The sequence below is a fragment of the Pinus tabuliformis genome, chromosome 2_2, assembly GCF_031772625.1.
Source record: "Pinus tabuliformis cultivar Carrire ecotype Pingquan chromosome 2_2, CPIR1, whole genome shotgun sequence".
In the NCBI taxonomy this organism is placed as follows: Eukaryota; Viridiplantae; Streptophyta; class Pinopsida; order Pinales; family Pinaceae; genus Pinus; species Pinus tabuliformis.
Genome location: NC_142300.1, coordinates 139663245 through 139735333, shown reverse-complemented (window position 1 = coordinate 139735333; position 72089 = coordinate 139663245). Strand labels below are relative to the sequence as shown.

Sequence of the window (72089 nt, the reverse complement as noted above, 5' to 3'; positions counted from 1 at the left end):
TGACTAAAAAACAGGGTACTATTTGAGTCTGTGTTGATTATCATGATATTAACTAGGTCTGTCCCAAAGATAACTTCCCCAAACCCTTCATTGACCAGCTCATTGATGAGTGTGCGGGGAGCGAAATGTATTCATTCATGGATGGTTTTTCTGGGTATAACCAGATCAATATTACGCTCGCCGATCAGCACAAGACTGCCTTTATCTGTCCATGGGGCACTTTCACCTACAAAAATATCCCTTTCAGTTTGAAGGACACTGGTGCTACCTTCCAACATGTAATGTATTATGCATTCCATTACATTCGACACATTGTACAACCATACCTAGATGATCTACCAGCTCATTCAGTAAAATGTTAGGACCATCCCGCTCATCTTCGTGTAATCTTTCTCCATTGTCGACAGTACCGCATCAAGCTTAATCCTCATAAGTGTGTCTTCTGCGTTGAGTCAGGAAGACTACTTGGGCTTATCATCTCCCGAGAGGGCATCCGTTTGGATCCCCTTAAAGTTGAGGCTATTTTGAATCTTCCTCCCCCTGCTTCTTTGCAGCAATTGTAGAGCTTGCAGGGCAAAGTGAATTTTTTAAGATGATTCATTCTGAACTATGCCGAAGTGGCTAAAGGTTTTACATGGTTAAAGCAAGATACCCCTTTTCATTGGGATGTTGCTACTTAAGAGTCCTTCGAGAGTCTCAAGGGTCTCCTTGTTTTTGCTCCATTGTTGCATCCTTCGAATTATCATCGCGACTAAACTCTATACTTGGCCGCTGCCGATACCACTATTGGCATGGTTCTTGTTCAAGATGACGATGATGAGACTGAGCATGTCATATATTATATCAGCCGCAATCTTCTAGATATGGAAACTCGGTACACTTACATCGAGAAGTTGGCATTGGCTGCCGTTTGTGCCGTCCAACATTTCCGCCATTATATCTTGTTGCGTACTACGATAGTGGTTTCTGATTGCAACCCGATGACGTACATTCTGTCACGTCAGCTGCTAGGGGGCAAGTACTCAAAGTGGATCATTATCCTCGAAGAGTTTGACTTGGAATTCACCACCGCCAAGTCTAAGAAATCCCTTGTCTTTACTGAGTTACTTTGCTCTTTTCCATCTCCTACTGCACCCTCTCGATTAGAGGACCATATCCAGGACGAAACTCTGTTCCTAATTAGCACCCTTGATCCCTGGTATGGGGATATCATTGTATATCTGCAGACATCCTATTTTCATCTCGATGTGTCTAAGGATGATCAGCAACGGATTTGCCACCAGTCTCAGCCCTATCGTATCATTGGGGATACCCTGTACCATCTCGGCGCCGACTCTATTCTCTACCGATGCTTAACATTTAAGGAAGCTGAGCGAGTTTTGAATGATTGCCATTCTGGTGCCTGTGGTGGCCACATGTCTGGATATGCTACTGCTCAAAAGATCCTCTGCGCCGGTTATTTCTGGCCCTCTATCTTTAAGGATTGCATTCTTGACGTTCACTCTTCTCACGAGTGCCAGATCTACCAGTGGAAGATGTGTCCGCCTCCCGCTCAATTGCACCCCATTTTTATCGTCGACCCTTTTGAAAAATGGGGCATTGATTATATGACCTGTAACCCTCACTCGGGTGGGGGGCATGGGTATATCATCATTGCCATCGATTACTTCATAAAATGAGCCGAGATGATGCCCACATTATCTGAAGATGGTCACACAGTGGTGCAATTTTTGTTTAATCATGTTATTTCACAGTTCAGAGTCCCTCAAGCTATCATCACTTATCATGGGAAACATTTTCGTAATCACATGATGACTGAGCTAACAACCCAGCTAGGCTTGTGGCATGATAGTTCGACCCCATACTATCCTCAGGCCAATGGCCAAGTAGAAGCTGTCAACAAGGTTCTAGTTATGATGATTCAATGTACCGTTGGCATGCACAAGTCTAACTAGCACTTGATGTTGTTCTCCACCTTGTTGGCCTACTGAACTTTATGAAGGATGCCACCAGTTTCACTCCATTTCAATTAGTTTACGGACTAGAGGCTACCCTTCCAATCGAGTGCGAGATCCCTTCTTTGAAATTATCTGTCGAATTACTCCCTAACACTACTCTGATAGAAGAACACCTTCTTTACCTAGAACGGCTGGACGAGACCCATCGGCTAGCCTCTCTAGCTATCAAAGCATAGAAGAAGAGAGTGAAAACTCACTTTGACCATACTGTCCATCCCCATTCTTTTGTTGAGGGAGATTTAGTCCCGCTCTACGATCAAGAGAATGATAAGCTGGGGGCAGGCAAATTCGAGCCCATGTTGCACGGGCCTTATATTGTAAAGAGGGTTTTGTAGAAAGGGGTCTACGAGCTAATTGATTATGAAGGGAATCCTCTTGATAAGCCCTGAAATGGGCTTTACCTGAAAAAGTACTATGCCTGAATTCCATGCACTTTGGTTTGTACATACGTGTGTTTTTAGCAGGTTTGTTGTGTGTGTTTTTTCATGTTTTTGGCTTGGTGTGAAGGTGTGATTGCCAATTATTGTGTCTTTTGCTTCTTGTGCAGATGTCTGGTTCACCTTACGTTGGTTTCACCAATGGTTCCTGCCGCAGTACCCACAACTTATCTTTTGCGGTGTGGGTGATCTACGATCCTCATGGTGAGTTGATAGACATTCAAGGTGTTTGTTTAGGTTGTACCACGAACAATGTCGCTGAATATAGTGTTGTGATCGAGTTACTGGCCGAGGCGATTAATCTCGGTATTCGTACATTGGTTGTGAAGCTGGACCCTCAGCTTGTCGTTCACTAGCTCAATGGGCAATATTCCATCAGAGACCATCGGATTTTAAGGTTGTATTTACGTGTTAAATTGTTAGAGAGGAATTTTGATTTCATTACATATCAGCATATTCCACGATGATTAAACACGTTAACTGATGCATTGGCTAATCATGTATTAGACAGACATTTGCGTAACATGTAATCAAAACAGCATACAAGAAGCATGTAAAACACAATAATAAACCATAGGAATATGTATATATATATATATATATATATATATATATATATATATATATATATATATATATATATATATATATATATATATATATATATATATATATATATATATATATATATATATATATATATATATATATATATCTCATGTGGCGCACCGAGGCACTCAAAAATAAGTGTACATGTCCAAATAGAGTCTGTGTTCTCCATACATCTGAGACACATGTCTCTCAAAAAATCACCAGCAGGAAATAAAAACCTAGGTGTCTACTGCAGTGGGTTATTCTCCCTATAGCATACCACCTCTCGTGTCACCCGCCTCAACAGGCGATGCACACTGGGTTCCACTTCTACTGTGTGGATCTGGAATTCTATGGGGACCTTCTCGATCCCCATATAATCTTGAATCCCTACTGTGAGGCCCTCAAGGTTTCGGGCCACTGTCTCCACCGTATCATCAGTTGGAGGAGCCAAGGATAGTGCTGCAATGCCCTGCGCATCCCTTCGCGCCTCTCAGGCCAGCCCGACGGATCTCACTGGTCCTACATATGCATACCATAGCGTTCTTCATTAGGACATATACATAAAAAGAAATCAAAAACATCATAAAAATAAAAATAAAAAATGTGATCAAGTGTCTTACCACCGTCAACGCACTACCCTCCAGCGGGCAGCTACATGTCAGGATCTCTATGGAAATCCATGCTGGCATATGGCTAATCCTCCATGAATATTGTCTGGCACTCCAACCACTCTCGGAACAATGTCCCCCACGCCACCGATCATCCGCCACTTCCTCATGGCATGACGTGAGCCCATCGTGTGGCCTTGTCTCACGTGGTCTGGGTAAATCCAAATCCGTGTCCTGTAACTGCAGTGCCGGCACCCGCTCCAGCATGAGTAGGACTAAGATGGATCTGTAACCAAACTGCTTCATCTCTCCTCAATGGTATTTGGTGAGCTACCTCTTCATGTTCGCCGTCACTGCCTCCGCCCAGTTAAACATGGTAGGATTGAGACACTCGAGAGCCAGCCAGAGATGGGTCTTCGAAGCCTCATGTTGGGCTTGGGAGCCCGCTGCCCGTGTCACCATGAAAAGCATAGCACAAAGGACTACATCATCCACTGTTGGGATTGCCACCTTCCCACTCCTTGTCTTGCGTGCCCGTGGGCACACTTGAGCCATCAGCATCTCTAAGGAATCACCCCCGGGTCATTGCCCCTCCAGAATGGGCCTCTCACCTCGACGGGACAGCCTGGTCAAAAAGTATATGTCTGTAGCATCAAACTCGATATCCCGGCCTCAGATGATGAATTTCCCATCTATGGGATTCCAAGCCCAAATCAGTAGCTCCAACAAATCATGTTGTGATGGGAGATGCAGAGTTAAGAAGAATTTTAGCAATCTGCATGCTCATAATGCATTTTGGCACCCCACATTGGCGAAAGCTTCTATATCATTGTCATCATGCATGCACTCTTGCCAAAAAACACCATTGTCACCTACATGACGAAGAAAATTGGATTAGCACTTTGTTCATCGAAATTTCAATGCGACATTTGTAAAAAAACATAAGTTCGCGTCATCATCACGTCTGTTTTTAAAACAGACGTAATGACGCGAGGTCTCTAGTTCATTCTTTTTCGCGATCATCACGGAAGTACACCACTTTTCCGCAATGACCAGAGCGCATTATGTGTAAATTTATTTGGTCATTGCGGACCCAAAGGCTATAGCCGCGATGACCGAAGCGCATTATGTGTAAATTTCTTTGGTCATTGTGGACCCGAAGGCTATAGCCGCGATGACCGAGCGGCGGAGCTCAATCCAAAAACCCACCCAAATTAACACATGCAACATTCAAAATGCGTGAAAAAGGTATGAAATTGAAGCGCAGGGCAAGGACTACTTACCTGGAACAAGTTTCGGGGTGAATGATGGACAATCAATGCCGAATTTAGCTCGGCAACTTCGGTGCTCCAAAGTGCAATGAATAGTAACTATGGTAAAAATGGTTGGATTAACCCCTTTTTATAGTACTTTTTGGAAATTTAAAAATTATATTTTATAAATGTGGGTTTTTTCTCATTGTTTTAACATATGGTTAGTCAAATTTTGGATTTTTAACTATATCTTTATGTATATTTTTCATTTTATCTCGAATCGATTTACGTGTGACGTGTTTTTTTGCAGAGCTTCAGGTAGAAGAATTATGACAGTTTCATATACACTTGATCCATAAAGTCGTCTTTAAGATCTTTTCCGACTTGAAAAATGAAAAGATAACCGAGTTTTCCTCTTAACTCATTAAAAGAAACAAGAGGTGGTCACCTTTAAGCTCTTTTCCGAACGTTTAAACACAAAAAGATTGCTGGGCCGTTGTCGTTTCAAGCTCGTTATCGGTGAAGAAACGACGTGCTTCCAACCGCTTTTTCTACTTTTTCAGGTTGAAGTCACTAGTCACGAAAAGTACTCCTTGATCGTAATGGTCGGGTAGTTCTTTCGAGTATCATTTTATACTTTTTCGGGCTCGAGAGAGACAAATTTACGAAAAAGGACCCCCTTGGAGTTTTCTTTTCCATGTCTTTTTCAAACTCTCTAAATATGAAAAAGGCTTCGAGTTTCACCTATGTCAGACTCGTTAAACCCTGAAGACATTGGACTCATCACCATGATGAGACTCAAGCTTCTCCTTCCTAGGTGCTTGTTAAACTATTACTAGGTTGAACTCAACAACAAGTTTATCATTGATTGTCTATGGCAGCTAATCACTCTTGAACATCGACACTTTTGCTTCTTGTCAGGTTGGGACATCCATACATCGCCATTGGGCCTTCCACGGGTTTGGGTTATCATTCTAGCCTCATTCCATCTGATTCATGCCATCTCCTTTGAGCCTCTGATCCCTTGGTGCCTGAATGATGCCACCCCCCTCCAGAGTCGTGTCGCCGACATGTTCAAGAGTATAATCCTTCTGCAGTTTACACCCTCGTCTCTCCTCTGATACTCTATTTCGCCATCTACCACTTATTCCTTATCTCGTGTCATTGATGGGGGAAACATTATGGCCCTCTTGCGATGGGTCGTCTCCTGTCGACATCAGCTCACTATCCAGGAGGTTGATCTAGAGACCCCCTTTGGTAACTTAGAGCTTGCATGCCTCAATGGCAAGTTCTTCACACCTGATGGTCGACTTTCATCATTGGTCGTCGATTGGGTGATTCCACAAGTGTTTGACTTCAGCTCCTTCTTCACACTTCATGGATTGTGCTAGACAGTACCTTGAGAGCCATTGGAATTATTGGTGGTTTCTCTCGCGCTTGTTAACGGTTTTCATTATTGACCTGTAATCAAGCGATTTTCTATCATGCTCGACCTCGGCACATCTATTCGCATGTTAGGATTTGTACTATGATCAGATGGGTTCAAGACCTCGAATTCAGATTACACATGTTCAGGCTATGTGGATTGGTTTACGATTACATGACTCATTGATGGATGGCTGTGACCATGCCTGAGTCTTCATGGATGGCTACGACCATACCTTTACCATCATCATGGTCGAATTAATTGGATGGCTGTGTCCATACCACAGGCCTAGTTCCTATGTCTTTTGGATGGCTGCGCCCATACCTAGACTACATGTATTTCATTATCAGAGATATCAGTTGTACTTGCATGCAGGTTCTTCCAAATGGTGTTATAGGTCAGCCAGTTTTGTAAATAATTTCACCCCTCCCTCTCTCTCAGGCTTCATACTTTAGGGTGCATCTGTTACATAGTAATTTTTCATTGTCTTCACTCTAGTCTTGCTACTATGTCATGTTTCCAAGTCATACATACTCATGTTAGACAAATGCTCTCTGATGTTGCCAAATGACCCACTTTTCCAAAGGTTTCTGCCTCATTGCGTTTGTGATGTAGGAAAGTGTTCCCTCTATGGACAGAGGCAACCCCTCTAGCCCTAGAGTGGGTCTAGCTACAAACAAGGATAGATCAACAATAACTTTCCTTAAATAGTCATAGCTGGAGGCCTACCTCAATGGTGGTCGATGGAGTTCCGTTGCACTGCTCCAGTTTCCGATTCCTTCTCCTAATGAGTAATCAACCTAAAACAATGCAAAGTAAATACAACAAAGCATGTAACTGGAACAACAATGATCTATTTACTCACGAAGTAAAGACGTCATGAGATATCAAGTACATTACATACAAGACATAGGAAAACATCATTGATTGCATTAATTATGAAATAAGAGTAAGATTACAACCAAAGTCTTGACGTCACAAGCCTTCTCAGAGGGATCCAGCCATCATGTTCCTCAAGCATTCCCTCTATGAAGATGGATCTCCCAACATACAAGTCTCTCTCACTCACAAGTTTTACACAAGATTAAGGGCACTTCACAACCTTCCTCAAGCTATCAACAATCCCGCACTTGTCACACTCACACCAGCTATCTAGCAAACTCACAAACACTAACAGCACTATCAGCAACCATTGCAAAGACTAAGAACTCCAAAACTCGTAGCACATAACAATAGTGAGAGTTTAAATAGGAGAAGGAGTCTCCATGAAAGGTGGGAGAGTGAGCTTATCTCCAAGGAAGGTAGCACAAATGATGGAACAACCATGCCAGAGAAACGAGGGCAACATACACTAGGCCAACAACCAGGTATGGAGTCATTTGGAAGGCCAATTGTTGAACAAATTCACCCATTCTAGATCATCGCGAGCACATAACTAGCCTTCCGCGCTGACATCGCTATTGAATAACGTAGCTAGTTAGATCATCGTTCATGATTACAAGAGACAGTCGCGCTGGCACATAAAATTTGACCATCGTGGGAATTAGGTGTACTTCTTCGATGGCAACACCTTTGGGCTATTTGGGAGCACCCTTCAGTGCTTTTATTAAGCCAACAGATGTGATGAGGCAGAAACCTTTGGAAAAGTGGGTCATTTGGCAACATCAGAGAGCATTTGTCTAACATGAGCATGTATGACTTGGACACATGACACGGTTGGAAGACTGGAGTGAATACATTGACAAATTACTGTGTAAAAGATGCCCCCTAAAGTATGAGGCCCGAGAGAGAGGGAGGGGTGAAATGCTTTACGAAACTGACTGAGCTAGAAAACCATCTAGAAGAACCTGTATGCAAGTACAATTGATATCTCTGATAATGAATTACATGTAGTCTAGGCATGGGCGTAGCCATCCAAAAGACATACGAAATAGGTCTGTGGTATGGAAATAGCCATCCAGCTAATGAGACCATGATGATGATAAAGGTATGGTTGCAGCCATCCATGAAGACTCAGGCATGGTCGTAGCCATCCATCAATGAGTCATGTAATCATAAACCATTCCACGCAGCCCAAACATGTGTAATCTGAGTTCTAGGTCTTGAACCCATCCGATCATAGTACAAATCCTAACATGCGAATAGATGTGCTGAAGTCGAACATGATAAAACATCGCTTGATTACCAGTCAATGATGAAAACCATTAACAAGCGCGAGAGAAACCACCAATAATGCCAATGGCTCTCAAGGTACCATCTAGCACAATCCATGAAGTGTGAAAAAGGAGCTGAAGTTGAACACTCTTGGAATCACCCAATTCATGACCAATGATGAAAGTTGACTGTCAGATGTGAAGAACTTCCCACTGAGGCATGCAAGCTCTAAGGTACCAAAGGGGATCTCTAGATCAATCTCTTGGATAATGAGCTAATGTCAACAAGAGATGACCCATCGGAGGAGGGCCATAATGTTTCCCCCATCAATGACAAAGGTGTAAACTGCAGAAGGATTATACTCTTGAACATGTTGGCGAAACGACTCCGGAGGGTGGCATCATTCAAATAGCAAGGGATCAGAGGCTCGATGGAAACGACATGAATCAAATGGAATGAGGGTAGAATAATAACCCAAACCTACGGAAGGCCAAATGACAATGTATGGATTTCCCAACCTGACAAGAAGCAAAAAGTGTCGATGTTCAAGAGTGACTAGCTACCATAGACAATCAATGATAAACCTGTTGTTGAGTCCAACCTAGTAATAGTTTAATAAGCCCTAGGAAGGAGAAGCTCGAGTCTCGTCATGGTGATGGGTCCAATGTCATCAGGGTTTAACGAGTCCAACATAGGTGAAACTTAGAGTCTTTTTCATGTTTATAGAGTTTGAAAAAGACACGGAAAAGAAAACTCCAGGGGGGATCCTTTTTCGTATATTTGTGTCTCTTGAGCCCAAAAAAAGTATAAAACGATACTCAAAAGAACCACCCGACCATTGTGATTGAGGAGTACTTTTTGTAATTAGTGACTTCGACTCGAAAAAGTAGAAAAGTGGTCGGAAGCACGTCGTTTCGTAACCGATAACGAGCTTGAAACGACAAAGGTCCGACAATCTTTTTGTGTTTAAACGGTCGGAAAAGAGCTTAAAGACGACCACCTCTTGTATTTGTTTTAGCGATTCAAGAGGAAAACTCAGCTATATTTTCATTTTTCAAGTCGGAAAAGAGATTAAAGATGAATTTTTAGGATCAAGTGCTCAAGAAACTGTCATATTTCCACTATCTGAAGTTCTGCACAAAAATACGTAACACGTAAATCCATTCGAGATAGAATGAAAAATATACATAAAGATATAGTTAACAAGCCATATTTTGACTATACATATGATAAAAATGAGAAAAAACCCACATTTACAAAATAAAATTCTTTAATTTCCAAAAATTACTATAAAAAGGGGTTAATCCAGTCATTTTTACCATAGTTACTATTCATTTGCACTGTGGAGCACTTTGGAGCACAGAAGTTGGCGAGCTAAATTCGGCTTTGATCGTCCATCATTCACCCCGAAACTCATTCCAGGTAAGTAGTCCTTGTCTTGTGCTTCAATTCCATACCTTTTTTACGCATTTTTAATGTTGCATGTGCTAATTTGGGTGGTTTTTTGAACCGAGCTCCACCGCTCGGTCATCGCGGCTATAGCCTTTGGGTCTGCGATCGCCAAAAAAATTGAGACATAGCGCACTCTGATCATCGCGGAAAAGTGGTGTACTTTCGTGATGACCTCGGAAAAAATGAACTAGAGACCTCAAGTCATCGCATCTATTTTTAAAGCAGACTCGATGACGACGCGAACTTATGTTTTTTGAAAATTACGCATCAAAATTTGATAACCAAAGTGCTAATCCATTTTTTCTCATCATGCAAGTGAAAATGGCGTTTGTTTGGCAAGAGCAGACGCATGATGGCAACGACATAGAAGATTTCGCTGATGTGGGGTGCCAAAATGCATTACGAGCATGTGGATTGCTCAAATTCTTCCTAACTCCACATCTCTGATCACAACCTGATTTGCTGGAGCTACTGATTCGGGCCTGGAATCCCACAGATGGGAAATTCATCATCCAAGGCCGAGATATCGAGTTTGATGCTATAGACATATATTTTTTGACCGAGCTGTCCCGTCGAGGTGAGAGGCCCATTCTGGAGGGGCAGTGACCCGGGGGTGATTCCTTAGAGATGCTGATGGCTCAAGTGTGCCCACGGGCACGCAAGACAAGGAGTGGGAAGGTGGAAATCCCAACAGTGGATGACGTAGTCCTTCATGCTATGCTTTTCATGGTGACACGGGCAGCGGGCTCCTAAGCCCAACATGAGGCTTCGAAGACCCATCTCTGGGTCGTTCCTAAGTGTCTCAATCCCACCATGTTTAACTGGGCAGAGACGGTTACGGCGAACATGAAGAGGAAACTCACCAACTGTCGTCGAGGAGAGATGAAGCAGTTTGGTTATGGATCCATCTTAGTCCCACTCATGCTAGAGCGGGTGCCGGCACTGCAGTTACAGGACATGGATTTGGATTTACCCAGGCCACGTGAGACAAGGGCCACACGATGGGCTCACGTCATGCCACGAGGAGGTGGCGGACAACCAGTGGCATGGGGAACATTGTTCCGAGAGTGACTAGAGTGCCAGATGATCTTCATGGAGGATTGGCGATATGCCGGCATGGACTTCCACAAAGATCCTGACATGCAACTGCCCGCTGGAGAGCAGTGGGGTGATGGTGGTAAGACACTTGATCACACATTTTTTTGCATTATTATTTTTATGATGTTTTTGATTTTTTCATGTATATGTCCTAATGGCGAATGCTATGGTATGTATATGTAGGACCAGTGAAACCCGTCAGGTTGGCTCCAGAGGTGCAGATGGATGTGTAGGGCATTGCAGCACTAACCCTGACTCCTCCAGTTGATGATACGGTGGAGACAGTGACTCGAAACGTTGAGGGTCTCACAGCAGGGATTCCAGACTACATGGGGATCCAGGAGGTCCCCAGAGCATTCCAGATCCACATAGTAGGAGTCGAACCCAGGATGCACCACCTGTTGAGGCGGGTGACACGTGCGGTGGTATGCTATAGAGAGCATAACCCACTGCAGTAGACACCTAGGTTTTTATTTCCTACTAGTGATTTTTTGAGAGACATGTGTCTCAGATGTGTGGAGAACACAAACTCTATTTGGACATGTACACTTATTTTTGAGTGCTTTGGTGCGCCACATGAGATATATATATATATATATATATATATATATATATATATATATATATATATATATATATATATATATATATATACATATTCCTATGGTTTATTATTGTGTTTTACATGCTTCTTGTATGCTATTTTGATTACATGTTTCGCAAATGTCTGTCTAATAAATGATTAGCCAATGCATCAATTCGTATGTTTAGTCATCTTGGAATATGCTGATATGTAATGAAATCAAAATTCCTTTCTAATAATTTAACACGTAAATACAACCTTAAAATCCGATGGTCTCTGACGGAATATCGCCCATTGAGCTAGTGGACAACAAGCTGAGTGTCTAGGTTCACAACCAATGTATGAATACTGAGATTAATCGCCTCAGCCAGTAACTCAATCAAAACACTATATTCAGCGACATTGTTTGTGGTACAACCTAAACAAACACCTTGATGGTCTATCAACTCACCATGAGAATCGTAGATCACCCATTCCATAGAGGACAAGTTCGGGTACTGCGGCAGGCACCATCGGCAAAACCAACGTAAGGTGCACCAGACATCTGCGCAAGAAGCAAGAGACACAATAAGCGGCAATCATGCCTTCACACCAAGTCAAAAACATGAAAACACAAACACAACACACCTACTAAAAACACATATGTACAGACCAAAGTGCATGAAATTCACACGTAATTCTTTTTCAAGTAAAGCACATTTCGGGGCTTATCGAGAGGATTCCATTCATAATAAATTAGCTCGTAGGCCCCTTTCTGCAAAACTCCCTTTACAATATAAGGCCCATGCCACATAGGCTTGAGTTTTCCTGCCCCCAACTTATCATTCGCTCGATCGTAGAGTAGGGCTAAATCTCCCTCAACAAAAGAACGAGGATGGACAGTATGATCGAAGTGATTTTTCACTCTCTTCTTCTATGCTTCGATAGCTAGAGAGGCTAGCTGACGGGTCTCATCCAGCCGTTCTAGGTAAAGAAGGAGTTCTTCTACCAGAGTAGTGTTGGGGAGTAATTCGACAGCCAATTTCATAGAAGGGATCTCGCACTCGATTGGAAGGGTAGCCTCCATTCTGTAAACTAATTGAAATGGAGTGAAACCAGTGGCATCCTTTACAGAAGTTTGGTAGGCCGACAAGGTGGAGAGGAACATCAAGTGCCAGTTAGACTTGTGCATGCCAACAGTACGTTGAAGCATCGTAACTAGAACCTTGTTGACGGCTTCTACTTGGCCATTTGCCTGAGGATAGTATGGAGTCAAACTATCATGCCACAAGCCTAGCTGGTTTGTTAGCTCAGTCATCATGTGATTACGGAAATGCTTCCTGTGATCAGTGACGATAGCCTGAGGGACTCCGAACCATGAAATAACATGATTAAACAAAAATTGCACCACTGTGTGACCATCTTCAGATAATGTGTGTTACACAGTAATTTGTCACCGTCCCTGTTACCCCTCACCCGCACACTGGAGGACTCATTCCGGGACCTGTGAGAAGTGACATGACCTGAAACCACTTGCATCATATTCCTCTAAGTATGAGCTTCATTTGCCCTGAAGATATCTCCTGCAAAATATCCATGAAAATAGCTCTTTTTGCATTAGCGCGGGTCCACAGTTCACTGCCCGCGCCAATAAGGGAAATCCTCTAAAGAGGGCGCGCCATTGGCGCTCTGTCTCAGAGTCGCACTCGCGCCAACCAAATTGAGTAAAGTTTTCAATGAACAAGCTTCTGAAGCTTCTCCTTAACCCATTCACCAAATGAATCTATGTTGAGCTAGGATGGTTTAGCTTCGAATCTCCATGGAAGGGAAGTGGTTTGCCACCTTTCATGAAAGTTTCCAAGTGATAACGCTAATCCCATGAATAATGTGGTTGATCCTATCTCTTTCCTCTCTATCTATAAAAGCTTGTCTCTATGCCTTGAGCAAGCTAGTAGTTCCAGTTCTAGCATAGTGATAGAGAATTCCAGGAGTTCAAGAGTTTGAAGCTGCAAGAGCCTTCTTTGCACCCATAAGGCCAAATCTAAGTAAGGAGATTCTTGTCACCCAAAGAGAGAGAGGCTTGTTCCCATCCCAACAAGCTTTGCAAGACTTGAGTAGCTGACTACCCAGCCAAAGGAGGATTTGACGTCAGAACTATGGTTGTATTCTTCTTTGTTATTTATCAATAATAGATGACTATCATTATGGTTCCACTCTCATTGTCCTATGATCGATGTTGAGTTATATCTTTTCTGACTGATATATAATTGTATCTATTGGATTTTATGCTTGTATTTGTGTTGTTCTTTGCATGTGCAGGTGTCCAATCACGAAAATCATGGGGATCGTGACCGGCCGAGGCAAAGGAACGAGAGCGACGTCTCTTCTACGAATATTAGCGTTGGAATCCAAGTAGATTCTCACCATCCACTTTTTATTTTCAATTAGGAACTTGCGTGATAGCATTGTTTGATTGTTGCTAGACCCGGTCTGGGCTAGTAGGGATCATCTCTATCCGCAGAGAGGATTTACCTCCACAACAATTTGGCGACTCCGCTGGGGAATCTTGTCTCTTTGGTTTCTTGTTTGATTGCTTAGATAGATTTCTGGGTTGGATTTCTTGCTGTCTCTTGCTTCCTGGTCTGCCTGGATACGGTTTTCAAGCCCTGGATTGCTTGTTTTTCGTTTTTGGTTTAGCAAACTTGATTAGCGCACTTTTTAGCCTCACAGTCACGCCAATTGGCACAGGTTGCTCAAAGACAACCTCCGCCAATCCCATAAAAGTGCGAGTTGCAGCCTAACAGTCGCGTCAGGCCTGCCAACTTTTCCAGTTTGCTTGTTTTCGAGCCTTCTGAGCTTGGGTTGGTATCTTGCTACGTCGTTTTCAATTACTCAAGTGTTTTTGATCCTTGTTTGATTGGTTTTAGACCTCCATCCTTTGGGTGTTTGCCTCTTTCTATCGATTTCACATTTTAGCCCTAGGGCATCTAGTGGCTTTGTGCATCGAGCCTTCTGTAGGAGTCTTGGGTTCTTTGACCATCCAGTCGAATTTGTGATTACTTTTTGCACTTGCTCAGTAGTTGTCAAAGCCTTTTATTGATATTCAAGTGATTTGTTTCTTTTCTGCTTGGATTTCGCTTGACTTCGTTTGGGCTTAGATTACATAGCTCATAGAGGTAATTGTGTTCTCTTCTTGGTTTGAAGGACTGTCTTGGTGTTTTGAGGATTTGATTGAGTTCTCATTGAGTGAAATTTGTCTCTTATGCTCGGTGTTATTATCTCTCAAAATTTGTTTAGTGCACTTTGCCATTGAAAAGGAAACGAACAATCTCTTTTGCGTTGAATTAGTTAATTGAAATTAGAAGCTTTTCATTGATTAGTGATTTAAAACAAAAAAAAGTTTCGTTTATTGCCATTAGCTGCATTAGGGTGGTTCTTGATTGTTTGTGGTCATTTTGTTTGTTTGAAAAATTCTCAACTCTCTCGTAGTTAATATTCATCGAACGAAATGATATTCTTTGGCATATAGCTTGCATTTAGGGAATTGTGAGAGATTACATACGGTAGGACCTGGAAATTGAAACTTAATCAAAGATCAACCATAAAATGAACTGAATGAACTTAAAAACGCATTGGAACATAACGCTCACTGATTATAGGTCTAGGCTAGAGACGTGCTCCAGCGTCGTTAAACCTAGTCACTATTGTTTCACATTACGGTTGGGTGATTCCTCCTTTTGTGACTCGATAGTGGTCTAGCACGGACTTGAGCTCCCATGTACTGTCGCATATATAGGGGAGACCCCACTAGGTTATCATCCTTTATCCACAGGAAGCTGTGTCTGCTGCCTTACAAGCCGTAATGCAACGAACACAGCATTCGGGAAGATTGACTGCCGTACGGGAAGTCCTTGGTTTTCATACGATTGCCAAGGTGTATATGCAGTTTTACGGATTTGTTTGGTAAACCCTTTTGCCTAGTTCTCCAGAGTAGTCACTTTTGATCCTTTTCAGACTCCTTAAAAGAAAAGGTTCACTTGAGCAGTTTGTCACTTCAGGCTCACAAAACATTCGAAGGCGACTAGAGTCACCTTTTTGTCCTTTTCTCGACTCTTAAAACATGAAAAGGTCAAGTTGTGTCCTTGCGTCTTAAAATTTATTTGGCCACGATTAACATTACCTGGTTAGATCTTGTGTGCGTTAGTTTGAGTAAGGTCCTTTATCGTTAGATTCCCTTAGGTCTTGTTTGAAGTTTGTCATCTTGGTTGAACCATTGACTCCCGTTCCAAGTGATCAAGGGTCTCCGTCTTCTGTTTCTCTTGAGGTACCGGTTGTAAGTGATACTCTTCCTATTATCCCGAGTATCCAACTGATCAACTCTCGTGCCCCGGACGACGAGGATTACAAAATCAATTGGAATCCCATCTGGGAGCCTGACGAGGACGATATTCCTTTTACCCCCCCTGGTGTTTCGTATCCAATTTCTACCTCTCACATGGATGAGACATCTCCTAGAGTGAGTGAGACACCTGTTTTGTCGAATATCGACACTCCCATCCCAGCCACTTCTCCGGTACCCTCACGCTATAAGTCGTTGAGGGATAATATAAGTGCCAGGATCCCTACTTCGAGTATGTGGGACCCCCATATCACTCCCACTTCGGGATCTTTTGTTTCACTAGTCCACACAACACCTGTCACTTCAGTTCCAACGAATCCGACTGTTTGTGTAGCACATTCAACTCCAGTTGTTACTGCCGTTACAACGTCTTCAGCTCTGAGTACTGGTGCTGGTCCCCCTCATGGTCAAGTGAGTAGCGGCCAGCCGGTACACACACCCAAAGTTTCCCATCCTATACAAAGTGCTCCACCCTCTTCTGGTTCCGTCCCAGGAGGGGGGCCGTATGATGCCTATGGACAAGCTGTTCAGAATCCAAATGCACAGGGTCCATTCTATTATTACGATTCTACTGGTCAATACCTTCAGCCTTCTCGACCCTTACCTACTCAACCTTATGTTGAGGTTTCGGTACCATTATCCATTGCCTGGAATGCCACCACTTTCCATGGGGGCCAAGTAAGGCCTGCATAGCTTCAGGGACCGCCTAACCAAGGCCAGCCATCTTATGTGCAAACCCCCCAAGGGCAGCAATATTATGGTCAGTCTTACCCAGGACAACCTGGGGGCCTACAAGGACAACCCTATCAGGGACAACCTTTGGCTGCTGGTGGTCCATCTTTTACTTATCTGACTCAAACTTCTGGTTATCCAGGGCAACCTGGTACCCAGCAAGGTTACCCGTCTGGACAACCAGGACAACCTTACATCCAACAAGTTCAACCTGGTATCCAGCAGGGTTATCCCTCTGGACAAGCAGGACAAACTTATATTCAACAAGGTCAACCAGCAGTCCAACAGGGGTACCCTTCTGGGCAAGGGGGGCAGCCTTACGTACAGCAGGGCCAACCCACTGCCCAGCCTAGTCATCCCTCTGGACAGGCTGGCCAACCTCAAGGTCAACCGACCATCCAGCCTGCTCAACCATCTGTTCCGCAAGGACAACCCTCGATTGCTCAAGGACAACCTGGTACCCAATAAGCTCATCTCTCTGGGAAAATGGGTTCGTCCCAAACCCAACCAGGACAACCTTTCGGCCAGATGGTCCAAGCTCAACATGTTCAAGGACATCCTTCTGGGCCCCAGACTCAAATTGGTTATCAGATGCAAGGTGGGCCACAACCCCAACCTTCTTACCAAGTGCAACCTTCTTATCAAGCTCAGTATGGAGCTCAGCAACCGTATGGTTACCAGCAACCCCAGGGGCAAACTCAATTTACCCCTTATCAAAATTATCAACAAATGCAGGTCACTCCTTACCAGAATTATCAGCAACAGTATGTTGCACTTGCAGGTCAAGTTTCTAATCCATGGGGTGCTGGGGGGCAGACCCAGGGTCAACTGTCTGCTTATGGACAGAATCCTTATGGACAAAATCCTTATGGACAAAATCCTTATGGACAGAATCCATATGGGCAGAATCCTTATGGACAGAACCCCTATGGGAAAAATACCTATGGGCAGAACCCTTATGGGCCAGGCCCATCCAGACAAAGTCCATGGGGGCAACCACCACCTGGTTGGAACCCTGGTACTACCTCTCTTCCATAGCCACAAATGTCCTTTAATCCTCAGTTGCCTTTCTTAGTGACGTTGGAACTCCCAGATGTGTCCAAGTTGACGAATGATCCCATTCTTCATAATCCATATTGGCCACCAGTTCCAACTAAGATACCCGGTGATTGCCCGAAATTCAATGGCAAAGCTGGTGAGGACCCTCCAGCCCATGTCATGACCTATCACCTTTGGTGCTCATCCAACTCATGGCTTGATGACTCCATTCGGCTCCGCCTCTTCCAGAGGACTCTCACCGGCTCAGCCGCTAAGTGGTATAATGAGTTGAATCGCGGAACATTTCAAGATTTCAACTCGCTGGCTATGGCATTCCTAACTCATTTTCAGTTACCCATTCGGTATGAGACAGGGACACATCTCCTTACGTCTCTCAAACAGGACACGGCCACGCATATATCTGATCATATACATGAATGGAGACGGCGTCGTCGCTTGATCAATTTTTGGATTCCTGATCAGCTCCTAACCGATTGGTTCACAACCTCCTTTGTCCCTGCGATTGCGCGAGACATTGCTATGGGAGCTTGTGTAATTGAAGAGCAAGCTATCGCGCGCGCTCAGTACCTCGACTTAGTTTATTCTCAGTCAGGTACTTTATATGATTATTTTCCAGACATGCCGAGACCTAGAACATCCAAAGCTCTGCTAAAACCATATGTTGACAGTGTTATTGGCTCTGTAAACGCATCTTCAAAGAAATCATCTGCGAACCCTGGGAAGCAAAAACATAATGCTTCTAATGGAAACACTTCTCAAGGTCAATCTAATTTTGGAAACACTTCCAAGGTTAACACCGTCCAGTCCACCATGGCGGATAAATCCTCGAAAGGGAAAAAGAAAGGGAAAGCCAAGAATCAATCCGAACAACCCAAACAAGACTCCCCTAAACCTCCACCCGAGGAAGGAGCCAAACGTAAACCTAAGTATCCTTGTCTTATCTGTGATGAGGATCACTACACTAAAGACTGCCCCAGGTGGTCCGAAGTTAGTCGATTGTTGAAAGGTGCTCCTGGGACTCCTGCTGTGCTTAGAGAACCTTTCCCTTCACAGCAAACTCAAAAGGTGGCAGATCCATCGCAACCCTCTTCTTCATTCGGCTCTCAAGTATGTATGGCTGGGACGATTCCCATCCATGTCACTACTCGAGCAAAAGAATATCCATCTCATGCCGGAAAAGAGCCTGAGGTTCCCTCCAGCACTCCTCTGTCCAGTTCTGGTCTACTCCATATCGAAAGACCTAACACTGAGACGACTATCCAACCCCCTCCAAAAGGTGTACTCCGAAGTCTTCTTACAACCCTAATGCTCGTGCTTCCTAGCACTACAACATCGTTGAGGACTTAGCTCAGGCTTCGTCTACTATGTCCACCTTAGAAGTACTCCAGAGTTGCCCCTCCCAGAGGAAGTCCTTGCTATCGGCCATCGGTGGCATAGACCCGGCTGACTTGGATATGATTTCTTTTGACCTCGAGGGCCATACGCCGAGACTGCATCACCAAATCTCTTTCCTCATACAGGTCATTATCAATACTAAAACGATTCATCGTACAGTCATTGATGAAGGTGCCTCAACTTGCATCATGTCTGTTGCCTGTTGGAAAGCTATTGGTTCTCCGATGCTAAGCGAGTCTCCCACGACATTAGAAGCCTTTGATGGAAGAGAGTCTCGTCCTTATGGTATCCTCCAACGGTTGCCCATTTCCTTGGAAGGGAAGACAGTAGAAGTGGAGGTCGAAGTTGTCGACGCTAATCTTACCTACAACCTCCTCCTCGGATGTAGCTGGACATACGCCATGCAAGCCGTGGCTTCCTCCCTTTTCCGTGTCATTCATTTCCCTCATCAGGGGAATATTGTCACTGTGGACCAGCTCTCCTTCTTCGCCTCCTCTTCCGAAGGCAATGTGCCTTTCGTGGAGCATACCTCCAAATAATTCAAGAGTGTGGGAGCCAGACTCTTTAAAGATCCCGCCATGATGGGTGTCTTTCCCCTTCCACCTCCTAATCTCGCTCTGATTAACATGATTTCCATGCGCTCTGATCCGTGGGTCCTTCCTCCCGCTAATCAAATGGAATCTTGGGGCGATATGATGATGTTGAGTCCTGCCGAGCTCGACTACGTCAAACTCATTGTTGCATCGGCTCCCCCTCCCGAACCTGCTCCTCCGAGTGGTGTTCCCAACTCGTATGTTCATTTCCCTTGGCTTGAAGATGATGCTACTTCGGATCCATTAAAGGAAATATTTCCTTCTGATGAAGCCATCATAGAGACCATGTCTCTTGAGGAACCCCCTTGGTTAGATCATCACCACCGTTCCTCGTTCCTCCCTACCCATCAGGAAATGATCGCCTGTCTCAAACGGTTTGCTTTGTGTATCCCATTTTAGCCCCTTCAAACACCTATTCAAATTTATCAAGTGTCTTCTGAAGGCAATATGGGAAACATTACGCAGACCCAACCCATCGACATCTCTGTGGAACCGGGGATTGTCGAGCACCTCCATATTGGAGTCACTTGTACTCCCAAGGATAGTTCTTTTACCTGTGTCAACCTCGTTACAATAATGAAACAAGAGCTCGTGCAATTCGAGCGCAATAACAGTAATGTCAACCTTCACTCCATTTTCAATGGACTGAAGCTTGGGGGGCATGTACCTTGAATTGAGACACCATGCTAGGGGGCATGCCCGTTCCTTTATTCTCAAGCATAGTTTGCATGTGTGTGAGTGCTTTTAAGCTTGCATAAACAATAAAATCATCTTCAAGCATAGTTTGCATATGTGATTATCATGTGTGTTTTCAAGCTTGTGTAAAAATAAAATATACGTGTGTGTAAATACATTTCACAATGGGTCATTTGTTACGCAACTGATACATTAGATTACATTTTGTGTCAAATATTCGCATAGCATATAACACATCATCACATGTGAAAGATCCATCTAAACCATAGGCATATGTATATATATATATATATATATATATATATATATGTGTGTGTGTGTGTGTGTGTGTGTGTGTGTGTGTGTGTGTGTGTGTGTGTGTGTGTGTGTGTGCGCAAAGTTTTGCACCGCGTGCAGTACATAGTCCAAAAAATAATACATGTTCATCCTGATACATCTTGGGACGACATGTCCCTAAAAAAATATGCATGAAAAAGCCTAGAAGTCTAGTCGCGGTGGTGCTCATGATAGCATGTCATCGCGCGCACCAAGCGTCTCAACAGATGATGGATGCGAGTTGGCACCCCCACTGTGTGCCTCTGGTATGCAAAAGGCATGCCTGCCAATCTAGCGTAACTTGGAATCCCTTGGGCGAGTCCCTCGAGATTCTGCACCAGCTCTTCCCCCACGGCACCCCTTGCCTAAGGGTCAGCTGCGGGTTGGCCCCTTCGCGCTATAGGAGACAAGTCGGCTGGTCGCTCTAGGCCTACATCTATATATACATACGACTATCATCAGAACATGCATGTATTAACAAAAAAAATGAAAATACATAAAACATCAAAAAAACGAAGAGATCATACCTAACTCCTCGTCCCATTCCTCTTCCTCTGGCAGTGGGAGGTCTGGATCCCCCATGAAATTGGTCCCCGCGTATGGCCAATCCTCTACCACGATCAGCTGACGGCGGAGCCATATGAAGAATTCGGGCCACCAAGACATCTGCTGGCCCCCTCCTCCTCTGGGCATCAATGCTGCCCAGCGAGCCATCCTAGGCTCTCATGGCAATGGATCAGCCACTACAGCTCCCTGAATCTGAAAGAGGGGTAATCGTTCCAGGAAGAACGACACCACAATCGAGCCATACCTGAACTGTTTCACTTCTCCGCGCTTACACTGTGTAAGCTGCCTTTTGATATTGGTAGTCACCGCTGTAGCCCAGTCAAAGATGGTGGGGCTGAGGCATTCTATCGCTAGTAACAAATTATTTTTACTCACCTCATGGGGCGCTTGTACCCCAGCTGCATGCGTGATGGTGAACAATATCACCTTAAGAACCAAGTCCTGAGTGGTGCCGATATCCACCTTGGCACTGTTTCTCCCAAATTGTGCCTCTGGACACACACGAGCCTTCACCTCACCTATCTTCTCTCCGGAAGGTCTGCTTCCAGTCAAAATAGGGCTCACCCCTCTCCGTGACAGCCCAGTAATGAAGTACACATCAGATACATCCAGCTCTAAGGTCTGGTCTCGTAAGCGAAATACTTGGTCATCAACATCCCAAGCATCTACTATGAACTGTAATAACTCGGGCTGAGCTCGCAGATGAGATGTGAGGAAGAACTTCTTGAGACCACAGTCTTTCAAAGCGTTCATACATCCCTCATCCTCGATGGCCAAGGCATCCACGGAATCATGCTCCCGTTCCTTCCATTCCACCACCATTTTTGCTTGTTTCCTGCACCCACAAGGACGAACCAATCATTATTCGAACACTGGTAAACTTACAAACTGGACGAATTTCAAAAATAATGAGAAAATTCAAGGTAAAAATTAGGTCGTGTGGTTGGTGCGACTGTTTCTAAAACAGTCGCGCCAATGGCACGATACCTTTGGGTAAATCACCCCATTGGCGCGGATCCATCCCGGATACCCGCGCCAATGGGGCGCAGCCCTAAATTTTAAAATCCTCCTTGTAGAGGCTCAATCAGGGAAAAAAATGCATAAAAAGGGTATGAAAATGAAGCTAAGGGAAGTGCCTCTTACCTAGAACTGGCGAAATCTCAAATGGTTGCGTGGATTGGCTGTAATCACTGCCCGAAGTTTGCTCCCCAAATGGACCACTCCTACTATGCAAGAGGTAAAAGTAAAAGTAATTCTATTTTTTACATTTTCACCATATTTATAAATTTTTTGACTTGTATTTAGGGTTAAAAAGTTGTTTTTTGAATATTTTAATATATTTCTGGTCGAAAATGGATTTTACACTTGCTTCTTGTGCAGCGACAGGTCTTTTATGCAACTTCGATGGTGAAACGAGTTGTATTTTATACTTTTTCAAACTCGGTAAACACACGAAAAAGTCACTGTGGAATCATCTTTCAGCTCTTTTATGACTCGCTAAACATGAAAAGATCATCAAGTTCTCCCTCTTGACTCGTTAAACGTAAATAAGAGGCGATAGTCTTTAAACCCTTTTCCGACCGTGTAAAAACGAAAAGATCGTCGGACCCTTGTCGTTTCAGGTTCGTTAATGGTTATGAAACGACGTGATGTTGATCGTTTTTTACTTTTTCAAGTCGATGTCACTGTATATGAAAAGTACTCCTCGATCGTAATGGTCGAGCGGTTCTTTCGAGCATTGTTTTATACTTTTTTGGGCTCGGGAAACACAACTTTACGAAAAAGGACCCCCCTGGAGTTTTCTTTTCTGCTGTCTTTTCAGACTCTCTAAACAAGAAAAGACGTCGATTTCTTCCTTTGTAAGACTCGTTAAAACTTAATGACATCGGATTCTGTCGTAATGACACCTTACAAGCATATGCTATCCCCATCAAGCTTGTTAAAAATAACTGGGGTACTCGCCAGAAATGGTGGGGAAAATGGACCCATAATTATTGTCGTGTCGGCAGTATGTCGCTCTTGAACATGGCACTAGTCTGCATTCGTGTCTGGGTGGGGACATCTCATCTTGTTTTACACTAGCCTCCGTGGGTTTGGGTTATCCTATTTGACCTCTCATCTGCTCATTGCCTTGTCACCATGACCTCTGCTCATTTGATGTCAAATACTGCCAAGTCCACTGTCGTGCCGCCGATATGTTCAAGAGAAGTTGACCTCTGCAGAATTACAACCTCCCTCTGATACCTCACATAATTCTGATTCACCACAACATTCTTCCTCTGTCTCGTGTCACTGATGTGGGAAACACTATGGCCCACCTTTGATCAAGGTCACTTCCTGTCGACTTCAACTCATTATCCAGGAAGTTGATCTAGAGACTCCTTTTTGGTGCCTTGGAGCATGCATGCCTCAATGGCAAGTTCTTCGCGTTCGACGAGAGGTTTTTATCATTGGCCTCCGATCGAATTATTCTGCGGGTGTTTGACGCCAGCTCACTGAGTCACACGCCGTAGATTGTACCTATAGTACCTTGAGGGCCATTGTCATTATTGGTGGTACCTCTCGCGTCTGTTAACAGTTTTCATCATTGACTGGTAATCAAACGATGTTCCTGCATGTTCGACTTCAACTCATGTATTCACATGCTTGAACTTGTACTCTGTTCGAGTTGAGATGGAGCACAAGACCCTGGATTTTGTTTGTTGGAATCCAGGCTGCGATTTGTGGCTTATTATGACCATTACATGACTCATTCACTGGATGGCTGTGACCATGCCTGAGTCTATTTATTAATCCTCACTAGATGGTTGCGCCCATACCTTGGATCTATATTATTATGTGCTCTCTTATGGCTGGCTGCGCCCATACCACATATATCATGTACTTGAGATATCAGTTGTACTTCTTTACACAGGTTCTCCGGCGGCCGTGTTTTCAGTTACACATGTTCTTGTAAAGCATTTCACCCCTCTCTCTCTCGGGCCTCATGCTTTAGGGGCCATCTGTTACACAGTAATTTGTCACCGTTTGTCACCGTCCCTGTTACCCCTCACCCGCACAATGGAGGACTCATTCCGGGACCTGTGAGAAGTGACATGACCTAAAACCACTTGCATCATATTCCTCTAAGCATGAGCTTCATTTGCCCTGAAGATATCTCCTGCAAAATATCCATGAAAATAGCTCTTTTTGCATTAGCGCGGGTCCACAGTTCACTGCCTGCGCCAATGAGGAAAATCCTCTAAAGAGGGCACGCCATTGGAGCTCTATCTTAGAGTCGCACTCGTGCCAACCGAATTGAGTAAATTTTTCAACGAACAAGCTTCCGAAGGTTCTCCTTAACCCATTCACCAACTGAATCTATGTTGAGCTAGGATGGTTTGGCTTCGAATCTCCATAGAAGGGAAGTGGTTTGCCACCTTTCATGGAAGTTTCCAAGTGATAAAGCCAATCCCATGAATAATGTGGTTGATCCTATCTCTTTCCTCTCTATCTATAAAAGCTTGTCTCTATGCCTTGAGCAAGCTAGTAGTTCCAGTTCTAGCATAGTGATAGAGAATTCCAGGAGTTCAAGAGTTTGAAGCTGCAAGAGCCTTCTTTGCACCCATAAGGCCAAATCTAAGTAAGGAGATTCTTGTCACCCAAAGAGAGAGACGCTTGTTCCCATCCCAACAAGCTTTGTAAGACTTGAGTAGCTGACTACCTAACCAAAGGAGGATTTGACGTCAGAACTATGGTTGTATTCTTCTTTGTTATTTATCAATAATAGATGACTATCATTATGGTTCCACTCTCATTGTCCTATGATCGATGTTGAGTTATATCTTTTCTGACTGATATATAATTGTATCTATTGGATTTTATGCTTGTATTTGTGTTGTTCTTTGCATGTGCAGGTGTCCAATCATGAAAATCGTGGGGATCGTGACTGGCTGAGGCAAAGGAACGAGAGCGACGTCTCTTATACGAATATTAGCATTGGAATCCAAGTAGGTTCTCACCATCCACTTTTTATTTGCAATTAGGAACTTGCGTGATAGCATTGTTTGATTGTTGCTAGACCTGGTCTGGGCTAGTAGGGATCGTCTCTGTCCGTAGAGAGGATTTACCTCCACAACAATGTGGGCATCGCCTCAGCCCATTTTGCGAAGTAATCAATGGCAACCATGATATATGCATGACCCCCGGCCGAGCGAGGGTTACAGGTCATATAATCAATGCCCCATTTTGAAGAAGGGCCGACGGTAACAACAAGTTGTAATGGAGCGGGCGGCGCACGCATATTCGGCTGGTAGATCTAGCACTCGTGATAGGAACGAATGGTAAGAATGCAATCCTTAAAGATGGAGGGCCAGAAATAACCGACGCAGAGGATCCTTTAAGCAGTAGCATATCCGGACATGTGACCACCATAGGCGCCAGAATGGCAGTCATTCAAAATTCACTCAACTTCCTCGAATGTTAAGCATCAGTGGAGAACAGAGTCGGCACCGAGACGGTACAGGGTGTCCCCAATAATATGATAGGGATGAGACTGATGACAAATCCATCGTCGAGCATCCTTAGACACATGGGGATGAAAGGAGGACGTCTGTAGATATACAATGATATCCTCGTACCAGGGATTGAGGGTGCTAATTAGGAACAAATTTTCATCCAGGATATGGTCCTCTGACCAATAGGGCATGGTAGGAGATGGCAAAGAGAAAAGTAACTTAGCAAAGATGAGGGATTTCTTAGACTTGGTGGTGGTGAATTCCAAATCGAACTCTTGGAGGATAACAATGCATTTCAAGTACTTTCCCCTAGCAACTGACATGACAGAATGTATGTCATTGGGTTGCAATAAGAAACCACAGTCGTAGTGTGCAACAAGATATAATGGTGGAAATGTTGGATGGCAAAAATGGTGGCCAATGCCAACTTCTCGATGTAAGGGTATCGAGTTTCCTTATCTAGGAGATTGCGGCTGAGATAATATATGACATGCTCAGTGTCATCATCGTCATCTTGAATGAGAACCATTCCAATAGTGGTATCGGCAGCAACCAAATATAGTGTAGTCATGATGATAATTTGGAGGACGCAACAATGGAGCGGAAACAAGGAGACCCTTGAGATGCTCGAAGGACTCTTGAGCAGCGGCATCCCAATGAAAAGGGGTATCTCACTTTAATAACAGCGTGAAACCTTTAGCCACTTCGACATAGTTAAGGATGAATCGTCTCAAAAAAAATTATTTGCCCTGCAAGCTAATCAATTACTGCAAAGAATCAGGGGGGGAAGATTCATAATAGCCTCGACTTTAAGGGGATCCAAGCGGATGCCCTCACGGGAGATGATAAACCCGAGCAGTCTGCCTAACTCAATGCAAAAGACACACTTATGAGGATTAATCTTGATACGGTAGTGTCGATAGAGGAAAAATATTTCACGAAGATGAACATGATGGTCCTAGCATTTTACTGAATGAGCTAGTAGATCATCCAGGTACGGTTGTACAATGTGACAAATGTCATGGAATGCATAAGACATTGCAGGTTGGAAGGTAGCACCGACGTTCTTCAAACCGAAAGGGAGTTTTTTGTAGGTGAAATTTCCCCACGGACAGATAAAGGCAGTCTTATGCTGATCTGTGGGCATAATATTGATCTGGTTATATCCAGAAAAACCGTCCATGAATGAATACATTTCGCTCCCAGCACACGCATCAATGAGCTGGTCAATGAAGGGTGTGGGGAAGTTATCTTTGGGACAAGCTCGGTTAATATCATGATAATCAACATAGACTCGAATAGTACCCTGTTTTTTAGTCACAGGGACAATATTGGAGACCCAATCTCTGAGTGGGTTGGGGTAAATAAAATCAACCTTAAGAAGCTTTTCAACTTCTGCTTTAATAGTCGCAGCCTTTCGGGGGTGTACAGGGCGTAAACACTAGCGAACAGGCTTAGCACCTGGATACATAGGTATCTCATGCACCACTATGCTAGGATAAATGCCAGGAATTTCTTCATAGGAACATGTAAAGACATCATGAAATTCGCAAAAAGATCAGTATAGAGCTGAATTTCCTCCGGAGTACAAGTTACTCCGACATGAATATGCTTGACAATCCCCAGTTTCAAGGAGATGTCAATGGGCTGGGTCTGCGTGATGTTTCCCATATTTCATTTAGAAAACACTTGATAAACTTGAATGGGTGTCTGAAGGGGTTGGGATGGGAGATAGGGAGCAAACCACTCGAGATAGGTAAGTATTTCCCGGTGGGCGGGGAGAAACGAGGAACGATGGTGATGATCAGACCAAGGGGGTTCCTCGAGAGACATGGTCTCGATAATGGCTTCATCAAAAGGAAATATTTTCTTTAAAGGATCTGAAGAAGCTTCATCTCCAATCTAAGGAAAATGAGTGTATGAGTCAAGAGCTCTGCTCGAAGGAGCAGATTCAGGAGGTGGAGCCAATGCCGAAACAATTTCAACGTAGTTGAGCTTGGCAGGACTCAACGATATCTCATCACCCCAAGAGTCTACCTGATCAGTGGGGGGAAGAACCCATAGATTAGAGCAAATGGAAATCATATTGATAGGAGTGATGTTAGGAGGTGGGTTTGAAAAAAACACCCATCAGTGCAGGATCTTTAAAAAGTCCAGCTCCCACACTCTCATATGGGATGGAGATATGCTCCACAAATGGTACGTTGCCTTCGCAAGAGGAAGCGAAGAAGGATAGCTGGTCTACGGTGACGATCTTCCCCTGATGAGGGAAACAAATAACACGAAAAAGAGATGAAGCCACAACTCGCATGGAGTATGTCCAACTACGTCCTAGAAGGAGGTTGTAGGTAAGATTAGCATCAACTACTTCAACTTCCACTTCGACCATCTTCCCATCCAAAGTAATGGGCAAACATTGGAGTATACCATAAGGGTGAGACTCTATCCCATCAAAGGCTTCCAAGGTCATAGGAGACTGGCTCAGAGTCAAAGAACCAATAGCCTTCCAATAGGCAATAGACATGATGCAAGTTGAAGCACCTTCATCAATTACTATACGATGAATCATTTTGGAATTAATGATGACCTATATGAGGAAGGTAATTTGGTGAGGCAATCTCAGTATATGGCTTTCCAGGCCAAAATTAATCAGATCCAAGTCAGCCGGGTCTATGCCACCGATGGCCGATAGCAAGGACTTCCTCTGAGAGTGGCATCTCTGGAGTACTTCTAAAGTGGACATAGCTGATGGAGCTTGGGATAAGTCCTCAATGATGTTGTAGTGCTAGATAGCATGAGCATTAGGGTTGTAAGAAGATTTCCAGAGTACACCTTTAGGAGGGGGTCAGACGGGCATCTCAGTGATAGGTCTCTCGATATGGAGCAGACTAGAACTAGACGGAGGAGTGTTAGAGGGGACCTCAGGCTCTTTCCCAGTAGGCATTGGATACTCTTTTGCTTGAGTACTAATGTATATGGGAATTACCCTAGCCATAAATACTTTAGAACCAAAGGGAGAAGAGGATTGGGATGGATCAGCCACCATTTGCATTTGCTACGAGGGAAAAGGTTCTTTGAGCATAGTAGGAGTCCCGGGAGCACCTTTCAATAAATGACTAACTTCAGACCGCCTTGGGCAGTCCTTGGTATATTGATCCTCGTCACAGATAAGACAAGGGTACTTGGGCTTGTGTTTGGCACCTTCCTTGGGTGGAGAATTAGGGGAATCGTGCTTAGGTTGATCTGCTTTATTCTTTCCTTTTCCCTTCTTCTTTCCTTTTGAGGCTTTATCCGCAGTGGTGGAATGAATGATGTTAACCTCGGAAGTACTACCAGAATTGGATATAGCCTGAGAAGTATTTTCATTCAGAGCATTCGACTTTTGCTTCCTAGGGTTCGCAATAGTTTTATTTGAAGGCAGATTGACGAAACTAATGATACTGTCAATAGATGGCGTTGGTGGGGCTTTGGAAGTTCTGTGTCTCATGGCATCAAGAAAATAATCGTATAACATACTGGACTGGGAGTAAACCAAGTCAAGGTACTGAGCACGTGCAATAGCCTACTCTTCAGTTACACATGCCCCCATAGCAATGTACCGTGCTATCGGACCGACGAATGAGGTCATGAACCAGTCGGTGAGAAGCTGATCGGGAATCCAAAACTTAATCAAACGACGATGCCGTCTCCATTCATGGATATGATCAAAGATATGCATAGCCGTTATCTGTTTTAAGGATGCCAGGAGGTTTGTGCCCATTTCATATTGAATCGACAACTGAAAATGAGTTAAAAACGCCATATCCAATGAGTTAAAATCCTGGAAAGATCCGCGAGATAACTCAATATACCATTTAGCAGCAGAGCAAGTGAGAGTCCTTTGAAAAAGGTAGAGCCGGATTGAATCATCAAGCCACAAATTCGATGAACACCATAGATGATAAGTCATGATGTGGACCTGTGGATCTTCTCCAGCTTTACCATCGAATTTGGGACAATCACCGGGAATCTTAGTTGGAACCGGGGGCTAATACGAATTATGAAGAATAGGATCATTTGTCAGTTTGGACACATTTGATAATTCCAACGTTGCTAAAAAGGGTAATTGAGGGTTAAAGGACATCTGAGGCCGTGGGTAGGAGGTAGTACCAGAGTTCCAACCAGCTGCTAGTTGCCCCCATTGATTTTGTCCAGGTGGACTTGGCCCAGGAGTGTTTTATCCGTAGGGATTTTTTCCATAGGGGTTATAGGATGGCTGACCCTAGATTTGCCCCCCAGCATTCCATTGATTACCAAATTGGCCTGCAAGAGCAACATAGGGTTGCTGGTAATTTTGATAAGAACTCACCTGTAGTTGTTGATAATTTTGATATGGAGGAAATTAAGTTTTCCTGCTGGAGAGCTGGAAACCATAAGGCGGTTGGACTCCAAACTAAGTCTGGGAGGCAGGCTACGTTTGATAGGCCGGTTGGGATTGAGATCCCACCTGCATTTGAATACTGGATTGGGTCTGGAGCCTAGCCTAGGGCTAAAAACTGGGTTGAGCTTGAGAGGAAACAATCATTTGAGTTCCTGGTTGAGCAGGCCTAGAAAGATGTCCTTGAGAGAATTGAGGTTGAGCCATTTGGCTAGAAGGTTTACCCAGTTGAGATTGAGATTGACCCATTTGCCCAGAAGATTGAGTTTGCTGGGTGTTCGACTGTCCTTGCGCAACTGAGGGCTATCCTGATAGACTAGATGGCTGAGAAGACTAGGCAGTTGATTGACCTAATTGGATTTGAGGCTGACCAACTTGTCTAGATGGTTGAGTATACTGGATAGTGGATTGGCCTTGCTAAACATAAGGTTGACCGACTTGCCCAGAAGGGTAGCCTTGTTGGATACCAGGTTGACCTTGATGCATGTAAGGTTGTCCCAGATTACCAGAAGGTTGTGCAAAATAGGTAAAAGACAAACCATTAGAGGCCAAAGGATGTCCCTAGAAGGGTTGTCCTTATGGGCCTCCAGGTTTCCCTCGATAAGATTGCCCGTAATATTTCTGCCCATAAGAAGTTTGCATGTAAGATGGTTGGCCTTGATGAGGTGGTCCTTGAAGATGTGTAGGCGATACTTGGCCACCACCATAACCAGTGGTGGTCCAAGCAACGGATAATGGGACTATGACCTCAACCACAGGCTGTGGTGGCAAAGGTCTATGGAGATAGAGATGAGCCCCTCTAGAATCATAATAATGAAACATATTTTGAGGATCCATATTTTGAAGAGCATGCAGATATTGATTGTATTCCCCCCCTACTGGAATAGAACCAGAAGAAGGTGGGGCACCTAGTGTAGGATCAACGACTCTAGGTATAGATGTAGATGGGCCACTATTTGCTGACCCTGAAGAAGGTCCAGCAATAGTGGTCACAACTGAGGATGCAGTAACGGCACCGACAATGGGGGTTGAAGAAGCCACACAGACAGTTGGAATAGTTGGGACGGAAGTGACAGACACATTGTGAATTTGAGGAATAAAGGACTTCAAGGTCGGAGTGATGGTGTGCGACCACATAGAACTCGTAGGGGGGGTCCTAGAAGACATAACATCCCTCAAAGCCTTATAGCGTAAAGGCAACATAACACCAAGAGGGGTGATACGAAAAGGTGCAATTTCCATTGAGGTGGGAATTTCACCGCTCGTCACAATGGATTCTTCACTTGTAACAGGGGATGTGTCCTCCATATTAGAAGAAGACATTGGGACCAAAACACTAGGAGGAGTACAGGGAATATATTCCTCGAAAGGCTCCCAAATGGGGTTCTAGTGAATCTCATAAGTCTTGTTCTCTGGAGCGCGAGAGTTAATCGGTTGGATACTTAGAATAACAGGGAGAGTATCACTCACAATCGGTACCTTAGGAGCAACAGAAGAAGGAGACCCTTGGTCAATTGGAACGGGAGACGGGATCGGTGATTCCATCAGGATGACGACTTCAAAAAATCCTAGGCAAACTAATGAGAAAGGACCCTACTCAAGCTAATGCAAAAAAAGATCTAACAGGGTAAATTTAAATCGCGGCCGAATAAATTTTAAGACACAGGAACAAAACTTGACCTTTTCATTTTTAAAGAGTCGAGAAAAGGACAAAAGATGACTCTAGTCACCTTTGAATGTTTAATGAGCCTGAAGTGACAAGTGCTCAGATGGACCTTTTCTTTTAGGGAGTCCGAAAAGGAATGAAAGTGACTACTCTGGAGAACTAGGCAAGAAGGTTTACGAAACAAATCCGTAAAACTGCATATACACCTTAGCAGTCATATGAAAATGAAGGACTTTCTGTACGGCAGTAAATCTTCCTGAATGTTTTGTTCGGTGCATTACGACTTGTAAGGTGGCAGACACGGCTTCCTATGGATAAAGGATGATAACCTAGTGGGGTCTCCCAACATATACTCGACGGTACATGAGAGCACAATTCCATGCTAGACCACTATTGAGTCACAGAAGGAGGAATCACGCAACCTCGAGTGGAAACAAAAGTGAGTAGGTTTAACAACGCTGGAGCACGTCTCTAGCCTAGACCTCTAAATGTGTGCATTATGTTCCATTGTGTTGTTAGATTTACTCAATTCATTTTAGAGTTGATCTTGGATTATGTTTCAGTTTTCATGCCTTACCATATGTATATAACAAATCCTAGTATGCAGCTAGAATGAAGGAAATATCCTCTTTTTCAATGAACACCTACCTATGGGAGGGTAGAGAGATCATTCCCAAACCAAGAAAGTTAAGACAACAAAGCAGTCACTCAATGAAAATGGACATCAATTCCTAAAGTGCACAGATACTACTAACGAGAGATTTAATTATTCGCTTTTCAATATGCAACTTGAAATGCAAACTCACTTTCACTTCCATAGACTAAATGAATGCAATATTTTTGATTTTGATGTCTATTACATCTAAAAGAAACCAATGAGTAACAAACAAATGTGGAAAAAATGATTAATCCAAACAATTGTAATCTATGTCCGAGTAGTGAAGAGAAATCGAATCAATGACGAGGTTGGTCCAATAAAAATCACTAAGCAATCAACCAAAAGTAAGCAAAGGGTAAGGCTTAATCAAACCAACAGCGAGCTGCAAACGAATATTTGAGCAATCAAGCAACCAAGTGAAACTGATCCAAAATACTTGAAACAATGAAATTAGGTCACAAAGCAAAAAAACAGGATTCATTCAACAAAGCTCGCGAGAGAGTGCCTCAACCTATAAACAGTGAAAAAAAAGTCATCAAACAAGTGAAAATAGCAAGGGACTAGTAAGACTGATGGATTCAGGAGGCAGAATTGAAAAAATTAATTCTACAAAAATCAGTGCGGGTGATACACAAGAAACAAGCGCTGATAAAGAGCACACTGCAGCAACAAAGCGATGTTAGCCCAGAAGTACATGACTTTTCTGCGATGGTCCAATTTACAGAACCATCGTGACTATTAAGTGTAATTACGCGATGAACAGGATACTACAAAAGGGGTGACATGATGACAGCGTGACTGTTAAATTAAAAGTTGCGATGATGTTCAAAACAGTAATAGGTGAACCAAAAACTCCCAAATCAAAGACCATCAATCTTTAATCAAATAAGGGAATTTCCCAGATTAGGCCAGGAAACTCAGAAGACTGGTAACTAATCCCTAATACTTCAAAAGAGACCAAAACAAAAATCAAGACAAGAGTAAAGAAGAAAAGAACAAAGGCCAGATTTCCCCAGCGAAGTCGCCAATTTGTGATGCAGGAAAGTGTTCCCTCTGTAGACAGAGGAAACCCCTCTAGCCCTAGAGTGGGTCTAGTCACAAACAAGGACAGATCAACAATAGCTTTCATTAAACAGTCATAGTTGGAGGCCTACCTCAACTGGTGGTTGATGGAGTTCTGTTGCGCTGCTCCAGCTTTTGCTTCCTTCTCCTAATGAGTAATTAGTCTGAAACAATGCAAAGGAAATGCAACAAAGCACGTAACCGGAACAACAATTATCTATTTACTCACAAAGTCAAGAAGTCATGAGCTATCAAGTACATTACATACAAGAAATAGGAAAACATCATTGATTGCATTAATTATGAAATAAGAGTAAGCTTACAACCAAAGTCTTAACGTCACAAGCCTTCTCAGAGGGATCCAACTAGCATGTTCCTCAAGCATTCACTCTTTGAAGATGGATCTCCCAACATACAAGTCTCTCTCACTCACAAGTTTTACACAAGATTAAGGGAACTTCACAACCTTCCTCAAGCTATCAACAATCCCACACTTGTCACACTCACACCAGCTATCTAGCAAGCTCAAAAACACTAACAACACTATCAGCAACCATTCCAAAGACTAAGAACTCCAAAACTGGCAGCACATAGCAATAGTGAGAGTTTAAATAGGAGAAGGAGTCTCCATGAAAGGTGGGAGAGTGAGCTTATCTCCAAGGAAGGTAGCACAAATGACGGAACAGCCATGCCAAAGAAAGGAGGGTGACATAAAATAGGCCAAAAACCAAGTCTAGAGTCATCTGGAAGGTTGACTGTTGGAACAAATTCGCCCAATCTGGATCATCGAGGGCACATAAATGGCCTTCCGCGCTGACATCACTATTGAATAACGTAGCTAGTCAGATCATCGCTCAGGATTACAAGAGACAGTCGTGCTGGCACATAAAATCCAACCATCTTGGGAATCAGGTGTACTTCCGTGATAGCAACACCTTTGGGCTATTTGGGAGCACCCTTCAGCGCATTATTAAGCCAACAGACGCAATGAGGCAGAAACCTTTGGAAAAGTGGGTCATTTGGCAACATCAGAGAGCATTTGTCTAACATGAGCATGCATGACTTGGACACATGACACAATAGGAAGATTGGAGTGAAGACAGTGACAAATTACTATGTAACAGTGTCTGTTGGCTAAATAAACGTGCTGAAGGGCGCTCCAAAATAGTCCGGAAGTGTTGCCATCACAGAAGTACACCTGATTCCTGCAATGGTCTAATTTTATGTGCCAACGTGACTGTCGCTTGTAATATTCGGCGATGAATTGACTAGCTACTTTATTTAATAGCGATGTCAGCATGGAAGACTATTTATGTGCTCGTGATGATCCAGACTGGGCGAATTTGTTCCAATAGTAGGCCTTCCAGATGACTCCAGACCTGGCTGTTGGCATAGTTTGTGTCACCCTCCTTTCTCTGGCATGGCTATTCTGTCATTTGTGCTACCTTCCTTGGAGATAAGCTCACTCTCCCACCTTTCATGGAGACTCCTTCTCCTATTTAAACTCTCACCATTGCTATGTGCTGCTAGTTCTTAGTTTTTGGAATGGTTGTTGATAGTGCTGTTAGTATTTGTGAGTTTGCTAGATAGTTGGTGTGAGTGTGACAAGTGTGGGATTGTTGATAGCTTGAGGAAGGTTGTGAAGTGCCCTTAATCTTGTGTAAAACTTGTGAGTGAGAGAGACTTGTGTGTCGGGAGATCCATCTTCAAAGAGTGAATGCTTGAGGAACATGCTGGCTGGACCCTTCTAAGAAGGCTTGTGACGTCAAGAATTTGGTTGTAAGCTTACTCCTATTTCATAATCAATGCAATCAATGATGTTTTCCTATGTCTCGTATGTAATGTACTTGATAGATCATGACTTCTTGAATTTGTGAGTAAATAGATCATTGTTGTTCCAGTTACGTGCTTTGTTGTATTTCCTTTGCATTGCTTCAAGTTGATTACTCATTAGGAGAAGGAAGTGGAAGCTGGAGCAGCGCAACAGAACTCCATCGACCATCGATTGAGGTAGGCCTCCAACTATGACTGTTTAAGGAAAGCTATTGTTGATCTATCCTTGTTTGTGACAAGACCCACTCTAGGGCTAGAGGGGTTGCCTCTATCCGTAGAGGGAACACTTTCCTGCATCACATGGAGAAAAGGTGGGATTATTGTGGATTGGTGATCGGGAAGGATGAAACTTAGTGTGAGCTCCTAGGGTGGCCACCCTAATCCTTCTTGATCGTTGTCCCCTTCAATTCCCCCCTTTTTGTGAAGTCACAGGGCTTAGAAGGCTTGTGCTTTGTTTGAGCCTCCCCTTATGAGCCGATAGCCATGTTTGATCTCTATTTCTTTTACCTTGTTTTCTTCCCTTCTTCCTTTTGTTCCCTAGCTTTATGGAGAAAAGGGGGAATTATTGTGGACTAGTGTTCAGGAAGGATTAAAAGCAATGTGAGCTCCCGGAGTGGCCACCCTAGTCCTTCTCTATTGTTGTTCTTTGCATTTCCCCCATTTTCGTGAGGGCATGGGGCTCAAGGAGATTGTTTTTATTTGAGCCTCCTCCTATGAGGGGGGTAGACACCTTTGTTTCTCTTTCTTTCATGTGTTTTTCTTCCTTTCCTCTTTTTGGCCCTTAGCCTTACATTTGTTGTGGGGGGTGCCACTATTCAATGTCGTGGTGAATTTTTCAATAATACATGGAAACGACTCTTGGAAACAGATATCTTGGCTCTTGTTATGATGAAGAAAGTAGCGAAATGAGATACTTAGTGTGAATTGTAGAATCTTGTGAATCATCGAGTTTTTGAATGAAATTTGCACCTGAGGCCTTGGTTGAGGGCATGTCTATCTGGGCATTTCCTTCCCATTCTAACATGCTCCCTGCAATATGTTAGGGAGTAGTAGAGCTGGTCGTCCATGTCCAATGTGGTGCGGTTGGTATAAATACCTCAAGCGATGTTTCGTGGCGTGCGTCGATGAGTGGTGATCTTGTCCCCTTGGATGGGGAGTTGGCATTAGCTAATGTGGGCTTTGTGCGGCATCACTCAAACTTGCTTTGCTCTCTCTTGTCCTCCCATTGGGTAGGGTGGATTTAACTCCAACTTTGCAACCTCAGCTCAGGTGAGAACACCCACTAAGTTTAAGCATATAATTAAGTGAAGGAAAAGAAACTTACAAGGAATCCCCTAGTAGCGGCGAGTGAACCGGGAAGAGCCCAGCATGAAAATTGGGTGGCAGCATTGCCTGAATTGTAGTCTGCAGAATCGTCCTTAGTAGTGAACCTGGGCCAAGTCCCTTGGAAGGGGGCACCTGAGAGGGTGATAGCCCCTTTCAAGCTGAGACCCTGCCGCTTCACGAGGCGTTGTCGGTGAGTCAAGTTGTTTGGGAATGCAGCACTAATTGGGTGGTAAATTCCGTCCAAGGCTAAATACGGGTGAGAGACTGATAGAGAACAAGTACCAGAAGAGAAATATGAAGAGGAATTTGAAAAGAGAGTTAATTAGTGCATGACATTGTCGAGAGGGAAGCGGATGGAGGCTATCGATGTGTCTCGGTCGGATATGGAATGGCTCAGGCCGGTCTGCCTCCCGACTTGAGGTGAAAACCAATATGGGCTTCTACATCATCACAAGTGCGGGTGGATTATTGCATGTTGGTTTGCCATTGCGGTGGTTGACAAATGAAGCAGGTGCCCTTGTGGCAAGTCGTGTGCACCTGTGTGCTCATGGTGTTGGTTGGCGGGCTTTCCATTTGACCCATATTGAAACACTAACAAAGGAGTCTAACATGTGTGTGAGTCGGCGGGTTTGAAAACCTGCGAGGCGCAAGGAAGCTAATGGGTGAGATCCCCTCTCTGGGGTGGTGCATCATCGACTGAAATTGAGCTTATGCTAAGGGTTCAAGTGCGAGCACACCTGTTGGGACCTGAAAGATGGTGAAATATGCCTGAGCAGGGTGAAGCCAAAGGAAACTCTAGTGGAGGCTCGTAGCGATACTGACATGCAAATATTTCATCTAACTTGGGTATAGGGGCGAAAGACTAATCGAACCATCTAGTAGCTGGTTTCCTATGAAGTTTCCCTTAGGATAGTTGGAGCTCATGTGCAAGTTTTGTCATGTAAAGAAAAGGATTAGAGGCATCGGGGGCGTAATTCCCTTGACCTATTCTCAAACTTTAAATAGGTAAGAGGGTGCGGCTGCTCCATTGAGCTGCACTATGGAATCGAGAGCACCAAGTTGGCCATTTTTGGTAAGCAGGACTAGCAATGCGGGATGAACAAAAATTCAAGTTACAGTGTCGAATTGTGCGCTAACCTAGATCCCACAAAGGGTGTTGGTTAATTAAGACAACATGATAGAGGTCATGGAAGTCGAAATCTGCTAAGGAGCGTGTAAAAACTCACCTGCTGATCAACTAGCCTCGAAAATGGATGGTGCTGAAGCGTCCAACCTATACTCAACTATCAGAGCAATTTCTTGGCTCCGACAAGTAGGAGGAGGTGGGGGTCGTTGAGAAACCTCGGGCATGAGCTTGGGTGGATCGGCCCCCGGTGCAGATCTTGGTTGCAGTAGCACATATTCAAATGAGAACTTTGAAGACTGAAGTGGGGAAAGGTTCCATGTGAACATCAATTCGACATGGGTTAGTCGATCCTAAGAAATGGGAAAGCCTTGTATTAAGGGTGCACTCTGCACGAGCATCGAAAGGGAATCAGGTTAATATTCCCAAATTGGGACATGGTAGCGGGCGACAATGTTAGGAAATCTGGAGACCTCATTGGGGGCTCCAAGAAAAGTTATCTTTTCTTTTTAATAGCTTGCCCACCCTGGAATCAGCTCACCTGGAGATAGGGTTCAGCAGCTGGAAGAGCACCACACATCTTGCAGTGTTCGGTGCACCCTTGGTGGCTCTTGAAAATATAGAGGACCGAGTACCATTCATGCTCGATCATACTCATAATTACATTAGGTCTCCAAGGTGAACAACCTCTGGTCAATAGAACAATGTAGGTAAGGGAAGTCGGCAAAACAGATCTGTAACTTTGGGAGAAGGATTGGGTCTAAGGGCTGGGCCTAGGGGTCTACACCCTCAACTCGTGGGTTGTCAGTAGTCTGTCCAAGCTTCTCTCGCAGTGAGGGTGGGCAGTCGCATGTCGATTGGGCTATGGGCATAGAATGCCCCCTACCGGGGGCTATTCCCTAGGCGTCAAACAGTTGACTTAGAATTGGTACGGACAAGGGGAATCTGACTGTTTAATTACAACAAAGCATTGCGATGGTCCCTGCGGGTGCTGACACAATGTGATTTCTGCCGAGTGCTCTAAATGTCAAAGTGAAGAAATTCAACCAAGTGCGGGTAAATGGCGAGAATAACTATGACTCTCTTAAGGTAGCCAAATGCCTCGTCATCTAATTGGTGATGCACATGAATGGATTAACGAGATTCCCATTGTCCCTGTCTACTATCCAGCGAAACCACAACCAATAGAATGGGTTTTGCAGAATTAGCGGGGAAAGAACACCCTGTTGAGCTTGACTCTAGTCCGACTTTGTGAAATGACTTGAGAGGTGTAGAATAAGTGGGAGCCATTTTCGGTGCAAGTGTAATAATACTAATTTTAACGTTATTTTACTTATTCCATGGGGTGGAGATGGGGCACTACCCCTATTTTTGGACTTAAGGCATGTTTCTGCGAATCGATCTAGGCAGAAGACATCGTCAGGTCGGAGTTTGGTTGGGGTGGCACGTCTGTTAAAAGATAAAACAAGTGTCCTAAGATGAGATCAACGATAACAGAGATATCGTGTAGAACAAAATGGTAAAAGCTCATTTGATTTTTATTTTCATTACAAATACAAACCGTGAAAGTGTGGCATATCGATCCTTTAGATTTTTGGAATTTCAATCTAGAGGTGTCAGAAAAGTTACCACTGGGATAACTGGCTTGTGGCAGCCAAGTGTTCATAGCGATGTTTCTTTTTGATCCTACGATGTCAGCTCTTCCTATCATTGTGAAGTAGAATTCACCAAGTTTTGGATTGTTCACCCACCATTAGGGAAAGTGAGCTGGGTTTAGAACATCGTGAGACAAGTTAGTTTTACCCTACTGATGAACCACACAACAATAGTAATTCAACTTAGTATGAGAGGAACCATTAATTCACACAATTGGTCATCACACTTGGTTGAAAAGCCAGTGGCGTGAAGCCACCATGTGTCAGATTATGACTGAATGCCTCTAAGTCAGAATCCATGCTAGAAGCGGTGCATGTCACTCTTCCATTTTATCTCAACCCAGAGTAGGCGCGTCATTTTGTCGCCCCAAGGGGCTTGTGTCATTTGCAAACCACGACCATGAAGCATCTCACTCAGGGCAGCTTTGAAGTTCAATTCCAAATGGTCATTGAGAAGAATCCTTTGCAGATGACTTAAATAGGTGATGGGGTATTGTAATTGGTAGAGTGGCCTTGTTGCCACAATCCACTAAGATTCAGCATTTGGTTACCTTGATTTAGAGCTTTTCTCTTTTCACAAACAAATCCGAACAACCCTCCCACTCTCGCGCCTCTGCCTCTTCCTCCAGACAACAAATTTTTATTGCTTGGGGGGGGGGGGGATTTGGGGTTTCCACGTTGCGATGGAAAAGGCACCAAATCCTGGGAAAATTGGGGTTTCCATGTCACACTCCGGTGCCCAAAATTTTAGGTTTTCCATGTCACGCTTTGGCTTCCAAAATTTGGGGTTTCCACCAAATGCCTAAAATTTGGGGCTTCCGCCCAGCGCAAAAAAAAAATTAGGTTTTCCATGTTGCACCCAAAATTTGGGGTTTCCACACGACGCCTAAAATTTGGGGCGTCTACCCGGTGCAAAAAAAATTTGGGTTTCCATGTTACACCTGAAATTTGGGGTTTCCACTCGGTGCCTAAAGTTTGGGGTTTCCGCCCAATGCAAAAAAAATTGGGGTTTCCATGTCATGCCCAAAATTTGGGGTTTCCACATGGCACCTAAAATTTGGGGCTTCCATGTTGCACCCAAAATTTAAGGTTTCCATGTCCCACAAAAAATTTGGGGTTTCCACCCTACGCCTAAAATTTGGGACTTTCGCCCGACGCAAAAAATTTGGGGTTTCCATGTCGCGCCCAAAATTTGGGGTTTCCATGTCCCACCAAAAATTTGGGGTTTCCACCTAGCACCTAAAATTTAGGGATTCCGCCCGGTGCAAAAAAATTGGGGTTTCCATGTTGCGCCCAAAATTTGGGGTTTCCAAGTCATGCCTTGTTGACCAAACCTGAGGGAACTTGGGGTTTCCATGTCACGCCATGACCGAAACCAGTGGTGCCCAAGCCTGGGGAAAATTGGGGTTTCCATGTCATGCCCTGACACCCAATCTTGGGAAACTTGGGGTTTCAATGTCACGCCACGACCGAAACCGGCGGTGCCCAAGCCTGGGGAAACTTGGGGCTTCTATGTCGTGCCCTGGCGCCCGAGCCTGGGAAACCTGGGTTTTCCATGCCACGCCATGGCCAAAACTGGTGGTGCCCAAGTCTAGGGAAACTTGGGGTTTCCATGTCCCACCCTTGATGGAACTGCGGGTTTCCACATTTTATGACACGATGGAAATGTGGGGCTTTCAACAATGCCCCAACGTGGGGAACTTGGGGTTTCCATGACAATGCAAACCAGCTCGCAATTCTAGGCAACTTGGGGTGTTTCGAAACCACTGCCCAAGTCCAGGGAACTCGTAGTTTCCATGTCATGACGTAGCCGGAACCACCGACGGAAACCACCCAAGTATGGGAAACCTAGGGTTTCCATGTTGCAGCTCACCCTGAATTGCCTGAGAGTCTGTAAAACTTCGGATTTCCATGTCGTGGGGCGACGAAAAGCTACCAAATTTTTGTGAACTCGAAATTTCCATTTCATAGTGCAATGGAAACTGCTACCCAAGTTAGTGGACACACAAGGTTTACATTTCGTGTCACGAAAAAGTTTCTACCCAAGTCTAGGAAACGCAGGGTTCCCATATCGCTTGAGCTACGGCTAAAACTGCCGCCCAAGTCTGGGAAGCTTTGGGTTTCCATGTCATCATGTGATAGGGAATGACTGCCCAAGTTTCGGGAGCTTGAGGTTCCCATGTCATCGCGTGACAGGTAACAACCACCGAAGTCTACTAAACGTGGGGCTTTCCATTCCATGGCATGACAAAAACTACCCAATTATGGGAAACTCGGGGTCTTCCATGTCCCGCCACGACAGAAACTACGACCTCAATTTAGGGAACTTGAGTTTCCATGCCATGGAAAGATAGAGAACCACCCAAGTCCGCGGAACCTGGGGGCTTCTGTTTCATAGCATGAGGGAAACCACCTTATTCTGGGAACCTCTGGGGTCTCCATCTCCCGCCTAGGCGAAAACCGCAGCCCTGGTGCAGGGAACTTGGGTTTCCATGTCACAACATGACCAAATTGCACAAGTTTATGGAATTCATGGTTTCCATGTTGTGGAACAATGAAGAACCACCCAAGTCTTGTGAAATCAGGGTTTCCAACTCATGCGGGGTGGAAACCGCTTGCCTGGTCTGTCTTTGGAACTTGGGGTTTCCATGCCTCATTGCGACAAGAGCCATCCAACTATGGGGAATGTTGTGTTTCCCTACCTCGCCATGATGACAGCTGCCCAAGTGCACGCAATCTAAGGTTTCCATGTCCCATCGCGCTAGAAACCTCTACCACGTACGGGGGGCTGGGGTGTTAGGTATTTGAGTCGGGAGCACCCGAGAGAGTTGAAGGACTGAACCGATACTACAGGCACCCATGTTTGGTTATATGTGACTCGAGTGTGCATTCAGTTATATGCGAAGACTTTCCACGACATTTGCTTATGTGCGACAGTGATGGGTGCACTCATAGTGGGTGCGTCATGTTGTGTAGGGTACACACCCCTTCATACGTGCATGATGGGCGAGTCACCGATGGAATGCATGTGGGCAACCCTTGTTGGGTGCTTGGATGAAAGAGGTGACCATGTGTGGATGAGTTAGGATGCGGGCAGGTATGTGACATGCAAAGACAGGTGTAATTGGCTAAGTGTTGGTGCCGACCCATGGGTGTGATGATGCACACGATGGGACGCGGTGGTTCATTGGAATGGGGTCTGTTGAGGTTATGTGGCAGGTTAGTTAGGCCTTGTTATCCCTGAGAGACATGACCGTTGGGTGAAAGAATGCGTATAAGTAAGGAGGATGGCATTTGATGAAGGGACCTCGAACTCAGACTTCCACATCGTAGAATGTTATGCTCTTAACCTGCAAAGTAATACCCAAACATAGAATTTGCGAAGAAAAGATACCAAGAACACAAAATATGCGAAGAAAATATACCCAGAGCACAGAATATCAATGATTTTATTATTCAGAGAGAAATGTTCACAGGCAACTTCGAGGGGGCAACCTCCAATAGAGCAGAGCTCGATTACAAAACAAGACACGATGCTCCTCGCAGGGAGTCTCTATCGTTTATATATGACTCATACATGCAATACCACGGGCCAATATCGTGGGTTTTATTAATACCATCTATCTAATACTACCGCCCATTTACCATCTATCTAATACTTCCGCCCATTTGCAACTAACTGTGGTCCCGTCATTAATTGCGGGTTAACCACTTACAAATATTAATATGGGATTTATTGACTCTTGACTATGACGTGATCCCAAGACATAAATAAGGGGGTTAGGGTGGGACCCTAACATGCCCTCCCCCTTAAGACTAGCCTTGTCCTCAAGGCTGAAGCTGTGGAAACTGCTGAAGAATAGTGGCTGGTTCCCAAGTTGCATCTTCCGGAGAGGTGTCTTTCCATTTGACGAGGACCTCCTTAATCATGCGGCCGCGCAGGTGCTTGTCTCGTGTGTCTAGAACCTATTCAGGTTGAAGCCAGATTGACCCTTCTTCGTCCAATTCAGGTAGACTGGTTTGAACTCGGCAATTGTTCCCAATCACTTTCTTGAGGCACGATACATGGAAAACTGGGTGGATTTTTGCTGTAGGTCGCAAAGCCAACTTGTAAGCCACTTCTCCAATGTGCTGAAGTACTTGGTATGGTCCGTAGAATTTTGGGGAGAGCTTTTGACAACCCTTGTCTTTGAGTGATGTTTGCTTATATGGTTGCAGCCTCAAAAAGACCTGATCCCCTTCTTGAAATTGGCGCTCTGAGCGATGTTGGTCAGCGTGTTGCTTCATACGGTTCTGAGCTTGATGAAGATTCTCGCGCAGATGGGCAAGCATGGTTGCGCGGTGTTGTAGGAGTTGATCCACGGCTTGTACTTTGGAGCACCCCGTGAGAGAAGAAGTAGGGGAAGGCGGAAGTTGTCCATAGACTGCTTCATAGGGAGTCATTTTGGTGGTGGCATGATAGTTGGTGTTATACCACCACTCCGCCAGAGGTAACCACTGTACCCAAAGGTGTTGCTTTTCTGAAGTGAAACACCGAAGGTAGGTTTCTAGACATTTGTTGACGGCTTCGGTTTGACCATCTGTTTGCGGATGATATGAAGTACTGAGTTTGAGTTGAGTGCCTTGTATTCTGAAGAGCTCCTGCAAAAAATTACTGGTGAAGATTGGGTCACGGTCGGACACAATAGAAGTGGGCATGCCATGCAATTTGAAGATCTGATCCATGAAAGTTTGAGCAACCAAGGTTGGTGTAAATGGGTGGGGTAGGGCGCAGAAATGACCATACTTCGATAGTCGGTCCACAACCACCATGATGACTGACTTGTTCCCAGACTTTGGAAGACCTGTAATGAAATCCATGGAGACCTCTTTCCAAATTGACGCCGGAATGGGCAATGGTTGTAATGTGCCTGGTGTGTTGACGGTTTCCCCTTTGTGGCGTTGACAGACGTGACATTCTGCTACGAAAGTAAGGATGTCCTGTTTCATGCCGGCCCAAAAAAATGATCTTCTGGTGCGAGCATACGTCTTCTGAAAGCCCGAATGTCCTGCAATGGGAGATGAGTGCAATTCTGCCAAAATGCGACTTTTGAGGGTGGATGTTGGCGATATTACGACTCTGTCCTTGTAGCGAAGAATATCATTCTGCCACGAGTAGCCCTTGCTGGAATTAGGATCTACCTGCAATTGAGAAATGAGTTGGGAGAGCCCGGGATGTGAAAACCATTCCCTGCAAGCCTCTTCAATCCAGTCAGGAATGGGGAGGGAAATTGCGAGCAGAGTACTTTCCTCCTCAAATTGGCGCGACAATGCATATGCTACCCTGTTGTCTTTCCCTTTCTTGTAAATTATCTCATAATCATATCCCAGCATTTTGGCTAACCATTTATTTTGCTGTGGGGAAGATAGGCATTGCTCCAAAAAATATTTAAGACTGTGATGATCTGTGCGGATTTGGAAACATCGCCCCAACAAGTAAGGTCGCCAGGTCTCGACTGCATGTAAGATGGCCATCATTTCCTTCTCGTAGGTAGATTGGCCCATATTCTTCCCACTTAGTTGTTGGCTGGTGAAGGCCAATGGTCGCCCTTCCTGCATTAAGACCGCTCCAATACCTGTTCCCGAAGCATCAAATTCAATGACAAATGATTTGGTGAAGTCCGGTAGTGCTAAGACAGGAGTGGAACACATGGCGGTTTTGAGAGCGGTAAATGCCTGTTGTGCTTCCTCGTTCCAGAAGAAGGAATTTTTCTTTAGGAGTTGCGTTAGGGGCTTCGCTATGCGGCCATAGTTGCGACAAATTTACGATAATAGCCTGTGAAACCCAAAAATCCTCTCAAGCTTTTCAAGGTCTTAGGTTGAGGCCATTCTTGCATTGCCTGGATCTTTTTGGGGTCCACCTTGACACCTTCACGCCCCACAATGTGGCCCAAATACTTAACTTCTTCCATGCCAAATGAACACTTAGACATCTTGACAAATAATTTATGTGTTCGGAGCAGTTGCAAGAGTAGATCTACATGCTAAAGATGTGCCACCCAAGTGCCACTATAGATGAGGATGTCATCGAAGAAGACAAGGACAAATTTTCTAAGATATGGTTTAAGGAGGTGATTCATAAGGCTCTGAAAAGTAGAGGGGGCATTACAGAGACCAAATGGCATGACGAGGAACTCATAATGGCCTTCATGAGTTCTGAAAGCTGTCTTGGGAATGTCGACTTCCTTCATGCGAATTTGGTGATAGCCTGAGCGAAGATCCAACTTAGTGAAGAATTGAGCCCCATTGAGTTCGTCCAGCAAATCGTCAACCACTGGGATGGGAAATTTATCTTTGACTGTTAACTTATTGAGGGCCCTGAAGTCGGGACACATCCGCCACTCCCCATCTTTCTTGAGGACCATGACCACTAGGGATGAATAAGGACTAATGCTGGGACGAATGACACCTGCTTCCAACAATTCCTTGATGATTTTTTCTATTTCATTCTTTTGGGTGAACGAATATCTATATGGTCGCACATTTGGGGGTTGGGCCCCTGGAACCAATGTGATGCTATGATCATGTTCCCCTCGCGAGGGTGGAAGCTCATGAGGCTTGTCAAAGACCGTCCGATGTTTATTTAAAATCTATTGCATCTCAGGATGAATTGGCGGAGACATGGTGTCTACTACCTAGATGGCATTAAATTGAGCTACCACTCCATGATGGCCCTTTTTAAAAAAAAATTCCATCCTATGCGAGCTGATGATAGAGGGGGTTCCTGCCTGTAGTCCACGGAGGGTATGTGTGGAGTTGTTTTGCTTAAAACTCATATATAACTCCTGGAAATCCATTGTGATTGGCCCAAGAGTGCAGAGCCATTCCGCACCTAGGATAATGTTGCAACCCCCCATGTGTATTGCAAACATGTGGGTTTTCAATTGATAATCCCCCATTTGAATTTTGACATTTTCACAGCGACCTTCACATTTCATTGTGCCCCCATCTGCAATCTGGACTTGGAAGTTAGAAACTGCCTGGACGAAACAATGTGCTGCTTCAGCGATCTTTTGATGGATGAAATTATGGGTACTTCCACTATCAATCAAGACTACTACTGGGCGATGTTTAAGAGAACCCCTGATTTTGAGAGTTTGAGGGGAAGAAATTCCTGCCAATGCATTTAGCGAAATAATTGGTTCATCAGATACAATTTCCTTTTGGTTATCTTCTTCGATCTCCTCCGGTTCCTCAAGTGGTGGATCTTCCTCGGTGGAGCTGTAGTCAGTGGCATCTATTTGAAAAAACTTGTGCTCTTTGCATTTATGACCCGGGGAATATTTTTCATCACAGTAGTAACATAGTCCTTGCTTCCTTCTTTCGGCCATTTCCGCAGGTGACACCTTTTGAATCTTAAGTGTCTGAGTCGTATTGGGAGCCTGTGAGGGACGACCTTTAGCGGGGAAGTTGGGGCGGCTGGATTGGGCTGTTAATGCACGTTCCACCTTACGGGCTACTTGGCAAGCCTCTGTCCATGTGGGAGGGTGGTGGAGTAGAACCTAAGCTTTGATGGCTTCTTTAAGACTGCTGATAAAGCATTCCATGTAGAACTCATCTGTGAGACCCCTAGTGCGGAAGGCTAAGGCTTCAAAAGTAGTAATATATTCCTCCACTGTACCCGTTTGTCGGAGCTTAGTGAGACGCCCCAAGAAAGAGTCTTCCTGTTCAAAGCGACTGCGAAGAGTTTTGGCAAATTGGGCCCAATCCCGAAACTGTCCATTGCAACACTGATGCCATTCCTTCCATTGCCATCGTTCATTTTCCAAGTACATGGTGCCCACCATAAGCTTAGTCCCCTCATCTATGATATGATTCAATTGGAAATACTGCTCCATTTGTGCTAGCCATGCGGACGTGTGAGAACCGTCAAATTTATGCATATCCAACTTGGGAGGTCGCTGACTAGGTGGTGGATGGGTGTGCCAGACTTGATGAGAGTGGCTAGACTCACCCTCATGGTATTCATGGCCATTATACGCCTCCTCGTGGGCTGGCTCCTTGCCCTTTGGGAGTGCATCATGTAGCTGGTTACTTATTCCTTTAAGCTCAAGTTGGATAAGCTTCACCGCCGATTGGAGGGAGTGCACATGCTCTTCATTTTTGTCGATCCTTTCATTGGCCATCGCTTGGGCGTGAGTTTCTACCATACACCAACCTTAGGACAAAAATTGGGACTGCCTAAAAAATTTTTACTAAGAAATTGAATGGTACCACCTTGCTCAGCTCGTCGTCCTGATTTTGATGGGCTAGGTCACCAATAAGCGCCCCGGAAGATCTCAGATTTTTTTTTTTTTTTGGAAAACTCCTAACGGAGTTTTACTCCTTCCTGATCAATACTGCAGTCGCCAAATCCTCAGAATGTCAATGCCGCCAAAAGTCCTGCGAAAATTATATCAAGGGACAGGAACCCTTCACAACTACTCCGATCTGGTGGATCTGAGAGATCTGAATGGTGGAACAACTGTTGCTGTTGATCTGATGTAGCTGCGGGACTGATGTCTGCTGCTGCTGCCCTTGCTGATCTGGAATAGGTGATGTTTGATCCCCCCATAGAAAGGGAACTATGGTCTTGAGGAGTTTCAGGTGCTACAGATCGCAATATACATAAGGGTCTGACAGTAGTACTCGGCCCAATGTTTCAGGGCTCTAACTAAGGAGGATCGACCGTACCCTTAACCGTACAACCCGACTACCCTATCGTACGGGCAAGTAATCTCTCCGAGTGTTGTTCTCGGTGTACTGTAGCCACAAGACGGCCGAAGGTTTATCTATGGCGAGGTTTCAAGGGAGCTAGGGGGCTTCCTATATACCCAAAGGGTACGTGGAAGACAGTCCGTGCACGGTTCTGTCTAATGCGCTACTACTCGAAGGGGTACCCACAGGGGTTACAAGGAAGTCCAACAGACGTGACCACCTCTTGTATTTCCTGCGTGCATGCCTCCCCAAATTTGCAGGTTTATGTGCTTAACGACAGATCCCCTGGTTTAAAGACGTAGGAACACGTCTCTAGCCAAAAAAAATTTTGCTAAAATTTGGAGATCCCACCGAGCCCTGGAAAGTGCTCTGATACCACTTGTTATGCTCTTAACCTGCAAAGTAATACCCAAACATAGAATTTGCGAAGAAAAGATACCGAGAACACAAAATATGCGAAGAAAATATACCCAGAGCATAGAATAGAAATGATTTTATTATTCAGAGAGAAATGTTCATAGGCCTCTTCGAGGGGGCAACCTCCAATAGAGCAGAGCTCGATTACAAAACAAGACACGATGCTCCTCACAGGGAGTCTCTATCCTTTATATATGACTCATACATGCAATACCATGGGCCAATATCGTGGGTTTTATTAATACCATCTATCTAATACTACCGCCCATTTACCATCTATCTAATACTTCCGCCCATTTGCAACTAACTGTGGTCCCGTCATTAATTGCAGGTTAACCACTTACAAATATTAATATGGGCTTTATTGACTCTTGACTATGACGTGATCCCAAGACATAAATAAGGAGGTTAGGGTGGGACCCTAACACAGAACAAGTGTGAAGGAAGGAGTTGGGCAAAAAAAAAAGGGAGAGAAGGACGCAGGTAAGAGGGCTGCACCGGTGGGCGGGTTTGACTTGGTAATGCGGACAGGCATAGTGGGGCGGGTTACTGACCGAGTAGGTAGATCACACTATGTGCGGGCCATGTGTGCTCACTATGGACCACACCGATGGGGAGAGTTTGGATGTCACAGAATGGAAAGTTGGGCGGACAAGTTCGCAATTCAGGTGTGGTGTTGTGTCATATAGGCCATGGGAAGTGCAACACGACCACATGACACGTCGGGTTGAAAGAATAATTGAAGAAGATAAATTTATGGTAAGTTATTTTCACTGCAATGTTAAGAACACTTTTGGAAAATTGACTGAGTTTTGAAGTAGGCGTAGACTGTGTACTCAAGTATTGGTAAAAGGAAAAAGTATGGCGGTGCTGCACCCACTTATGTGTGGTTGAAATACTACCACTAGGATAGGAGCATGACATGGGGTCTCCCAGTCCCTCCTCAAAAAAAGTCACCAAATTTCGAGGGACCCAAGGATTCCATGTCCGGCCTTGTCGAAAGCCTCCCAAGTGTAGAAAATTTGGGGTTTCCATGTTTTGTCATGATGGAAATCACCCCAGGTGCAGTAAACTTGGTGTACATTGAGTCTGAAACCTCACATCAAGAAAAAGGCTTGGTTGGTCAAGAGAATGAAGGTTTCTTCATTGGTAAAGGATCTCACTAAGGATCAAAGGTTGGAGTCTCTTCTACAGTTAGTCCACCAAGGACTATCAAAAATTGAAAGAAGGACGTAGTGTCAGGGAATGAAGTGCTAAAGAAACAAAGTGCGGAGAGGAGGAATGACTTGACTCGTGCTTGGAGGATATTCTTGTCAATGGTCTAGGGCTTCGCAATGACCAATAATATGCTTCAATAAGAGAAATTTATGAAAGGGTTTTCCTCTCTAAGAGAGAGAGGTTTTGCCCTGGCAGAGAGCCAACATCTTGTGTTCTTGTTCTTATGTTTTTAGCACCAGTTTGATGAAGTAAACACACATTCATTAATAATAATAGAAGAAGATTAAGATAAAAATATAAATTGTAAAAGATCTTCACAAATTGTTAACAAGTCTAGAAGAATCCTGCTATACCCCATTTCCCTAGATTCTTCAACGCAGTATCGGAGCTAAGGAGGCACATCAAGGAAAGGGAATCTCAAGAACATCCGCAAGGTTGAAGCATCAAACCAAGAAGTCTCAATCATATCAAGGACAAAAAGGTCTACCATCTATCATTCATCATGGAAGACTACAAAGCAAGAAGAAACACCTTGTATAAAGGCACCTACAAGAAGAAAAAATCAAAGAGGGACCTACATCAAGCTACACCATCTTGAAAAATGAAAGGCACTATGAGTCAAGTCATCAAGCAAGTCCATTTGAAGAAAGCAACTTGAAGAACATCAAGATCTAAGGAAGGCAAGCCATCAAGTCTTCAAGAAGAAAGAAAGTTCACTACATCTCAAACTCTATCAAGTAAGTATATGTCCCCTTCTGAGTATACCTCAATGTCTTTTTGCAAGGAAAGTAACAAATTGGTTGGGACCACTACATGTCCAAAGTCCAATGATTTGGATGCCAAGAATATGGATGCTACAAAAGGGATTGTCCTAAACTTAAGAAGGAAAACAACAATAAGAGAAAAAGGGAAGAAGCTCATGTAACTCAAGAAGTGAAAGAAGACGACAAGAAGAAAAAGAAGGAAGATCCTCCTATGACTAAGTCAACCTCTTTGCTTAAAGTCTTCTTTCAAAGTTTTGAGTAGTATAGGAGCATATAGAAATAGAATAGATTGCATGGTTAAAGATATCTTCTAGAATATAGGAGCATGGTGTAGATATAGCTCAAGATATTCACATAGAAGGAGCATACCTATTATAGGGTCTCATCCACAATGAAAAAATGATTGATCATGATCAAAATTCTTAGAAGGCCTCCATCATCAAAGGAAGAAACATTTGCAAGGTAAGGGTCTTCAAGATCCTCTGATAGAATCTTCAAAATAAGGTTCATACATAAGGGGTAGATGTCTCATTGGGAGTCCCATTTATGGGATTCAAGAAAGGATGATATATAGGCGAGAGCAAATGAAGCAAGAAAGGCTACACCAATTGTTACACAGTAATGTGTCACTGTCTCCCTGTCAGTGTTCCTGCTGTGTCATGGGACCCAATTACTCATGCTCATGCTCTCTAATGTTGCTAAATGACCCACTTTGCCAAATTTTCTGCATCATCGTGACTTTTGTCAAAATAACCGCGCTGATGGGCGCTCCATAATAGACCGAATGCGCTGCCAGCGCGGAAGTACACGTGATTCCCGTGCTGGTTGAATTTCATGAGACAACGCGTTTGTTATTCATATCGGATCGCGCTGACATGACCTTCTCTGTTATTCAGCAGCGATGTCAACACCCCAGTGCAGTTCTGAACCCGCGCTGATCTAGTTTGGGCGAGTTTGTTCCAACAGCCGGCCTTCCAGATGACTCCAGACCTGGTTGTTGGCCTTGTAAATGTCGCCCTCCCTTCTCTGGCATGTCTGTTTCATCATTTGAGCCACCTTCCTTGGAGATAAGCTCATCCTCCCACCATTCATGGAGACTCCTTCTCCTATTTAAGCCTCTACCATTGCCATGAGCATCTAGTTTGGAATTCGTAGTGCTTGGAGTGTTGCTGCTAGTGTGTGAGCTTGATAGGTAGCTGGTGTGACAAGTGTGGGATTGCTAGGGAGCTTAAGGAAGGCTGTTAAGTGTTTCTTCCTTGTGTAAACTTGTGTGAGAGAGAGCTTTTGTCTTGGGAGATCTACCTCCAAGGGTGAATGCTTAAGAGACTTGCTGGCTGGACCCTCTTGAGAAGGATTTGACGTCAGAACTATGGTTGTATTCTTCTTTGTTTATTAATAATAGACGACTATCATTATGGTTCCACTCTTAATGTCCTTATGATTATGTTTGAGTTATATCTTTTCTGACTAATATATAGTTACATCTACTGGATTTTATGCTTGTGTTTGTATCGTTCTTTGCATCTGCAGGTGTCCGTACACGAGGATCATGAGGACCATGACTGGCCGAGGCAAAGGGACGGGAGCATCAACTCTTCTACAAGTACTAGCGTTGGAATCTAGGTAGGCCTTCATCATTGGTCTTTTATGTGTAATTAGGAACCTGCGTGTTAGCGTTGTTTGATTGTTGCTAGACCTCGTTTGGACTAGTATGGATCGCCTCTGTCCGCAGAGGGGATTTACCCCCACAACACCAATCGAGGAGAACTATCAAATAAAGCCAAGATGATAAAAGTGTAATCAAGATGAGGTATGTATGCATCAAAGTTTAAGTCATGTCATCATATATATTGGGTCATAGTAAAAGTTCTAGAATCATGATCAAGAATAAAAGGATCTCTTTCACCAACAATATGCTCAGAGGCATGTAATAAAATGGAGTAAAGGTCAACATGAATACGTGCTCTCATAAGGAGTATAAGGTGGTTGACTAATCAATCCAAGAAGAAGCAAAAGAATAAAGAGATCAACCATGTGAAGAACATCGTGGTCACAAAGAATAACTATTTGAAAAGATTCCTCAACATCTCTCGAAAGAAGGCATGGAAACTCTGACAAATGAAAAAAAGTTCAAATGACCCTTGACACCTATGAGGGCCTTAGAGATACTAAGGTGTAGATAACTGATTCAACTCTACAAATATGTCATGATGAAGAGGCCATACAACAAAAGCACCATTTGATGTTGAAGCAATATCACGATGAAGTCATCCAAGGCCACTAAATCAAAGTATGAGAATGAGCAAGTACAACTAAGAATCCATGTGATAAGTATTATGAAGGATAGACAAGATGACAAAGGAGTAGCTAGATGACAAAAAGGAACTAATATATATCAATAAGGCCACTTTCTATGAAGGGAGAAATTACATGACAAACTAGGAGGGAAATTGATCAATGGCCGGTACCCTGCCAAGAAGAAGTTCAAACGAAGACTTCATGACATCGAAGGAAAGAAGGATATCAAGTAGCTAAATGACCCACAAAGAAGACATTGTTGATGAATGGAAAAGTCCCTATCTAAGAGGGAGTTGTAACAAGTTCCCAACTAAAAAGGAGCTTGGGCAAGTTCCTTGTCAGAGGAAAGTTGGGCATGTATTCCTCAATCAAGGGGAAGAGATAGACACAACATTCTTGTCTTCACTTGGCAAGAAAGAATGAGAGGATTGGGTAATTATCTGGCATCTGATGCTCTTTAAGGATGTGTAGGGAATCCAAGACAAGAGTATCCAAGAGGAGCGATATTCTTTGAGGTCTGGGAAACCAAGACAAGAATTGTCCTAGAAGGTCATACTCATGGAACACCTGGGTGGGTATGTACCTTAAGAGACAATGACTAAGGTGTTTATAAGCCATTGGCCTCACCAATATTGTGCTATGATCTTATGAGAGATAAAGCTGTTAGTCAAGGCCTTGCTATGAACAATGTTGGCTAATATGATGCTATAAAAAATGGGTTGCCAATCTGGTTTCTCTTATGTGAATTATTCAAGATTTAAAAATAGCCAAGCACCTTGTAATGATTTATGAATACCTTCCTAGTTAAGAGGGGGTGTTGAAGAAATTTTAACCGGGTTCGATCTTCATAAATGTACTTTTGATATTTGCATTTATTCAAGAAAAGAAATATATATATATATATATATATATTATATTTATCAATGAGTTTCTTGCTCATCGAAAAAGGCGTAGCACATGTTAAAGTGTTATAAGTGAGTCGAAGAGTGAAAAGGAAATGTTTAAGACCTTAAGGGCATGTTACACCAGGTATATTTATGTATTAGAGTCAAATATATTACTACCCTTTTGCCTTCGTTCGGGTCGTGCACCCATTCAAACCCCAAATTTCGTTCGGGCGAGCCGGGTCGTGTCGTGTCGTGCCATGCGTGTGTGCCCGGGCACACGTGGCTGTGCCGAAAATGCTAAGTCATGAACGTCCATGTTTCTTCCGCATGTTCATGCAGCCCGTTTACCCGACGATCCCTCGTGTCTTTGTTCGGGTCATGCACCCATGGAAACCAAAAGATTTGTTTGGGCGGGTCGGGTCGTGCCATGCCGTGTGTGGGTGCCTAGGCACACATGGCGTGCCAAAAATTCTAACTCATCACCACCCATTTGCCTTCTACACATTTGTGCGACCTATTTTCCTGACACTCCCTCGTGTCTTTGTTCAGGTTGTGCACCCATGGAAACCAAAAATTTTGTTTGGGTCGTGCACACATGGAAACTCCAAATTTCGTTCGGACGGGTCGGGTCACGTCGTCTGTGGGTGTCCATGCAAACATGTTCGGGCGAGTCTGGTTGGGTTATGTTGTGCCCTGTGTGGGTGCTCAGGAACATGTGGGCATGCAAAAAATGCTAAGATGTGACCGCCCGTGTGCCTTCTGCATGTTTGTGTGACCCGTTTTCTCAACGCTCCCTTGTGCCTTCGTTTGGGTCATGCACCCATGGAAACCCCAAATTTCATTTGGGTGGGTCAGTTCGTGCCATGCGTGGGTGCTCAGGCACATGTAGTAGTGCTAAAAATGCTAAGTTATGACCCCTCGTGCCTTCTACACATTTGTGCGACCCATTTGCCCGACACTCCCTTATGCCTTCATTCGGGTCGTGCACACATGGAAACCCCAAATTATGTTCCGGTTGTGCACCCATGGAAACTCAAATTTTTTTCAGGTCAGGTCATGTCATGTTGTAGGTGGGTGTCCATGCAAACGCGTTCAGGTGGGTTGGGTCGGCTCACCCATGGCCGGTCACATTGTGTCATGCTGTGTGTGGGTGCCGGGCACACGTGGCTGTGCCAAAAGCGCTAAGTCGTCACCGCCCATGTGTATTCTGCACGTTCATGCAACCCATTTGCCTGACACTCCCTCATGCTTTCATTTGGGTCATGCACCTATGGAAACCCCGAATTTCATTCATGTCGTGCACCCATGGAAACCCCAAATTTCATTCGGGCAGGTCAGTTCATGTCGTGTGTGGATGCCCGTGCAAATGTGTTAGGGCAGGTCGCATTAGGTCAAGTCGTGTTGTGTCGTGTGAGGGCACCCAGGGCACATGTGGCTGTATTAAAAATGAAAAGTTGTGACCGGGGGTGGGCTTTGTGCACGTTTGTGCGGCTCGTTTTCCCGACTCTCCCTTGTGCCTTTGTTTTGATTGTGTGTCGAAGCCCATGTAAACTCATTCAGGCGGGTTGTTTGCCATGTAAACTTGTTGGGAAGGTCGTTTGCCCATGTAAAATTGTTTGGGCAGGTCATTTTCCCGTGTAAACTCGTTCGGGCGGGTCATTTATCATGTAAACTTGTTCGGGTAGGATGTTTGCGGGCACCCATGTAAACACATTTGGGCGAGTCATTTGCCATGCAGAATCGTTTGGGCGGGACGCTTGAAGGCACTCATGTAAACTCATTCAGGAGGGTCATTTTCCATGTAAAATCATTCAGGCGGGTTGTTTGAGCGTCGTTTGCCATGTAAACTCATTCGTGCGGGTCGTTTTCCTTGTAAACTAGTTCAGGTGGGTCATTTGAGGGCACCCGTGTAAACTCGTTCGGGGAGGTCGTTTGCCATGTAAACTCTTTTGGATGGATCATTTGAGGGTGTCCATGTAAACTTGTTTGGGTGGGTCATTTGAGGGCATCCATGTAAATGCATTCGGGCGGGTCATTCGAGGGCGTCCATATAAACTCATTTGGGTAGGTCATTTGGGTGGGTCATTTGAGGGATCTGTGTAAACTCATTCAAGCAGGTCGTTCGAGCGGGTCATTTAAGGGTGTTCGTGTAAACTCATTCAGGTGGGTCATTCGAGGGCACTCATGTAAACTCATTCATTCGAGTCGTTTGAGGGCATTCGAGTAAAATCATTCGGTTGGGTCGTTCAGTTTAAGGGCGCACCTAGGCACACGAGCCCATATCAAAAATGTTAAGTTGTGGCCCGTTGTGGGCTTTGTACACGTTCGTACAAATCATTTTCCCAGCTCTCCTTGCGCCTTTGTTTCGGTCGTGTGGGCACCCATGTAAACTCGTTCGGGCGGGTCATTTGAGGGCATCCTTGTAAACTCGTTCGGGTGGGTCATTTGAGGGCATCCATGTAAACTCGTTCATGTGGGTTGGGTGAGGGCATTCGTGTAAACATGTTAAGGTGGGTCGGGCGGGTTGGACGAGGGCATTCATGTAAACTTGTTCAGGCAGGTCGTTTAGTGTGAGGGCATTCCCAGGCACACAAGCCCATGTTTAAAATGCTAATTTGTGATCCAAGGTGGGATTTGTGCACGTTCGTGCAGCTCGTTTGCCCGACTCTCCCTTATGCCTTCATTTGGGTTGTGTGGTCCCCCATGTAAACTTGTTCGGGTAGGTCATTTGAGGGTGTCCATGTCAACTCGTTAGGGTGGGTCGTTCAGGTGGGTCGTTTGATGGTGTCCATGTAAACTCATTCGAGCGAGTCATTTTAGGGCATCTGTGTAAAATCGTTCAGGTGGGTAGGGCGAGAGTGTCTGTGTAAACTCGTTTGGGTGAGGGCATCCATGTAAACTCATTTGGTCGGGTCATTCAGTGTGATGACACGCCCGAGCACATAAACCCATATAAAAAAATGCTAAGTTGTGACCCGAGGTGGGCTTTGTGCATGTTTATGCAGCTTGTTTGCCCAGCTCTCCCTTGTCCCTTCATTTCGGTCGTCTGGGCGCCCATGTAAACTCGTTCGGGTAGGTTGTTTGAGGGCGTCCGTGTCAACTCGTTTGGGCGGGTAATTTGAGGGTGTCCATATAAACTCATTTGGGCAGGTCATTCAAGCGGGTCATTTGAGGGCATCCATGTAAACTCATTTGGGTGGGTTCGGTGAGGGCGTCTCTATAAACTCGTTCGAGCGGGTCAAGCGAGGGCATCTATGTAAACTTGTTCGGTCAGGTTGCTCAGTGTGAGGGCGTGCTCGAGCATACAAGCCCGTATCAAAAATGCTAAATTGTGAACTGGGTTGGGCTTTGTGCACATTCGTGTAGCTCGTTTGCCTGACTCTCCCTTCTCCCTTCGTTTCGGTCGTGTGGGCACCCATGTAAACTCATTCAGGTGGGTTGTTTGAGGGTGTCTGTGTCAACTCATTTGGGTGGGTCGTTTGAGGGTGTCCATGTAAACTCGTTTGGGTGGGTCAATCGTGTGGGTCGTTTGAGGGCGTTTATGTAAACTCGTTTGGGTGGGTCGTTTGAGGGTGTCCATGTAAACTTGTTGGGGTGGGTCATTTGAGGGAATCCATGCAAACTTGTTCAGGCAGGTCGAGCGAGGGCGTCCGTGTAAACTCATTCAGGCGGGTCATGCAAGGGCGTCCGTGTAAACTTGTTTGGTCAGGTAGTTCAGTGTGATGGCACTCCCGGGCACACGAGCCTGTATCAAAAATGCTATGTTGAGACCCGGGGCAAGCTTTGTGCATGTTCGTGCAGCTTATTTTCCTGTCTCTCTCTTGTCCCTTCGTTTTGGTCATGTAGGCACCCATGTAAATGTGTTTGGGTGGGTCGTTTGACGGCATCCATGTCAACTCATTTGGGTGGGTCATTTGACGGTGTCCGTGTGGGTCATTCGGGTGGGTAATTAGAGTGCATCCGTGTAAATTCGTTGGGGTGGGTCAGGCAAGGGAATCCGCATAAACTCATTTGGGCAGGTCAGGCGAGGGCGTCCATGTAAAATTGTTCGGTTAGGTCATTTAGTGTGAGGGCACGCCTGGGCACACGAGCCCATATCAAAAATGCTAAGTTGTGACTTGGGGTGGGTTTTGTTCACGTTCATGCAGCTCATGTTCCCGGCTCTTCCTTATCCCTTCATTTTGGTCTTGTGGGTGCCCATGTAAACTCATTCGGTCAGGTCATTTGAGGGCATCCGTGTCAACTCATTCAGGCAAGTCATTTGAGGGTGTCCATGTAAACTCATTCGGGTGTTTGTTCGGGTGGGTCATTTGAGGGTGTTCGTGTAAACTCGATCGGGCGGGTCATTTGGGTAGGCCGTTTTGTGGCATCCATGTAAGCTCCTTAGGGTGGGTCATTTGAGGGCGTCACTGTAAACTCATTCAGGCAAGATGTTTGAGGGCATTCCTGGAAACGCGTTTGGGTGGGTCGGGCAAGGGCATTCGTGTAAAATTTTTCGGGTGGGTTGGGTGAGGGTGTCCTTGTAAACTCATTTGATCGGGTCGTTCAGTGTCAAGGTGCACTCGAGCACATGAGCCCGTATCAAAATGCTAAGTTGTGACCCGGGGTGGGCTTTGTGAACGTTCGTTCAACTCGCTTGCTTGGCTCTCCCTTGTCCCTTTGTTTCGGTCGTGTGGGCACCACGTAAACTCATTCGGGTGGGTCATTTGAGGGCGTCCACATCAAATCATTTGGGCGAGTCATTTCAAGGCATCCGTGTAAACTCGTTTGGGTGGGTTGTTCGAGTGGGTCGGGCAAGGGCATCCATGTAAACTCGTTCGGGCAATTCGGGCGAGTGTGTCCATGTAAACTTGTTCGGTCAAGTCGTTTTGTTTGAGGGCATGCCCGGGCACATGAGCCCTTATAAAAAATTCTAAGTTGTGACCTGGGGTGGGATTTATGCACGTTCGTGCAGCTTGTTTCCCCAACTCTCCCATGTGCCTTCGTTTCGGTCATGTGGGTGCCCATGTTAACTCATTCAGGTGGGTCATTTGAGGGCATCCATGTAAACTCATTCAGGTGGGTCATTTGAGGGCATCTATGTAAACTCATTCAAGCGAGTTGTTTGAGGGCATCTGTGTAAACTCGTTCAAGAGGATCGTTTGAGGGCATCTGTGTAAACTTATTTAGGCGGGTCAGGTGAGGGCGTTTTTGTAAACTTTTTCAGGCGGGTCGAGCGAGGGTGTCTGTGTAAACTCATTTAGTCGAGTCATTTAGTGTGAGGGCGCACCCAGGCACACGAGCCTATATTAAAAATGCTAAGTTGTGACTCGGTGTGGGCTTTGTGCACATTCGTGCAGCTCTTTTTCCCTGATCTACCTTGTCCCTTCATTTCGGTCGTGTGGGTGCCCATGTAAACTCTTTCAGGCGAGTAGTTTGAGGGCGTCTGTGTTAACTCATTAGAGCGAGTCATTTGAGGGTGTCTATGTAAACTTGTTCTGGTGGGTTGTTTGGGTAGGTCAAGTGACGGAGTCCATGAAAAGTCATCCGGATGGGTCAGTCGAGGGTGTTCGTGTAAACTCATTCAGTCAAGTCATTCAGTGTGAGGGTGTGCCCGAGCACACGAGCCCATACAAAAAATGCTAAGTTGTGACCCAGGGTGGGCTTTGTGTATGTTCGTGCAACTCGTTTGCTCGACTCTCCCTTGTACCTTCATTTCATCATGTGGGTGCCCATGTAAACTCATTCAGGTGGCTCATTTGAGGGCATCAATGTCAACTCATTCGGGCGGGTCATTTGAGGCATCCATGTAAACTCGTTTGGGCAGGTCATTTGAAGTCGTCTGTGTAAACTTGTTCGGGCAGGTCTTGCGAGGGCATCTGTGTAAAGTCGTTCGGGAGGGTCAGCCGAGGGTGTCCATGTAAACTCATTCGATTGAGTCATTTAGTGTGTGGGCGTGCCCGGCCACACGAGTCTGTATCAAAAATGCTATGTTGTGACCCGAGGTGGGCTTTGTGCACATTCGTGTAGCTCATTTGCCCGACTATCGCTTATGCCTTCATTTGGGTCGTGTGGGCGCCCATGTAAACTCGTTCAAGTGGGTTGTTTGAGGGCGTCCATCTCAACTCGTTCGAGTGGATCATTTGAGTGCATCCATGTAAACCCATTCATGTGGGTCGTTTGGGTGGGTCGTTTGAGGGCGTCCATGTAAACTCATTCGGGCAAGTCGAGCGAGGGCGTCGACGTAAACTCGTTTGGCCAGGTCCGGTGAGTCATGGGAGGGAATCCATGTAAACTCATTTGGTCTTGTTGTTCAGTGTGAGGGCACACCCGGGTACATGAGCCCATATCAGAAATGCTAATTTGTGACCCACGGTGAGCTTTATGTACATTCATGCAACTCATTTTCCCGACTCTACCTTGTGCCTTCGTTTCGGTCATGTCTAGGCATCCATGTAAACTTGTTCAAGCTGATCATTTGAGGGTGCCCATGTAAACTCATCTGAGTGGGTTATTTGAGGGCATTCGTGTAAAATCGTTTAGGCGAGTCATTTGTGGGTGGCCATGTAAACTCATTCGAGCAGGTCGTTTGAGGGCACCTCGTGTTAACTCATTTGGGCAGGTCGTTTGAGAGCACACTTGTAAACTCATTCAGGTAGGTTGTTTGAGGGTGTTTGTGTAAACTTGTTCGGGCGGGTCATTTGAGAGTGCTCATTTAAACTCATTTGGTTAGGTTATTCAGTGTGAGGGCATGCCTGGGCACATGAGCCCGTATCAAAATTGCTAAGTTGTGACCTAGGGTGGGCTTTGTGCACATTTGTGTAGCTCGTTTGCCTGACTCTCCCTTGTGCCTTCATTTCGGTCATGTGTGGGTGCCAATGTAAACTCGGTTAGGTTGGGTCGTGTCGTGCCGTGTGAGGGCACCCATGAAAACTTGTTTGGTTGGGTTGGGTCGGGTCATGTGAGGGCACCCATGTAAACTTGTTCGGGTGTGGACTTGCTTTTTGTCTGAAAAGTGGATTGGTAATTGAGATGTTTGTTTGGTTTTGCCTGAAGGATGGCCTTGGGTCATTTGTAGGGTGGCTGATTCTCATCTACTCTCCATCCCCACTCAGTAGCACATGAGCGGTAATGTTGGCCATGCTCGTCTTGGTCCCTCGGTCGGCTTTTCGTGTGAAAGGTGGGTTGGTAATTGAGTTGTTTTTTCAGGTTTGCCTAAAGAATGGCCTTGGGTCATTTGTAGGGTGGCTAATTTTCATCTTTTCTCCATCCCCACTTGGTAGCACAAGAGCGGTAATGTTGGCCATGCTCATCCCGAGAGGCATATGTGAACAATTCCCCTTCTACTCTCCAAGTTCTTGGAGTTGTATGGGTTGTTGTGGTGTGGCTCCTGGGCTCGTCCTAGTCCCTCGTGCCCATCCAAATGATACAAGTGATAGGTTTTCTTTTCGTGTGAAAGGTGGGTTGGTAATTGAGTTGTTTTTTTAGGTTTGCTTGAAGAATGGCCTTGGGTCATTTGTAGGGTGGCTGATTTTCATCTTCTCTCCATCCCCACTCGGTAGCACATGAGTGGTAATGTTGGCCATGCTTGTCCCAGGAGGCATATGTGAACAATTCCCCTTCTGCTCTCCAAGTTCTTGGAGTTGTATGGGCTGTTGTGGTGTGGCTCCCAGGCTCGTCTTGGTCCCTCATGCCCATCCAAATGATACAAGTGACAAGTTTGCTTTCCGTGTGAAAGGTGGGTTGGTAATTGAGTTTTTTTTTACGCTTGCCTGAACAAGGCCTTGGGTCATTTGTACGATGGCTGATTTTCATCTTCTCTCCATCCCCACTCGGTAGCACATGAGCGGTAATTTTGGCCATGCTCATCCCAGGAGGCATATGTGAAAAATTCCCCTTCTGCTCTCTAAGTTCTTGGAGTTGTATGGGTTGTTGTGGTGTGGCTCCCTGGCTCGTCTTGGTCCCCTTGTGCCCATCCAAATGATACAAGTGACAGGTTTTCTTTTCATGTGAAAGGTGGGTTGGTAATTGAGTTTTTTTTTCGGGTTTTCCTGAATGACAACCTTGGGTCATTTGTAGGGTGGTGGATTTTCATCTTCTCTCCATACCCACTTTGTAGCACATGAGTGGTAATGTTGGCCATGTTCATCCGGGAGGCATATGCGAAAAATTCCCCTTCTTCTCTCTAAGGTCTTGGAGTTGTATGGGTTGTTGTGGTGCGTCTCCCTGGCTCATCCTCATCCCCTCGTGCCCATCCAAATGATACAAGTGACAGGCTTTCTTTTCATGTGAAAGGTGGGTTGGTAATTGAGTTTTTTTTGGGTTTTCCTGAACGATGGCATTGGGTTGTTTGTAGGGTGGCCGATTTTCATCTTCTCTCCATCCCCACTCGGTAGCACATGAGCAGTAATATTGGCCATGCTCATACCGGGAGGCATATGTGAACAATTCGCCTTTTGCTCTCTAAGTTATTGGAGTTGTATGGGTTGTTGTGGTGTGGCTCCCTGGCTTGTCCTAGTCCCTCGTGCCCATCCAAATGATACAAGTGATAGGTTTTCTTTCCATGTGAAAGGTGGGTTGGTAATTGAGTTGTTTTGTTGGGTTTGCCTGAATGATGGCCTTGGGTCATTTTTAGGGTGGCCGATTTTCATCTTCTCTCCATCCCCACTCGGTAGCACATGAGCGGTAATGTTGGCCATGCTCATCCCCATCCCTCTTGCCCATCCGAATGATAAAAATGTTAAAGTTTGCTTGGCGCTCCTTTGAGCCTTCGTTGTTGTGGTCCTAGATGGAAACCCCAAAACTCTGTCGTGCCTATGTCGCTATCGTGCCCCTCAGTTGTTGTGAATATAAAATTTTGATTGGGCTGGGCAGCCATGTGTGGCTCCATTGAAATTTTCTCCTCGTTATATTGTTCGCCTCCTCCCTATTTGAGGGGGAGGGTTTTGCTTTTCGTGTGAAAGGTGGGTTGGTAATTGAGTTGGTTTTTCAAGTTTGCCTCAAGAGTGGCCTTGGGTCATTTTTAGGGTGGCCAATTTTCATCCTCTCTCCATACCCACTCAGTAGCACAAGAGTGGTAATGTTGGCCATGCTTGTCCCAGGAGGCATATGTGAACAATTCCACTTCTACTCTAAGTTCTCGGAGTTGTATGGGTTGTTGTGGTGTGGCTCCCTCTGATAGACATGCTCTTCATTGTTCGGCTATTTATGGTGTTGGTTTCTTGTGCTTGTACTCTTTCTGTGTTGGCATTGTCAGCTAAGATGATACATTTAAGAGGAACGTGGAAGGGTTTTGGTTGTAAACCACCTACCCTCCCTCTTGCTTGCTTTTTCTGTCAGGTGATGTGAGGTGTTGTTCTCCTTAATGTAAAGCTAAGGGTTGGCATTCCTTTCAAAGTGCACATCATCCATGGTTGCGTTCGGTTTGAGTTTTTGATAGATGTGTTGGCCCATATGTTTAATTGAGTGGTCAGATTTTTCCTTGCATCTCACGTGCGTGGCAGGCTTTTGCGGTTGGAAATGTTAAGTCACAACATTTATGGGCATTTGTTGTTTTAATTGTGTATGCACTCATGGTCCAATGGGGAGGAGGCTTGCTACGTCAATGGTGGGGGCTATCTGGAAGAAGGAATTTGAGGTGGAATGCTTCAACCTCCCTCATCAGTGTGGAGGTGACCGCAGGTGAAAATTATTCTTTGTCTAGTTGGTCAAGTTGTGGGCAATATCCTAGGTTGCTTGTACGTAGGGAGCATGGGGTGCCTCGCTTCTCGATCCCTCCTCCTATTTGGATATGTTCTTGTATTGTGTAGCGAGCCTCTTGATTTGCATTTATTTCCTTCCTTTGCCTTCGCATCGTGGTTTCCGTAGGTGGTCAAGCGATCGAGGTCCACTGTTGCTGCTATCTGGGTGGCCTCCTAAGTGGCTTCAGTGCAGTGCGGGGAGGGTCTCAGTGCACTTCTAAGAGAGGTTGTGGGCTCAGTTGGTCTTTTTTTATTTCCTTCCATTTCCTTTGCATTGAGGCTACCACAGGTGATCATGCAATCGAGGTCCATCATTGCTGCTATCTGGGTGGACTCCTAGGTGGCCTCTGTGTGAGCAGGGGAGGATTGGGGGGCATTTGTAAGGGAGGTTGCAGGCTTGGTTTGTCTTGTATTATTTCCTTCCCTTGCCTTTGTGTTGAGGCTGCCACAGGCGATCATCTGATCAAAGTCCATTTTTTCTGTTATTCGGGTGGACTCCTAGGTGGCATCGATGTGGGGCGGGGAGGTTTGTATGGACTCTCTATGATAGGATTTGTGGTCGGTCATCCTATTTTTATTTCTTTCCTTTTCCTTCACATCGAGGCTAATGCAGGCGATCAGAATATCAAGGTCCATCATTGTTGTTGTCTGGGTGGATTCCTAGGTGGCCTCGGTGTGGAGCAGGGAAGGTTGGGGTTCCTTTATAATATAGAGGTTACATGGTTGGTCATTCTCCATTTGTTTCCTTTGAATTGCGGCTACCACAAGCGATCGGGAGATCAAGGTCCACCATTGCTGCTGTCCAGGTGGACTCCTAGGTGGCCTCAGTGCGAGGCGTGGAGGCTTTTGGATGCATTTCTAAGGGAGTGGGTGAGTGATTGTTTGTTTTCTTGTTGGTTGGAGCGTGGTTTCAAACTCTAAAGTGGCCTTGGTGCGTTCTGGCTCAGCATCTCCACCAATTTATTCGCCATGTCCTTGGCATCTTGTGTGTGCTTCCTTCTTGGGATGCAAGAGGTGCAAGGCATAAAAGTTTTACATGATATTTTGATATCTCTTTGACTTGATGGTTGTTCAGGTTGGCTCTTAGTAAGAGAGTGTGTCAGGTGGATAAGTCGTTCTTGTGGACAAGACCTACCTCCCTAGTATCTATGGATATCTAGCGACAAGAAAACCAAACAAATTCTATCTTTCTCTAAATATGCAATTTATAAATAAAGGCTAATAGATGTTTGTTACACAAAAATGTCATCACCATGATTATTTGCAGTCAGTATGGGTCTATCATCACTTGTACTGTCCTCCTAAGCAAGTCTCAGACCTTAGCTCTTCAAGTCAAGCTTTGAAATTGAGAGAAAGACATTGAAAATCAATAAAACTTTGGTTCTGCACTTTCACTCACTGTTACTTGCGGTCCCGCACCTTCTGTTCAAAAAAACTGCGGACCTGCCCACTCTGTCCCTAAAGGTGTGGGTGCAGACCCCTATGAAAGTCAAAAAGGCGCAAGTTTATTCTAAAAAACTCACTTTGGGTTGATTCTAGATGATTCTAGAAGGAATTTTGACGTAGATTGGCCGCTCTTAGGTGGTTCATGCATCCCAAAAGAGAAGGAGCTAATCCCTTGATGAGAGGAGCTATCCCTTTGAAGAAGGGTTTTATCCCTTTGAAGGAGGACCTAGTAACTTCCCTCCATTGCACTATAAATTCAGGCATTGGGCTGGTTTCTAGGGAGGTTAGAAGCTGAACATTTTTTAGGGTAAATGTTGGTGAAACTAAGACTTCCTAGTTAAGCTTGAGAGGAGAGATCACATACCTTTTTGGCTTCATTGGGAAGAGAGTGAAACTTGTCAAAGTAGAGGAGACTTCTTGCTGGACCCTGGGAGGAGCTTGTACAGCATCAAGGCACAGGTTGTAAAGTTCTTCTTGATTTGAATTCATACAATCAAACTCATTTTTCTCAACAAATTGTCTCATGTCATTTGTTTAGTGAATTCCTTGAATTTCATGTTAAATATGTTTTATGATATTGGCTTTTCAGGTGCTATTTAATTTGTTTGCTTGTTTGTGTTTGTAGATTCGCGACAAGGGAGCTCATTTGGATCGAAGGAGTGAAGGCTTCCACAAACTTGTGTTGGACCCAAGGTAGGCCTAAAACACTTGTTTGCCTTTGTTTATAAAAGCGTATTTAGAGAAAGATAGTGTGTGATTGGTTTGCTTGTCATTAGGTTTTCTTTAGATTCTAGGAAGGTCTATCTTGTCCGCAAGATCAACTCATTCCGTGTGACAAAATGGCAACTCCACTGGGGACTTGATTTTTTCCTTGTTTTTACTTTGACCTGAGAAACTGTGTTTTTGTTTCTGTTTTTGGCTGCTTGTGTGTGGAATTGGGTAGAAATTGTAGATCCAGGGTTATTTTTCGTTTTTCATAGCTTTGGGAGAGGACTGCACCCTAGCCTTTTGACACAGTGTGTACTTATCTGCACTTTTGCTTTTAGCACAGAGCAGTACCGCACCTGTGTTAACTGTGGGCCTGCGGACCTTGTCAAAATTTAGAAAAACCTAAGATTTCCTCTGTTAGTCAGCTTAGTTTTTGTTTAGAAGTTATTATCCACTGCCCAGACCTGCATATAACCTGTCAGAAGCTTTCCTTAGGTTGATTTCATTGCTGTTAGGGTTTTAGGTGAAATTCCTAGGAGTTTTGCTTGTTGGGTTTGTTTTTCATCTTGGTCTTGTAGTAGCTCTGAGCTTAGAAGTTGTAGGGACCTCAGATCATCCCGGTTTCTACCAGTCTTCTTATGAGTCTGACCATTAATGAAATCTACCCTTGTTGAGGAATCCGCTTTGTGTTTTCTCTTTACAAAACTTCGAAAAGCTTGTGTTTAAAAGTTTGGATTTTCATTTTTAAAAAGAAGGCCTGCCTCGGGTCCAGTGCTAGTTTGTGGAAACCACGCTCTGTTGATCCAAATGAGCTCCCTTTTAAAGAATTTGCAAACACAAACAAGCACACATATTAAATAGCACCTGAAAATCCAATATAATAAAGCATATTTATCATGATGATCAAGGAATTCATGAAATAAATCATAGAAGACAATTTATTGAGAAAAATGAATCTGATTGTATTAACTTTAATCAAAAAAGAACTTTACAATCTTGGTGCCTTGATGCTGTACAAGCTCCTCCTAGGGTCCAGCAAGAATCTCCTCTACTTTGACAAGTTTCACTCTCTTCGCAAAGAAGCCAAAAGGTATGTAATCTCTCCTCTCAAGCTTAACTAGGAAGTCTCAATTCCAACATCATTTACCCTAAAAAATGTTCAGCTTTTAACCTCCCTAGCAACCAGCCCAATGCCTCAATTTACAGTGCAGAGGAGGGAAGTTACTAGGTCCACCTTCAAAGGGATAGAGCCCTCCTTCAAAGGGATAAGCTCCTCTCATCAAGGGGTTAGCTCCTTTAGTTATGGGATGCATGAACCACCTAGGAGTGAACCAACTACGTCAAGATTCCTTCTAGAAGCGTCTAGAATTAACCCAAAGTGAGTTTTAAGAATAAACTTGGCCTTTTTTACTTTTAAAGGGGTCTGCACCCACTCCTTTAGAGACAGAGCGGGCAGGTCTGCAGATAACATGACCAAGGGGTGTAGGACCGCAGGTAATGGTAAGAGAAAATGTGGAACCAAATTTTTATTGATTTTCAAGGACTTTCTCTCATTTTTAAATCTTGACATGAAGAGCTGAGGTTTAAGACTTGAAAAGGAGGACAATATTAGTGGTGATAGACTCACACTGACTGCAGAAAGTCATGGTGACAATATTTTGTGTAATAGATTCCCCCTAAAGTGCAAAGTCTGTAGTAGATGAAGATTTTATTTATCATCTAAGAAGAGTGAAGTACTTTATAATTTCGAGGATCATCTTGTGGAGAGCCTGGTTGGAACCTGTAAAAACATTCAATACAAAATATATAGATATATATATGAGATCATATCATCGCTGAGGTAGGCATTCGCATACTTAGATAAAAACTGACTAGAAAACTAACTAAACTACTCTGATATAGGAATGATCTTGTAATACATCACAAGTATAGACACATGTAGACACAGTATGGACACAACCATCTGTTTATAAATTGTCCACTATATAATGAATAACAAAATTCCTCGCAGCCTGGATGGTGGAAACTAGATCTAGGGTCTTTATTTCTACTTCCTGAAATAGTACGATTCTATCCATGTGAATGAATGTGTCGAAGTCGAACATGGTAGAAACCACTTGATTACCAGTCAATGATGTAAACTGTTAACAAGTGTGTGAGAAACCACCAGTAATGTCAATGGCTCTCAAAGTACTCAGCACAATTCATGAAATGCGAATAGATGTGTTGACGTCGAACATGTCATGAAATCCTTTGATTGTAGGTCAACGATGCAACCTATCATCAAAGGCGAGAAACCTGCCATTGAGGCATGCAGATCCAAAGGTACTGACAATTTCTAGATCATCTTTCTGGATAATGAGCTAAAGTCGATAGAAAGTGATCCGTCGTAGGCAAGCCCACAACACGAAATCATAGATCAAGTTTAAATAAATATAGTTGCAAGGACTGACTCAGGGATGGTCAAGATGGATGACAGATATTTTGCAGATGAAAGGTTTATCTGCACTGACCTCTTGAACACATAACGAAACTGCAGATGGTTTGGTGACAATTGACCCAAAGCTAATACCTAGAAACTGGCTGAAGACTTTCAATATGGTTTGATTAACTGTTAGGAAAAGGATTTCCCAACCCAGGTGAATAAAAAGTGTCATGTTCAAGTGTGGTTAAATGTTTTTCTGAGACACGAAGTATGACAAACAAGTTAATTTTTCTCTCTTTTCCCCCACTATTTCTGGCAAGTACCTCTTTATTTTTAACAAGCTTGAGGAGGATAACATTTGATTGATTATAAGCTCATCCTTCGGATGAGTCCAACATAGTTTAAATTCTAACCCTAAGAAGGAGTGGTCCGTTCCTATTTGTAATTGAACAAGTCCTTTACTGTTAAATTTTAATGAGTCCAGTATAGGAGAAACTCGGCGTTTTTCAATTTTAGGGAGTCTAAAAAAACCTAAGAAAACTCCATGGTTGTCCTTTTTCATAAATTTGTGTCTCCCAAGCAAATTTGTGTCTCCTAAGCCCGAAAAAATATAAAATAATACTTGAGAGAACTTCTTGATCATTACGACCAAGGAGTACTTTTCATAATTAGTGTCTCTGATCTGAAAAAGTAAAAAAGTGATCAATGACACGTCGTTTTATAGCCAATATCGAATTTGAGCTGACAAAAATCCCGCAATCTTTTCATGTTTTTATGGTCAGAAAAGAGCTATAAGTAGACCGTCTTTTTAATTCAGTTTTAACGAGCTTAAAAAGAAAAACTCGGCAATCTTTTCATATTTTAGGAGTCAGAAAAGAGCTTAAAGGTGACTCTAATGTTTTTTTTGTCAAAAATGATCAATTTTTCCTGAAAAATCCGTTATCCTGCACAAAAACTCAAACATTACTCATACCTGTTTAAAATAAATAAAAATGCTTCAAAAGTTACCTCTTTAAAGTGAAAAATAAACAAATTAAAAATTCATTTATTCAAAAAAGCTTATAAAAAGGGCTTTTGCAAATTCATTTTTACTGTTTGACTTCAGGGTGAGAAAAGAGAGCTTTTGGTAAGAAACTTCCCATGAATATTGCGGAAAATCCGTTCGTTGGAATCGAACACTGTCACCTCCAGGTAATCCACATCATCTTACTCTTGCATTTCATCCATTTGAAATTTGTTTTTAGGGTTTTATTTTGATTTTTAACAAATATTTAGGTTAAAAGACCATGCGCGGGGGTCCGCAAGCGCAACATAGGAAACCTGCGGACCCCGACCTTTTTGCATGCAGAAAAAAGTCAGGGGCCCACACCTGCTATATAGCCAGTGTGCAGACCTATGGACTATCTCTAACATAGAGGGTACGGTCCCCACAGCATAGGTTTTCAAACTTAAATTTTTCAAATTCCACCCAAAAACTTTGATTTAAAATATTTTAATCTGCCTTTTTATTGAATGTATGATATATACACCATGATTTACTAGCGGGAACGGGAGCACGAGGATGTAGACCTCACCGCGATTAATCATCAACCTTCGATTGATGCATTGAAGGCATGCGGTTTATTCACATTTTGGGCCATACCTGGCATGAGGGCCTAGGTGGACTTTTTTGCAGTGGCTGGTAGACAGGTGGAATGTACAGGTCCAGTGTTTCTTTATTGATGGCCACTAGCTCGAAATGGAGCTAGAAGACATTTACTTTTTGACTGGTTTGCCTAAGAGAGGTGAACAATTGACTCTATTCGGGGCTAGGGCAGGTGGCCAGTCTGTCGATAGCCTCCGGCTAGAGTTTTGTAACCACCAAACCAAGGAAAAAGGGATTGATATCAAAACCATCTCCCATCCTGAACTCAAAGTGATTACATTTACTGTCACCAGGCTCTGTGGAAGTGCAACACTACATATGGCCACTGGATCCCAAATGCGGATGGCAGTAAACTGCTTTCGGGGCACCACCTTCAACTGGTGCGAAGTTGTGTTGGCTAATGTAAAAGGCCAACTGACTAGAGCAAAGAATGGACAACTGAAAAACTTTGGATATGGTTTCTTAGTTGTGAGCTTTGGTCTAGAGAGGGTCCCAATGGTGGTCCCACAACATCTTTCCGTTGGAGGTGGACTTCCCCGAGAGCCCAAACTGATGCGTTGGGTTGCATTTATGGCCCGTCATCCTGAGGCGGGTTCTGAAGTTGTTCGATTTCCTCCTGAGTATTTTTATTGTTTGGAGAACCAAGTTTTTTCTATTCAGGATTTTCCTTACACTGGGATGGATTATCGTGGTGACCCAGACATGGCTCTTCCACAAGGAGAGCAATGGGATGGCTCAGGTAAAATCATTTTCAACATTTTCTAATTTAATTTTTTTTATTTTTTTTTTTAAATCATCCCAAAATTGATAGTAAAAAGTTTCAAATGCAGATGTAGGTCCAGGCGACCAGCCACTCTCCGCCCCTATGAGAGGAAACAACTAGCTGCAGCAGCACCAGCCCCACGGGATGAATCTATAGAGACCCTGGCCAAATTGGAAAGCCATCTAGAGTGTTTGACAGTAGACATTCCAGAGACTAGCATAGATGACATTCCTCTTAGGCTACAACGCTATGTGATTGGGGTCCCAAGACCCTTCAGGAGGTTCCTTTGTAGGGTGGCTCGTACAGTGGTTTCTTATTGTGATCATCACCAGTGATAGGATGATCGCATGTTGTAGACTCATATGACATTTTTGCTTTTTGTACTATCATTTTTACTGATCATAAGGTGTTTTTCAACCTATGATCGAAGACGATATATATTTAACACACTTCTATGATATGCTATATCACTATTACCGGCTATCTTGTAAAACATGTTATGGAATGTTTTTAAATTTACTTGTTTGATTACTGCAAATGTCTACTTAACATTCGAGAAGAAATTGCATCTGCTAATATATTTAAATATCTTGGAATATGCTAATATTCAATATAGTCAAATTCACGTTCCAAGAGATGAACTCTCAAAAATAATCTCAATAACACTGGATTTCTAATGGCATAAACTCTATTAAGTTGCAATACAACGAGTTCAGAATCTAACCTCACAATCAAACTACGAATCCCAAATGAGATGGATTCAGATAATAACTCAATCACTGCACTATACTCTTCATTGTTGTTCGTTGTTTGACTGAGGCTTACCCCATGCATAGATACCAACTCATCAGAGGACGAATAAATAACCCAAGCTACGGAAGAAATGTTCCGTGTATTATGACAAGCACCATCAGCAAAACAAATGTATGTTTGGAGAAACATCAACATCTGGAATATCAAGAGTAAAACCAAGATAAGTAGGAAAAATGAAAAAAACACTCTCTAAGCTAAGCAAACTTTTTAATCTAAAACACACCAGCTAGAAAGAAAACTGACCCAACTAAAATATCCACACCCAGATTTAAGCATAATATCTCTTCAGATAAAGACCATTTCTGGGCTTACCTAAAGAGACCCCATCAAAGCCTACCAATTCATAGGCCCCTTTTGCCAGCTTTCGCTTAACAACATAAGGACCATGCCACATGGGTACGAATTTTCCAGCGGCTAATTTATCATTTACTTGATCGTACAGTAAGACTAGGTCTCCTTCCGAAAAATTACGAGGTGTAACATTTCGATCATACTGAGCTTTAATACGTTTGGCATGAGCTTCCATTGCTAGTGCAACATCACATCAATTCTCATCTAGCTGAGCCAAGTACAACAAATGTTTCTCCTCTTCTGAAGTGGCTGGAAGTAATTCTATGGCCATTTGCAATGACGGGATTTCGCATAATGGGTAACAT

General features: G+C 44.2%; 1 non-coding gene and 1 pseudogene across 1 annotated transcript; both read left to right on the top strand.

Moving 5' to 3' along the window:
* Nucleotides 1–36343: 36343 nt before the first annotated feature.
* Nucleotides 36344–36497, top strand: LOC149191730 (5.8S ribosomal RNA; annotated as a pseudogene).
* A 248-nt stretch (nucleotides 36498–36745) lies between these two features.
* Nucleotides 36746–40155, top strand: LOC149191729 (25S ribosomal RNA). The gene has a single exon (XR_016255232.1). It is a non-coding gene; the product is annotated as a 25S ribosomal RNA (ribosomal RNA).
* The last annotated feature ends 31934 nt before the right edge of the window (nucleotides 40156–72089 follow it).